The following is a 70,947-nucleotide window of genomic DNA, read 5'->3' as shown; positions in this document are numbered from 1 at the left end:
ATAGACAAGTCATGCCTATTGTATGAAATTTTTATTTTGGTATTGCCTCAGTTATAGCTAGTGTTAGAATTTCGTAAATAGAACTACATCATGTGGCTAGATGGATTATTGAATTGTACATCGACTGGTATTAGTATTATTGCAGGTATACTATGTTGGTATTTCTTGAAAAGACCAAGAAATTTCCCACCTGGTCCTCATGGACTGCCTCTAGTTGGATATTTCCCTTTCTTGGGAAAAAATACCGCAGAAACATTGCGTCAAATGAAGAAGAAATATGGGTCAGTAATGTCTGTTCAATTTGGACGTGAGGATTGGGTAATTCTGAACGACTACGAAGCTGTCAATGAGGTAAAATAATAGAGATATTGTTAATTTTTTTAGAGCAGCACCTCGCGCACTCAAACAAAAATATTTGTAATCACTCACTGAGTAAAGAGTATGAAAATGATGATTTTTTCCGTGTTAACAATTTATATGTACATATATATGTATATAGACAGTGTGTTTCAAGCATTCTACATATCGTAAGCGATTGAAGGACATTCAAAATATAATCTATTACTATCTATAACAAAAAACGATTCGAGCTTATAAAATAAGAACTAATTATATTCCAAAGCTAGGGTCATAGGATTACTCGTTGCACTATGAAGATTTTTCAAATTGCAAAGAGATTCCAAGGAACCAGTACATATATTTATACGAACGATATTTATGTATAAATTGAATTGTGAGCATGCAATACATGCACTATAAAATACATATTATTTAAAGAATAAATTATTATTAGGCATTGGTGAATCAGTCCGAGAAGTTTTCGGGACGCACAAGCAATTTCGTTTTTGATATGTTAACGCAAGGGCGCGGCATTGTTACAGCAGATTATGGGCCTGAATGGAAAGTCCTACACAAATTTGGATCCAAGACTTTAAGAGGGTGAGGTTTGCACAGTAATTACTTTATTTACGGTACTGTAAAAATATTATTGTCATTTTTTATTGTAGTTGCACATGGCGCCTTGAAAATTAATATCATGCTATGCTATCATTAGGGTCAAGTGAGGGTTTTGGCTTGGATGTTCTGTAACAATGGTATGCAATGTGTATCTAATTTATTATAGTGAGAAATCTACCGCTATAAACCGCTTACTAAGATGCCGTGTGATTCAGTTCTACTGGATTTTTCCGGTCCTGCCCGTATAAAAAAAAAAAAAATGTAACTCCTAACAAAAATTTATTCTTGGACTTAAACCGTTCACATCTATATTCATTAGGGATGGAAGATATGGCGGTGGATATCACACAATACTGGCATTAAGCTTGTGGCATGTATATAACGCTATAATTTGGTAGACTTCTCGTTATAGTAGCACCAGTCGACTTAGAAATAATTAGCGATAATCATGCTACAGTTAATATAATGAAAATGTATTTAAGCTCACGAAACTTATCGGCAGCGTGTAATTGTCTGATACACTACAGCGAGATATGCATTCACGTTCAAGATACCGTGCTACTTCCCTTTCTTTGTGGAGACATCTTGTTGGTCCTTAATGCTTAATATATATATGAATGCAATTTCACTTCATTTAGAATTTCCTATTTCAGATTTGGAGTGGGTCGGAAAGGAATGGAGGCAAATATAATTGAGGAAATGCCTTTGCTGATTGAAAGTATGCGTGCAAATGACGGGAAAAGTTTATATGTAAGTTACTCATTGTTTTCATCTTTATTCGCCTAATAGAGTAATCTAAACATACAATGTTTTGCAGAAACGAGGCGGAAATAAATCATTTTGGATACTTTAATAATATGATGGAGTGTTCCAATTTTTTTTTGGCAATTGCGAACCTATTAAGATTCTAAAGGTTGAACACTGAAACAAAATTGAAAATAAACATACAAAATGGGCTCAGACAAAAGAGTCCCAGCGGTGTAGCCATCGTATCTCTTTGCCGTAATTCTGTCACGCCTTGAAAAACTTCCTGGTTTAAAAATTCCTAATCTTTTATTATAAAAAATCTATTAACAAACTATCGACATATATACGCAGCGGTGACAGCAATTGTTGAGTTCTAAACAGTGTATTGCAAGCAGCACCGGGAACCCATTCAATAAAACTTAAATACTGGCCACTTTGGGGAAAATATTGTCGCTGCCATCATGTTTTTCAACATTATCTATTCACAATATTTATTAGCAAAACGTATGAGGTATAATATGACCTTTCGGTAAGGTTTATAATACAAACAGTAGAATATCATTTTATTTAAAATCGGACAATTTATATTTTCAATTTTTGTTATCAATTTTATTTTACTAAAAACAGGAAACTATATCGAGAATATATTTGATGAATCATTTAAACTTCATTTTTATTCATCTTTTTTCGTGTTATCTTATCAAGGTATTTTTTATTTCTTCTTGAATCTAGATGAAATTTCATTTTACTATGGCCAACATAATCTGCAGAATAGTATTCGGTTCGAGATTTGAATATGAAGACAAGAAATTTCTTCACATGCTTCAGATGTTACAGAACCTGTAGGTGCTATGCTATCGACATGTTATAATATTAGACAACTAACAATTGAACTTTACCACAAATCATCAACACACGCCATTTACGGTGACCTTGTTACTAAAAAAATTTCAAGCCCAACAAAGACGATATAAAAAGTTCCTGCGTTCCCGTAGTTTGTGTACCAAGCTGGCCCAATACCGGAACCCTAACCTGGTACACATGCTATGTTCAGGGTGAGCGCCATCTTGGTGCACATACTACGGAAGCTCCTGAGTTTCAAATATTTTTGTTATGCTATCAACAAGGCTTTATGACTAACTACAAAGTATTTATTAACAATATTTTGTGCTTACATTTCTGACTGTAAAATCCAGATCGAACTTTAGTCTGAAAGAATTTCCGAATAAATATTTTGAAGAAGTGTAATACTGTATTATTCATGTTCAAGGTTTTATCATTATACCTGCAACATAATATGTCATTACCTAACATTGAGTTATCATTCGTAACATAATATAAAGTCTAGAAATATTGACATTAACATAGCTAGTGGGGTAGCGCCGTGTCTTCCACAAATAAATATGAAAGAGCTTAAAAAGTTTCCAAAACATTTTACCTTAATATTTAAACTATCTCTAGGAGTTAACACATTAAATCATCTTTTTCAGTGTTTCAAATAATTTCAATGCCACGATGCTCAAGTTGGTCTTATTAGCTCCAATTTTAAGATATATTCCACCTTTCAAGGGAATCGTCGAAAATGCAATTGAAGAGAATCACACTTTTAAACGTGAGACTTTTATTATCATTTTATACCTCGCTCATTCATCGAAACTTTCTGTCCGAACAAGGCAATGTATCAGAAAAAAAATGTGAATGAAACATGAACGAAATTACCTAGAATACAAAAAATATTTTGATTTTCTGAGAGGAAATTTTGTTTTTTATCATTTGAAATAACATAATATTGTTTTGGTCTTCAACAAAGCTTTTAATGATTTTTTCGAATGCATATCAAGCTATATGAAAAATAAAATTGCTCCAGAAGTATGATCACCAAGATGGCGCACAATTTGAACCCTAACCTGGTGCACATAATAAGATCAGGCTGTGCGCCATCGTGGTGCACATACTTCGAAAGCTACAAAAAAAAAAATTTCATTAAATGATTTAACAAAACTTACACAGAAATTTTCAAAACCCTTTAGATATAGAATATTATATTCAAATTAAATTGTACCTTTATAAATTATCAATTTTAATGCATCATGGCATATTTATTAAACATATACGTATATAGAACAGTTTATAAATTATTGGAAACTCCCGAAGTATGTGAACAAAGATGACGGACCCCCGAACGTAGTATGTTTATCAGGTTTTGTAAAAAAAGAAAACATTGCAATACAAATATTGCCTAACCCCAACCTGGTACACATACTACGTTCCGTTGTCCGCCATCCTGGTTCACATACTTCGGGAGCACCAAATATTGATTTTTATTTATCTGGGCATATTTAGCATAACCATGTTATGTATTTTAGAATATATGAGGGAGATCATACAGCAACATAAATCTAATTTTAACGAACTTGACATCCGCGATCTAATTGATGCATTTCTCAATGAAATGAAAACCAAAAATGACGACGATGCCTCCTTTAATGTGAGTAAGAAAAACGTACACGATTGTTACATATTGAAATCATTTGCAATATGTTTGCTAAGTTTGATTCAGCAAAACGTGATGTACGTTGGTCGTATGCTGTCCAGCTGTAAAGTTACAAAAGCAACCTAGAATGATTATCTATTTCCCCTTGAATTCAGGAATCAAACCTCATTCAATTCATTATTGATTTAATCGGAGCGGGTTCGGGAACTACTAGTGCTACACTGCATTGGGCTATATTGGCTTTTGCCCACTTTTCTGAGTGCCAAGAAGAAATAGCAAAAGAAATTGAGAATATTTTGGGTAAAACAAATTTATAATATTTAATATGCACTGCCGTTAGTACAAACTATAATGAGAAAAGTAATCTATGACGGCTGCATTCCTTCAATATGATAAGACAATTTTTTTCACACGTTGCTTGTCAACTACTACGGATAATGAGTATGATTACCCATAGTATTAAATTCCTAAGTTTTCGATTCCGATTCTAGATTTCCGATTTCGAATTCTCGACACGGTTTATCAAGAAGACATACTCCCCTGAGCAATATCATAATAAATAAAATGATAAATTAAAATTGCGAGTCTCGTTTGCAATTCTGAGAGGACGAGCCTCATTGAGTTAGATGCTTTTACTGATGCAGCAGATGTTTCTGATATGACAAGATTTCAGTCATTCAAAAAAGTAACGAGACAAGACTAATTCTTTCACACAGTAAATAGGAGTTATGAGTTCAGGTTCAGACTGTCGATGGGCGCTAGGAGCTTTTAGTCACTTTTTTCCGTTTTTTGTGTTGGCTTTTACCGCTGCCTTAGTTTCTTTCACATTCCCAGCCTTCATGGTTCGTTCACTGATATGCTAAGATTTCTGTCATGACAACACTAATTCTTACACACAGTAAATAAGAATTATGACGCATTAATTATTGGCCCAAATGGTGCACGTAAACGTGACTATCGCAAACGAGTGGGGCGATTAGAGTGTAGAAACTATATATTAAACGGAGTTTGCGGCGTCGTAGTAACTCAACATTGCGATTTCTACATATATCTGAATGGCTCGTCCCGAAACGTTATACCACGTTTGCAATCCAAGTTTAACCCGAAGATCTGATTCCATACACCGGTATTTATTCTGAAATTGATTCAGGGCTCGATTCTGCTACCATATTTACGACTTTAGCTCCAAAACTTCACTCATATGCAGCCTTATACTATAAAATTTAAACATAATCTAGTGAATTTTCTAAGAAAATGATTACAATCTAAATATTAATTCATTTTACATTAACAGGTGAAGAAGGGGTACCTAGCATGGAGCATAAAGATGAAATGCCTTATACTTGTGCATTTATACAAGAACTAATGAGACATCGTACATTGTCCCCACTTACCGTGCTTCACAAAACAAACGAAAAAGCAATTTTGAATGGGTATACTATTCCAAAGAATACAACGGTATGTTTTTAAAATAAATCAAATGCCTGAGTTTCGTTTATTGTATAGAACTTTTAACGATTCTAGTATGTTACCTAATTCTTAAATAATATTTCTTGAAATGGTTTTCTCTGTTCTGCACAAACCACAAGCAGAGAATTTAAAGTCATTTTGAACTGAACTCAATAATTATCACAAATTCGATGACAAAAGGATGCGAATATGTTTTCTCTTAAAATACAATAATTTAAAACATCTCTGGTAAAAAATTATTACAAGAGGAGCTACTAGAAATTGAGAAAAATAGTTAAAATTGAAAGCTCTCCATCGAGTACTCAAGTAATAAAATTTTGGAATTAAATCTAACATAGGTTGAAGAAGAACGATTGTTTTTTAGATGTTAACAACGCTAACAGAAAAACTGAAACATGAATAACAACAACAATTTCGCAATATAATCCATAGGTCCAATACCATTCCAAATTAGTCTATATTGATGATTATTATCTCATGTTTCCGGCGTTCATTATTTTCTCATCGTATTATTGAACACGTAGTGGACATAACGATCAATATTATGTTGTTGTTATTCTTATTATTCTTCGTCATTTTCATTAAAAAATCGCTTTTCTCTTCGAATACTGGACCAATTGCTTTGAAATTTTCAGTGGGTAAAGATTGATTTTTCCGCCAGAAGGCTAATACTTTAACTTATTTCAAAAATTTCTGTGGACTTCAAGAGATTCGTTTTTTATGTGTCAGAATAAAAATTAGCGACACCTTGTGACGTGTATGCTGGCACTCCTCTTCATGTTCTTTTGATCACGTGCCATCGAACGTTGGTGGTTCGTAACGAAATCCTGGCTTTGCTAATATTTGTGTTAATGCGTTGGTGTTACTACAGTTGTGAGTCGGACCATCTCGTAATTTCAATTCACGCTCTCACAAGACAGGAACTTCTAAAGATAGGGTAGTTACGGTACCGTAACACAGCGCGGTGACACTGAACTAACTCGTTGCTCGTAACTGTCTCGTGGAAGCTGGACTTGCTGTCACTGTTATAACTGATGCCTTTAAATGTTGGTGCTTTTCTTGGAATCGGTAAACGTGTCCATATATTTGAGCATATCTCTCTTGTTTTTTACATTAGATTGCACCAAATATCTGGGCAGTCCATCATGATTCCAGATACTTCGAAAATCCGAGAGAATTTCGACCTGAAAGATTTCTTGACCGTGACCGAAAATTCATCAAATCAAATCACGTGATCCCATTTTCTATTGGATCTCGACATTGCCTGGGTGAACAACTGGCCAGAATGGAACTCTTCATCTTTATAACCGGGATTCTTCAGAAGCTGAAAGTATTGCCGAATCCACACAAACCATTACCATCATTTCATTCCGGGATCGACAGTTTAATAACTTACGAAGCCCCTGATTTTGATGTAGTTTTCGAACGGCGTAAATGATTTGAATTTCCATTTCTTGACGTTTTATAACTATAGAAAAATATTGAAATAGCCTATTAGCGACAATAACAATCTTTAGGGTGATTAGAAAGACATAAAGCTTGATCAATGAGTAATTATTAGTTTATTTTTGTACTAGGCTAAAACACACTTTTTAAAAACAGAATTCGAAATGAATTTAAAATAAAGGTTAACAGGAACTTAAAACGATTTGATTGAATTAATGTGTAATTGCGGTGTGTAGTTTGCAAAATTAGGCTTTGTGTGAGAGAACAACTCATCGCAAAGATAGACTTTTTTTTCAACTTGCATGATACAAAGAATAAGGGTTATGTTAATCCAGACAAGATCCTCCCTTTTCATATGGTATTAGCGTTCAAACATACAAAAACTTGAATTTGGTGCTTATTACAAAAGATGCTTTGCTTTTTTTTCTAAAAATATCAGATAACTTCTGTCCTGTTATATTTACATGCTGTTATACTGTTTACAAATTATTCAATCATGAATGGTCACTTGGTTGCTCCGCAGGAGGCTCAAAAATTAATATGAAACTATAAATAAAAAACTATTTTTTTTACAAATAAGTAGCGACACAGCTACTGTACCACAAACAGATAGTGTACCAAGTGGCATAAAGATTGATAGGACCGTTGAAGCGTACGGCATGCGTACAAAAGCTTGTTTAATTAAAGCATCTTGTGCTAATTCTAAATCAGCTTGCTTGTAGGTTTGAATCCGGGTGAAGAGATCTGTTTTTGCATTCGTTGATCTCAACACTTCGGATAGACGAGTTTCAGGTATATGTGTCTCGTTGTGTGCATTATATTGGTCTATGATTGAATCATATTTTGGTTTTATGGTATTTATTATAGCCCACGATTTGTTGCGGTCACTTCGACGGGCCAAACCCGGCCCGTGGGCCCTAATATGCTCACCTCAGCTGTATAGAGGTGTCGTTGTTCCAATGTTACCAAACGCGACTTAAAACGCCATATAAAATCAATCTAGTGACGATTTTGGAATAACATCATTTTAGCGTGGATGGGATAATGCTGTCATTTTAATCTTTATTAAATCCTATTTTAAGACCCGGAGAAACAACTCATCATCACAACTAACCTGCGTACACAACAACTATAAGACCAATTAAAAAGGCGTTTCATCGATTGATTCATCATTCATTCTTTATTATATTCTATTTACTTTTACGCATTTTTAAGTAATGGTCTCCTTTTGTCTACAATAAGAGGTGTCTGTGTTTACTCACCTACATACCTGTTTGTAAAAGGTTGAGTAAATTAGAATACTCGCTAATCCGTGTCCAGTCTGAATACGCTTTATTAATTAAGGTCACCCGTTGTGTTGTTTAATACACCTCAGGGCATTTTTTTTTATTTTGGACATACAAGATACAAAGGTTATACAGACAAGTTGATAGCTAACTTAAATAGTCTGTACTATTTGACGATTTGGGTCATTTCAAGGGCATTTGAGCAATTTTAGAAGATAATATTTGTCAATGGTGTGCTTGTTGTATCGAATTAATATTTTGGTATTGCCTCGTGTAACGCTAGTATTTTATAAATAGAACTAAAGCATGTATCTAGGTGAATTATTGAATTGAAAAAAGACTGGTATTAGTAGTATTGCAATTATACTGTGTTGGTATTTTTGAAAAGAACAAAAAATTTTCCACCGGGTCCTAACTCCTAATGGGCAGCGTCTAGTTCGATATTTTCCATTCTTGGGAAATAATAGCGCAGAAACATTGCGTCAAATAAAAAAAATATGGATCTGTGATATCAGTTCAATTTGGACCGGAGAATTGGGTTATTTTGAACGACTACGAAGCTATCAATGAGGTGAGATATCTTGTTTATTGGTATAAGACTAGCGCTCGCGCTTTTACTCAAAAATAATTGTTAGGTCTCATTGAGTAAAAAGTGAAAACATTATTTCCTTTCTTGTTACCAAATTGTATGTATATTTACAGATAGAAAGAAAGAGTATTTTATTTTATATAAGCATTCTTCATATCGTATTCGATGAAAGAACATTTAATATGCTACTTCTACTGTATAATCTGCCACTTCTATTGTAACAAGAAACATTAAAACTATGGCAAAGCTAAGGTCATAGGGTTGCTCATTTCTAATAACAAATACCATGATAGTGAAAATATACAAAGAGTACAAAAATTATTTTGGTAATAAATAAATAAGTGTTGTTGATGTAAAATAATAATTTTTCAACTGAGACAGAGATTTTAGGAAGTCTGTAAATATTAAATTGTGAGCATGCGATACATACATTTTATTATTATTACACGAAATACATTATTTCTGAAAAATAAATTATTATTAGGCATTGGTGAATCAGGCCGAAAAATTTTCTGGACGCACAAGCAATTTTTTTATGATATGTTAACGCACGGGCGCGGAATTATTACAGCAGATTATGGACCTGAATGGAAAATCCTACATAAATTTGGATTCAAGACTTTAAGGCGGTAAGGATTGAACAGTACTTACTTACTTCAGGATATTGTAAAAATAATAGTGTTTTTCTTTATAGTAGTTCCACCGGGAGCCTCGAGTTTTAATATAATGCTATCATGGGGGTCTTTAGCTTTGATGTTTATATATTCTGCAACCTAGTAAACACACTAAAGAAGTTCCTTAATTTCTAAATTGCATTTAAGCTAATGAATTTCAGCAGCCGCATGTTATTGTCTGATACTGGCCTTCGCGTTCAGAATACCGTGTTATATCCTTGTATCCGTATACCTTTCTTCGTGCAGGCATCTTGTGGCCCGTTGTGGGCTTAAGTTGTTTGAACGCAATTTCAATTCAGAATTTCCTCTTTCAGATTTGGACTGGGTTGTAAAGGAAGCGAGGTAAATATTATATTGAGGAAATGCCATTGCTAATTGATAGTATGTGTACGAATAACGGTAAAAATTTGTATGTAAGTTACCTTTTGTTTTCTTCCCTATAAGCTTCAGAGAGTAAACTAAACAAACAATGATTCGTAGAAACAAGTCTATACACTTTGTTTGATAATTTAGTAATACAATGCAGAGTTCCAAATTTTTGTTGCTATGGCAAACCTATAAGGACGGCTGAAACAAATCTCGAAAATGAGCATGCAGAATGGTCTCAGACAAAAGGATTCCAGTGGTGTAACCAGCTTTTATCTTGTTACCGTGACCATGCCAAAGTCTTGAAATACTTTGTCGAATTCCTAATCTTTTAATATAAAAAAGCCATTACTAAATTAATGACATATCTAAGCAGCGGTAACAGCGATTTTCAACTTTTAAAACAAGTATTGCTAACAGCACTGGGATCCAATACATTAATGCCCCCATATTATTCAACATTATCAATTTAAAATAATTATTAGAAATAATTATGGGAAATAATGCAATCTTTCAGTGAAGTTGATAATGTAAAGAAAGGAATATAGTTTTATTTAAAAAGGGATCATTATGTTTTCAATGATTCCAAATTTAACTTTATTAAAATAGAGAAAACTATATCGAGAATATTTCTGATAAATCATTCAAACTTTATTTTTTATTATATGATTCTTATTTCAAAGTATCTTATCAAGGTATTGAATTTTTTTCTTAAATGTAGATTTAATTCAATCTTTCGTTGGCTAACATCATCTGCAGAATAGTGTTCGGTTCAAGATTTGAATATGAAGATAAAAAATTTATACACATGCTTGAGATTCTTGAAAACCTGTAAGTGTTATCTGATTCTAATTCTCTTATTTGACAACTAATCATTGAACTTCATCACAAATCAAGAGATTGCCAACAACAACTTTTACCCTGATCTTGTCGCTCTAAAATTTTCAAGTACAGGAAAGGTGAGATAAAAAGATTTGTATAGTTTTTGTAATGATATCATTAAGACAATGAAATGAAAACAAAAAATGAAAAATATTGTCGTTCAAATACATACCTACGCACTCTGAAACATGTTTTTAAACATGTTGTTGAGAATGAAATTACACGTTGATGAAAGACCTTCACTCTAATCTATACCCATGAGTAACGTGAATTAAATTACTTGTGTGTTTGAAAATTTTATAATCCCAAAATTGTTTCTTATATTATGCTCAAACTACACCAAGAAAAGAGTCCACGACAAAGCAATATCATTCCTTTACTAGCGTGCAACATTTTTTTCACATGCCTCTTATTGACGACTATGAGATTCTGAGTATGATTATGGTATTTGATTCTTAAATTTTCGCTTTCGATTATCGATTCCGTATTTGGATTTCTCGTCATAGTTTGCCAAGGAAACATACCCACCTAAGCTATATCCTAGGAAATTGAGAAAATTACCGTCATTGGAAATACATATTGCAAAATCAAATACGTTTTTATGTCTTCCCGTGAGTCTTAATTGCAATTTCGCTATCTTTCGCTTTTTCCTATCTTCATTTTGACTCATCGTCTCTGTTTCCCAATCCCAATTTTGACACGAATCGGCCGCATTTCGATATTCCTATTTTCAAATTCGCAATATTACTTTTATGCTCCCAACCACTCTCCAATTTGTAGCCAGCGAGGACAATAGTGATAAATGCTCTTTCAGATGCATTGGATGTTTCTGGGACACAGAGGTACTTTGATAACTGCAACCTTTAGTTTAGATAGTCGTAGCAACTCGACGTAGTGGCGTCGTAGCAACTTCACATAACGATTTATACATATATGTGAATGACTACTCCCGAAACTTTATACCACGGTTGCAATCCAACTGTTGAACTTTAGAATTTATTCCAATGTTTTGCAATCGATTCAAACAAGAATTGATGTTGGAAGCGATTCCAGAGTCAATTACGCAATCTTTATTCAGAACTTTAGCTCCAAAAATTCACTCATATGCCACCTTATCAAGCACATTAAAACATCGTGATCTAGTAGACTGTTTCAGAAATAAACATATTTTAAAATATAAATATCATTTCCTCCCTCATTCATGGACAGGTGAAGAAGGGGTACCTAGTATTAAGCATAAGGATGAAATGCCTTATACTTGTGCATTTATACAAGAACTAATGAGACATCGTACATTGTCCCCACTGACCGTGCCTCTCAAAACAAACGATAAAGCAATCTTAAATGGATATACTATTCCAAAGAATGAGGCTGTATGTTCTTCAGATAAACCGAATTCATGTTTAGCTTTGTTCATTTTATAAAACTTCCAACAGGTCCAGTGTGTTACTTAATTATCGAAACATTTCTATAAAAATATTGATTCTTCATTTGTTCTACACATAGCAAAAGCAGAGAATTTAATTATAGGTATTTTTGAACAGAACTGAATTACTACCTCAAATGCGAGTACTTAGGGATAAAAATACTTTCTCTCCTAAAAACAATAATCTGAAAAATATTTGGTGAAATATCGTTCGCATAGGAGTTTAAAAAAAAAAAAAAAAAATAGCCTACTAGCAAGTTCCTACATCTTCAAGTAATTAAATTTTGAAACTGACAATGGTTGCAGAAAACAATTTTTTATTCTAGACACTGACGCTAACAGAAAAACTAAAACACGAATAACAACAACAATTTAGCAAACCAAGCCATATGTCAAATACAATTCCAAATTAATCTTTAATAATGAGCACTATCTCGTGTTCTCAGCGTTCATTTTTTCCCATCGTGATGTTTTTTTACATCAGATTGCTCCAAATATCTGCGCAGTTCATAACGATATCAGATACTTCGAAAATCCGGAAGAATTTCGACCTGAGAGATTTCTCGACCGTGACCAAAAATTCATCAAATCACATGATCCCATTCTCAACTGGACCTCGACATTGCCTGGGTGAACAACTGGCCAAGATGAAACTCTTTATCTTTATAACGGTAATGTTTCAAAAGCTGGAAGTATTGCCGAATCCGCACAACCCATTACCACCATTTCATGTTGGGGTCGACAGTTTGGTAACTTACGAAGCTCCAGATTTTGATGTTGTTTTTGAACTGCGGTAAATTATTTGAATTTTCATTTCTTGCATACAAAAGTAGTATTTTATCTATGACAATAATCTATATGTTGGTCAAAAGAAAATAAACTTAACCAATATGTAATTATTAGTTTATGTTTGGGCTATACTAAAACACACTTTGTAAAAACAGAATAATAAATGAATTTAACTGAAGGTGAACAAAAACTCAAAATTTAATACTGGGTATCAAGCACCCCGATAGTAGTTAATCCAAATAGTGCAATACAAAAGTAAAAAAATATCGAAGAATAATTATATAAAAAAAAATTATGCCAATGCACCAGTCATTACGGTTTTATAATATTTCCATGTCATCTTATCTATTTTGGGTTTACTCCTATTCGAATCCATAAAATCATGAGGTATATTTGTAATGTAAAACTTTATAAGTTTATTTCTATATTGTTTCGATTTACATTTTTTCAGAAGTATGACTTTTGCATTTGAAATACATTTCAATAGTCAATTTCACAGTTCTATGTATCTATGCTATTTTGCTCAAGATTCTACTAATCGCTAATGCTTAAGGTCACAAGACTTTTAAATTACATCTTGATTAAGTGATTTTCCACATTTTTAGTGAAAGGTAACTCGAATGAAATGCCCAAGCAGATGGAGCATATGAGAGCAATTATTTTTGCTATGTTGCAATACCGTAAATTCAAAATTTAAACTTCATAAAGAACTGAGTGAAATCAATCAAGATTACGTTTTTATTGTGTTTTACTACATATTTGGATGAAACGAGGCATAACACAAATCTTACTTTTATTGACATGATTTTGTGTTTTGCAGTGAATTAATAAGTCTTTGAATGTCAGGTTCAATGGCAGACTTATTTACAATATTTAAAATACTGAGCTGCGCTGATCTGACTAGTCTAGCGCAGTTAGCACACGATCCATGCATGTCTCGTCAAAATTACACCTACAATATTTTCGTTTTGATTACTCTGTTGATAAGTGATCACATGCGAAAACAAGCGCTGATCATTTTCTCAAAGTTGACTGCAGTTCACAGCTGGTACTATAATATATATAAAACACATCACTTCTAAAATACTGATTTTATTACAATAATGAAGACTACAGTTAAAGTTGTTGTATATGTAAATAAAAAGAAAGTGTGTAATTCTAGAAAGTTGCTTTCGGCCCGTATGAAACATGGTCACGGGCCTAATGCCACAATAATCAAGCTTACAGTTTGTTTATATGTAAATAGAAAGAAAGTGTGATAATCTAGAAAGTCTGCGGGTCAGATGAAGCATAACCACGGGCCAAATTCGGCCCGTGCGGCGCAACTTGCCTAGGTCTGTGCTAGAAGAACCCAGCGTTATACTTAGATTACATGAATTATATATACGGTAGATACAGGGTGTCTCAAAATAAGTATACACTTTTAATTTTGAATTGGAATTAATTCGGCTCCTAATCAGCGAAAAATTTATGCAATTCATCATAAATTTATGGAAACTGGATCTGTATTTAATGCAAAAAGATCAGGAAGACCAAGAAGCGGACGCTCTGAGAAAAATATTCGCAGCCGAATTAATTACAAACTCTGTTAGTACAGGCGCTGAGTTTGCTTTACTGATTTATGTGCTTCATGCCAAATAGCAATTTTGCACCACAGTTCTTGGGTTAATCTCGTTGTCATTATGTGGGTTGATGAAAAATGCAAACAATATCTAAATCATCTAAATCTTACTACTTATCCATACTATGTTTTCTGAGGAAATGAACGCTCTATGGTGAGTACCTGAAAAGTAAATCAAAATTAATAGTGTATACTTACTTTTAAGACACCCTGTATATAAAAGAGCTAATACTGGCGAAAAAGATAAATTTTTAAAGCGTGGAAAGTTTAATTAATAACTGTGACAGTTGTAATATGTCTTTGATTGCATTTAAACAATATAGAAAGCAAGCTAAAACAGTCGGATTTTAAACCAAACATGTTGAACCCTTGGGCGGTACTAGCATACCTGTTGTACTAGATAACCTGGAACTAGGGTCAAAAACAACCACTCATCTAGACTTTTGAGCAGGTTTATGAGTGAGGGCGTCGAAATGCCATGTATGATAGCAAGATCAATCTCGGTGATTTATTGGTTTTGGTTTGTTGGCTTCGAAACTTTTCACTCACTTATTATTGATCTTGGCCAATAAATTATTTCCCACTTAAATGGTATACCAAATATAAAGCAATATAATACAGCCAAACTATGGCGCTTGTGCCTATTTTATGGGCTAGTTGCACTGAATACAATGAGAAATTATAATACGTAATACATGCAAACAAAATATATAAACAACTTCAAATCATGTAAAATACAAGAGATAAATAGATAATGATATATAATGAATGACTCTTTTCTAGTTTGCTAGATTTATCCGTAACCTGGATTGAATAATATGCAGTGTCATGTCTCAAATACGATCTAGTATCCATTCGCCACTTCGGCATAAAAGTTCTGTAACCGTACGCTGTGTTGGGAACCTGGAATAGAAGAAACAATCAGAAATAGACTAATATTTCAAGTAATATATTGGAGAAAAAAAAACGATGATTTGTAGTGATTTTGCAGTAAATGTAATACTCAATACATGCAGTGTAGTGGGTAATATGATAGCATAGCTTCGTTTATAGAATAACCCAAGGACGTTATATATTTTTAATATGTTGAATTTGTACAATCCAAAGTCGTTTCATTCGAGATATTTATTTGAAGTAAAAAAAAGGAAAGTTCTAAAAATTTCTCGTTTGAAATGACTCCCCTCAAAAAATTCGGTTGTTTGGGAATTACATCCCACATTTTTGGATATAATCATGCACAAACAGAAGTTCGAGTGTTATAAAAATTTATCCAATTTTGTAAACGTACTTAAGAAATTCGAGGGTTCTGTTTTTGGTTACTCTGTATCATCGAGTTATATTAATGTTTTAAAATGTTTACTTGTTCCAAATAAAATAATCTTGTTACGATAAACTCACGCCTAGTCCAGTTGGTTTTTCCCAGTAGGATGCACTGGATGGAACATCTTTGCTTGTTATGAAGTTATAATACCAATTCATTCGTGTTTGTGGGTTGGGATCTTGGTCGGTAATTTGAAGCCTAATGAATTGATTGTCAAAAGGCCATTCTAATTCATCGTCGTATTTTCCTCCAACAAGTTGAAAAAAAAATCCGATGTAATCCGGGTATCCTGCGTCAATGTCGCTCCGGACTCCATATGGATAGATCTACAAAAATAAAACTATATAATGATTATGTCTTTTAATAATTTTTTTTAAATCCAACACAATAGAAAGGAATCCAGGTGTCCCTCATAAGCAACAACTCCTAAAAAATCTTTTCCAATTGTATCTAAGTAATATCACATTTTAGAGAGGATGAACAACTTTTGAGGCGTTTTAAAGATCTCTCAGGACTGCGTACATATATCAGTCTCCACAATCTCGCAAAGCATGTGGATCCCTCTTTACATATTTGTTGTCCAACGTCGGTTTGCATTAATCAGTCTTATGGGGATAGTTGTGTTTAAAATATTTGGCTACCTTCAAGGTCAATGTATATCCAACTAATTCCCCCATTTATTTATATTTGGATATATAATTTTACTTTGCCCGCAATCTCGATATGCCTGGAACTATTGATGTTCAATATTATCATACCAAATATTGACCGTCACGACATTAGTCCCCAAGTAATTAAGACGTATTTTTGAGTTTTACCACATTAAGATTAAATAAAACGATTTATTTATTTGACATTATTAAATATTATGAAATTTGGGTACTCATGTAGTATGTAAACCAAGATGTCGGCCACCGAACGTTACATGTGTACCAGGTTAGGGCTAGATCATAATTCCAGGTACAAATACTATGGGACTCACTTGACAACTCCCCGAACTCGTAATAGAAATGAAATAAGTGAAATTGAAATAAAGTATGTCCCAATCTTAACCTGATACACATACTTCCTCCCGGTGTCCGCCACCTGGGTTCACATACTACGGAAGCGCCGAAATTTATTGTAGAAAATAAGAAAAAATTATATGAAAATAGGAAAAGGCTTCTTGTCTTAATTATATGATTTGAAGATTTTAATTTTTCGACCTTAAAACTTTCGGTCGCAATTCATTAGAGATGTTTTTACTCGGTCAACTTTACTTTTGCTACTATGAATAAAGTAATGGTGGTGAAGTATACCTAACATTTAATGTAGGCGTAATGAAACAACGCTATCGTACTATTTTACATTCTACGAAAAATTTAACATTATTATAACCCAAAATTAAACATTCTGTTTTAATTTGAAAATCATCTATTTTTTATTTAAAAACTTACAACAGCTCGAAACGCGTATCCTGGCGTTCCAGTATACATGACATCACTTAGGATTGCTTCACCGAATGCATAAGTTTTTACTTTCTCTTTATAGTCAGGTACAGTGAAGTATGCGGTGTCACATTCTCTGTCTTGAACACTTACGTCATCAATAGCAATGACGTCACTCGGATATTCTCCTGTTAAATTGATTGTAATTAGAAAACGGTATTTCATGGGGCGCTTTTTTACAATCATTTTGGTCTAAATTCTAGACTCTGTGCAAGAATATACTGATGCGTCAGAAGATATATTAGCACGGGAATCGTTTTAGGCTACTTGATATGACACCCCCATAACGAGGTGGTGTTCTTATAGATACGCGTTATTTTATACGTTTCGCATGCTCTATCGAGATGTAAACAATTGAGTAGGAAATGTCGCACCAGAAAGATTCATGACCTCCCTGCGTTGAATTGTGTGATTATTCAGCTCATGATTTGAAATGAGATATGTAAAAAAAAATACATGAAATCGTTCTGTAAAGTTATTTGTCAGGCAAATTTCTTAATTGATAATCGACTTTTCCAGCTGTATTGAAACTGGAGGAAAGATTCAGGACCTCCTTGCATAGAATTGTATGCTTATTCAACGCTAGATTTGAAATGAAAAATGTGAAAAAAAAAAATTACATGAAATCGTTCTGTAAAGTTATTTATCAGGCTAATTTCTTAACTGACAATTGACTTTTCCAGCTGTATTGAAACTGGAAGTAATTTGATCAATTCAAAAAATGATGGCTAGTTAGTTGACTATTGCCATTTCTCTTCTAAAAGATTGCATCCTGTCTTTGCGTTAAATTATACCTTTCAAGTTACGGATTTCGATAATTCTCTTCATCCGTGCCCACCATCTCAATCAAGCTTTTCTATCGACAATATCTAATCAGAACGTTACGATTTCTTTTTAACTGGTTGTCTACAGACTTTTTAGAGAGAGAAAACGTTAAATGATATGTCAACTTAATTCATATTAACAATTGACCTGCTTTTGCGTAAAACACGATCCTATAGCTACTCTGTGCAGAAATTGTCATTCTATGGACATTCCATCGATTACCGTATTGCCCTTGAAACGTCTGCAACGGTGATCCGTAAGAAGTGATATCTCCAGTTACCGGATCCAATGCAGCAATGTAAACACTGAAAAATGAATTTTTTCAATATAACATAAATCGTGCTTTTTGTTTGCCATACCTTACGCACATAAATAAGGTCCACAAGTGAGGCCAAGATAAACATAGGTCGATAACCGCTGTTTCAAACGAAAGAAAAAGTATTATTGTTTTCAAACCGTCCTGGATAAAAGATTTCGAACAACAGACTAACCAAAAAAAACTATTTAAAAGCATAAATATTAATTCTTTATCTGTATAAACTGAAACAAAATTTGGAACTCACGTCATAGAAGCCTGACTCGAAAGACCCACATTTATGTAATACCAAAATTCAAGACACTGATTTGCGACGGTGCTGGTGTACCGCATGGATTTGATTAATCCGGCTTGTCCTGAGATTTTGTTGCTTGAGTCGAAGTATAAAAAGCTTCCTGTCACAAAAAATCACATAAATTAGATTGTAATTTTAGCTTTTTCGTTGGTATTTGTTCAGTGCTGCAATGGGCCCCAGAATTTTGTACGCGCTAATCATAGAAGTGAGATATTGAATTTATCTATCATAAATTATAATCATGTACACAGTAAACTGCACAAGCCAGTGTTATTTTTGCATATGCAAGACTCAGTTAAAATGTTTAATTACGTTTTTATTTTATCCTTATATGTATAATCAGACGAGATATTCGCAACCCAATGTGCATTTGACCCATGCAATAGTTAAAGAAAGTTTATCCACCTTTTTCTTCTATGCCAAGTGTTGCATCAAATGTAGGCAAATACCAAGTCGAAGTTCCCGAAGTGTCCGATGTCGCCAAATCATGTTTCAACCACTTAACATCGCTTTGCAAACCGAATTGCGTAAAACCGCCAATGTTTTGTTCATCGAAGTTCACATGATTACTGACTCTTAAGGTGTCGCCTAAAAATAAATATATATGATACACGGTGTCGCTCAAATACCCGTCTCTATAGCTAATAAGAATACTCTTTCGGTAATATTATGGTGAAGTATAACGGGCGAATAAATACATGAGGTAATATATGATGTGGAGCGGTATTTACTGATATTGATGTACATCATGTAGCCCTTATCGTGTTCAAAATCAAAATATATTAATTGGGTGAAAAACGCTTTTACTTACTGCAGCCATACATTCTATTAATCTTTGTTATGTCACCCTCACTGAACGTGGCACGTTGACCTATGACATCTTCTAATTCAGGGTCTCGAGTTCGAATTGTCGGATTTCCATCAATTCTGTAAACGTGAATAGGATTTGTAATTATCTCAACGCGTGTTTAGTTCATAAATATTAACAGGTGGGGGGTACCCACACTTAGAATAGAATTATACAGATTTATGCTAAAAAAAGAGGATATTTATCAACTCTACGTGCGAATTTAGCAAATTTAACAGAAATACATTTCCGAGGGAAAACCATGGCAACAATTGAAAAGGATTTTCTCATATTTACAAATCAAGTGAAACTGTTAATTCGATGTGAATGATTTATTATATTACTAAGTTGGTTTAAAAAACGCTTCATCTCATTCAACGAAACAGCAACAGCTATTTTGTAAGAAGAAAAAAAAATTGCCTGTAAATCAATATTAAAAACAATGTGCCGTTTTGAGTAAAACAAGAACTTACTTGGGGCATGATCCTAATATATTAATCTCACAAACTAGAACTTGCCTGATTTTGAACAGGACATATTGACGAAAACAACAAAATTTTATCTTCTGACACATCCGAATCATCAGCTCGAAATCGACAAGGATTTAAATCTTATGAATAGTTTTGATATTATGTTGTTGATGTTATTTTTCGTGTTGTTAACTCATGATAAAATGACTTTCTCCTTCACTACTTGACGAATTGCGTTGAAATTTTCATTGATTGAATATTTTTGTTATTGATAGAAGGCTATTATTTTCGTTTGTTTCTAAATTACTTAAGAATTCTCTTATGACGTCTGATATTTCATTCAAAATTCCACTGAATTATTTCAGGGAAACAAGTTTTTGATTCTCAATACATTACGGCTGTTTCCGATTTGACTCGCCATGAAGCGAAGACGTAAATTACTTGATCCCGGTACGGTAGGTACGGTACAAAACGTACTTCGGAACATTCGAAACCGTAGGCCCTAACTGAGCAATGACTTGGCATACAATAGAAGCAGATATGCGTGGAGAAATAGTATTATCGCGGTTGTAAAACAGATTATAAAATAGAAATATATATATATAAATCAGGATATATGGAGTGAATAAAATCGAAATCATAGCGATTTATATCCATTTGTGAATATTAAACAATTAAAATGGTCTTGGCCATTAGCGAAGGATAAAAATTATTGTCAACAACAACAATAACAGCAAAAACAACATGTACTAATTTTATGTTTCTCATGTTTTGAACTTGATTTGTAGTTTTAACAAGCTTCCAAAATTTTCTTCCTGTTTTCTTTACTTATACATTGAATTTTATTGTACAACTCTCCTTTTTGTGATTTTGTTTGTGCCGTGGTTGGAATTTTAACTAGCTATCTTATTACTTACGACAATGCGGTTTTGCTGTAATGCATGGCGGAGTTGAAATCGTAGGGCACTCGTCTGTCATCTGTTTCATCCAACAGGTATTTATCAAAATTGTATTCATAACCTAGATTGGAACAAAAGTTGGTAGTCAATTTTACTTATTTATTTGCTTATCAAAAACTAATAAATCTCTATCAAATATTTTTCATTGAAAATAGATTTTGTGCAAAGTATCCTAAATTACTCTAACTTGTGGATATTATCATACACAGACGTTTTTTTGGGGGGAGATAATAAAAAAAATTATGAGTTTTATTTTAGGATTACCCTTTACGTAAGAAATTAGAAATATCGTTTTAAATGGTTGCTACGAATCACGCAACAATTTCTGTCTAATGCAAGTCTAGTGCAAACTTCTTGAGCTAGGCCCTCCTTATCCGACATGAGACCTACGGAATCATTCTCCGGTTTCGGTTCCTCTGGCGGCGATTCGAGGCTTTTTATAATAAATGTGGCGGATAAAATAACTTGTAGTAACGGTTTAAAAACAACAATAATTGTTTTTATCGAAAAGCTGAGAGCCACATGGGGAGAGTATCTTTTGAACGGAGCAAAACGTCCTGGATGTTTGATAATCAAATGCCTAATTGCTATCTTACAGGTTTATAATGTCAATATAAGTCACTGAGGTTCGGAGGGTTAACAGTTTTTAGAAAGATCTCCTTGTTGATGAATCAAATACAAAAAAGAATTCGTTATAATTCTTGTGAATCTCACAACTGCATATCTCCATACCTTCCTCAACATGGTCCCATACAATTTCAACATAATCGTCTCTATCTGCCCTCGATTGTTCGTGCCATATTCCTATTGCATGCATCATCTCATGCACAACCGTAGACATCATTTCACATCTTTGGCCAATGGAAATGTTCTGTGATCCCCCCTGCATTCCTACGTAAGACCAGCATCTAAAGAGAAAAAATCAATGGAATAGCTCATTTAAAAGGTACAGATAATGGATAAATCACAACTTGAATTTAAATTCTGAAGAAAGCAATAGTTTATGGTTTTAAACATGTATTATTTTTGTTTGCTTGTATTCATTTTTTTATTGTTATCTTTCATTGCTTGCCAGACTTACTATTAGTTTGATTGATATATGGATTATATAATTTCGGAAAAAATCGGTTCGGTTTTTTGTAACAAAATCAGTTGTACTGTAAACTCATACGAAAAATAATTTTTTAAATAAATTATCTTAATCGCGTGTAACTGGTGATGCGAAGGATATAGATGGGTCAAATGGTTATAAAAAAAAAAACGATTGAGATTTTCCAGTATGCTTTTCTTCTAGTGAATACGTTCGTGTATACTGTAAGGATAATGAGAAAGAGTGAATATAACTATTCCAAGTTATTCAAGAGTGTCGCTTCGCTCTAATATAAACGTGACATAAATATATTTCAAAATTTCTGCGGAACCTTATTACATTCATTGTCATATAACGATTTCCCTGAAATAAAATATAAAACTAAAAATTAAAAAATTCTAGGTGAACTATTGTGTCTGTAGGATTCGCATAATATGTAGAAAAATTATTTTCATTTCGAAACTTTTCAAATTGAAGTACTGTAAGTTATTGATAGACTGGTCCATTAATTGCGAATAGAGGCAAATTTAAATAATATTTTTTTCTTATAAAATCGATTCTTATATGTACTGTCAAGAACATGAAAATTAAATCAATGCAATCAAGTTTAAAATAAGATCGAATACTTGGTTACCCATTTTCTAACCCGACAAACACTTGTACACGGACAAAAGGTGGATTTGCCTTATGATGAGGTCGTCTAATCAGTTTTATATTTTTCTAAAAAGTTTGTATCTTATTACCCCGATAATGTTGTAAACTGTATGAAGTTTTCTTCATCTGTTCTTTCAGGAAATGACAAACATGTTCGCAGTTCATATTCCCTCCTCGCTTCGTCAATCGCTGCTTTTGCCTGTGAATTGGAAAACAAAACGATATCATTGGTAATACCTACCATGTACTTATGTATACTGTAAAAGATAAACAGTAGGAGTTTTTGATAATCTAAATAATTATTTTATGTAATTGTTACATTATTCTAACTCTTTATAATATACATGTGAAATTGAATAGTCACAGTATAGATATCCAATTTCTTTGTACTTCAATGGTTATTTTTTAATATAATCAAGTTTTTGTAACTTCCAACCAAGCAAAAGTTCTATTTTGTTTTCAGGCCTGGGTGGTTATACAAATAAGGACTTAAGCCTGATGCAAAACAAATACTTGCAAAACGAATATTCGTTATGTAATGCTAGCTATGTTTTTGTTTCTCTTGTTATTTGCGTGGATGTGGTTGCCATCAGGGTAAGGGGCAAGTTACAACAAGTAAAAACAAAACCCTCGTCTTGTGCGTGACAATTACTTTCTTATGCGGACATATAAATAAAAAGTGGTGATATAAAATGAATGTGTGACTATTTGACGTAATTGGTAGATTATTCCAACGAGTTGTACAATCGTAAAAATTGTTTTTGCAACAACTGCTGTATTATTGATGTTTTAGTCATGTTAGTGAAAATTAAAGGTTTTATGTTGCGCGTATCTGCATAGCTCAAACCTTTTTATACTGGATCCAGACAAAAAAAAGGAAACGACAAACTTCTTGGAGGAAACAAAATAAAGTGTTCGCAATATAATGCGATTGAGTTAATTTACTGTAATTTGTCAAATAAATGTACTGTGATTATTTTTTTGCTTTCTCTATTTTATTGTTTCAATATTATACATAGAACATAAAATATGTCCAGGGATTATAAAAGGTTAGGAATCACAATATGGCTTTCTAAGCTTATTACTCTGTATTTCAATGGTTTATTCCTTTTTTTTTTTAAATCAAAATTTTTTACCTTCCAAGTAAACAGAAGTCCTATTCTGCTTTTAGGACCTGGGTGGTTTTACAAACAAGGACTCCTTCCTGATGCAAAACAAATATTTGATAAACCAAATTTGTTATGAAATACCTAGTTATTTTTTCTCATCTCTTGTTAATTGAATGGATGGGTCTGGTTGCGTTCATAAGGGCCCAGTCATAACAGGTAAAAAGCGAAAACCTCGCCTTGTGCGTGACCGCTACTTCACTACGAGGACATATAAATAAAAATTGAAGACATATAATATATTTAAAATAAGCTATAAATACTAGTTAAAATAATTGGTACATTATTCCAACGATTTATATGATAAGTAAAAAAGAACTTTACAACAACTACTGCATCATCCTGATTTGGTCTAGCTAGTGGAAATCAAAAGTTTTATGGTATGTGTATCTGCACAGACCAACGCTTTTCAAACTATGCCCCCAGGAAAAATACCGAGTTTTGGGGGTCACAAACAAGAGTGTTCGCACTATAATATATAAGTTATTTAGTTTACTGTAATTATTTTACTGTGAATCAATTATTTTTTCCCTCTTTCGTAGCATTTTATTATTATACGTAGAACATCAAACCATGGATTATCGAAGTTTAGGAGTCACGTTTTAGATTTCCAAGCTTTTCATTGTGTAGGTCTATGGTTATTTTAATTTTTTTTTAATAGAATCAGGGTTTCGTAATTTCCAAATAAACATAAGTCCTATTCTGTTTTCAGGACCTGGGTGGTTATACAAACAAGGACTTACTTCCTGATGTAAAACAAATATTTGCAAAACAAATATTCCGTATGTGATGCTAGCTATGTTTTCGATCCTTTTGTTATTTGTGTGAATGTGGTTGCCATAAGGTTTCATTAGGGGCAAGTGAATAACAGGTATAATGCAAATACCTCGCCTTGTGCGTGCGTACTTTTTTTGATAAAATCAAGAATTCCTAACGACCAAGTAAACAGCAGTCTTATTCTGTTTTCAGGACCTGGGTGGTTATACAAACAAGGACTTACTCCTGATGTAAATCAAATATTTGCAAAACAAATATTCTTTATGTGATTCTAGCGATGTTTTCGTTACTATTTTTATTTGCGTGAATGTGGTTGCCATCAGGGTTCATAAAGGACACGTTAGTAACATGTAAAAAGCAAATATATCATCTTGTGCGTGACAACTATCATTCAGGCACCTTTCGGATGCTGAGTGCCAGTTTATGAATAATAAGCAACTTTGCGTGTCAAACATATTTATGAGATTGATTTGCATAGTAAATCACCTGATTTGAATAGTGAGCAAATGAAAGACAAATATATTTTATTGGATAACGTCTGACACAGTCAAAATACTCGCTTTTAATGAGATCCTAACCATGAAATCCGAAATTTATTGTCCAGGATTTCTTGAAAGATCTGATATTTAATTTAAGTATCCTAATAGAGGTCAACTATCAAGACTGCTTTCATAAGCCTAATTTCAGTTTTAGCAGAAATATTTGAAATAAAAAATATCAAACAGCAATAGACAGGCAAACATTTTATCAAAATCTATTCAAAAAGTTTTGGCCATACTTTCAGCCTTCATCTAGAATATACCTAACTCAACATAATATCAGTTCCTGTAGAAGCCTACAACAATTACGGTTGTCCGACGCGTATAAAAATTATCCTACGGGAGATTTCGACATCGGCATTTCTACCTTCGACCTCCCTTACACGACTTCATTTTTATATGGATTTTTTCCGACCTTTGACCCCTGAGAGTCTCTCTATAATTTATCATTATATTCCTGTATGGCCAAAACCTTTTGAATAGATTTTAATAAAATGTTTGCCTGTCTATTGCTGTTTGGTATTTTTTTTTAAATCGTTTTGCAAAACAGAAATTAGGCCTAGGAAATTAGTCTTCATAGTTGATTGCCTCTCTCACGATACTTAAATTAGATATCAGATCTTTCAAAGAATTCTGGATGACAAATTTCGGATTTTCCGCATTTTTTATTGGTTAGAACCTCAGTGAAAGCGAGTCTTTTGACTGTGTTAGACGTTATCCAAAAAAAATTATTTGTCTTCCATCCGCTCACTATTCAAATCAGGTGGTTTACTAGGCAAATCAAACACATAAATATGTTTGGCACGCAAAGTTGCTTATTATTTATAAACTGGCACTCATCATCCGAAATGTTGCCGACCCCTGTGCTAGAATATTTCATACAACATACCAATAAACTGATGGTGTCATCGTACATAACCGGTATTTTTTTCGGCCACAGATATTGTTCGTTTGTTGAACTCAATAGTGTATTACGTTGTTTTGACTGCATGATATCGCCTTCTTTCAAACTTAGATCTGAATAAAATTTAAAAAATGTTGTTTATAGAATAGTTTTTTTTTTATAAAGTTTGTCTGAATATTTGAATAAAAATATCGCCGATAGTTTTCATTTTGAAATGATGAACATAGCAGGTAACACACTCATTTGTCGACAAATAATAAATAAGACATTTTGTCGATAGTATTGATTCCTTTCACCCAAATTGTACTGTATTTCGGGATCATATAACTAAAAATCGTGTATTAGCGGCAGTGCCTCTGTCAATAAAAATTATAATAAAACATATGCTGCAGGAGTCAGTTTATTGTTTTAATTATATAAACACAAAATATTTTTACCTTTGTTCACATATGTAATTTCAGGTTGTTCATCGATATTAAAAACTGCTGAATCGATATTATTGCGGACTGTAATAAAAAAGGAACTATTTAAAAAAAACTTATTTAATCGATGAGAATATTGATAATTTTATGTAAAAGATCTATAATGAATTTTATTTGGTCAACAAATGATTTTCCTATTTTGTTTATTAAATTAAACAACTATGAATCTTACATGTCTTTCTCACACGAGCAATAGGTCCATTCTGGTCAAGGTCTTGCAATCCTCTTCTGAGATTTATGGGGATTCGCAGTGCCTTTGGAAAATAAAGACAAAATGACACGATTTTTAAATCTTGGGTCTTTAAAACTTTGATTTAAAAAATAATATTAATTTAAAAAAAAAAATAGTTAAGACGCCCAAAATATTGAAAACTTCAAAATTCAGTCTCGAAAATCTCTTGGACAATAATTATCGTGTTTACCCTCGCAGATACAGTAGAATCAAGCAGCAAATGTTATCTTTACCAATAAGAACATTATCAAAACATCGAACAAGATACGTGAGTAAACCAAGGGTCGAATTTAAAAAATGAACATGTTCTTTAAAACAACGAACAAGTTATTTGAGTAAACCAAGGGTCGAATTTTCAAAAATCAAACAAGATCAATTCTACTAACAAATTAACAATGACCAGACTACATCAACTAGATTACAGTTAGACTTGAAAAAAGAAAGTTTAAAAGTGTTTACTAATATTGTAGCGGTTCTTTAAAAATATTGTTTTGTTATTCCAAAATAAACTCAAAAATAGAAGTATCTCGGAACCCAACAATATTCGTTTACATTTGCAAGTTGTGGAAATTGTTTGATAAGGCCAACGACTAACTATGGCGTTTTGAAAAACAAAGTGACACAATAATTCACTATATTTACCCGGCAAGTAATAATTTTGATTGTTATCAAGTTTTGATAAAGTTAATTAAATTAAAATCAGATTACTCACCTGAGATATAGCCACCAATGAAACTATAAAGATTATTATTCTGATAAACATTTTATCAGAGATGGCGCGGATGTTTAGGAAACCTAAACTATTGTCAGAATATATATATATATAGTCTTTCTGTAACAGTAAATCAACAAAAATGTTAAAAGTCCTAATTAGAATGTCATGAGAATAAATAAGTTATGTTACTTTTTATTTTTGTTCCATGTTATCATATCTAATTATTCTTTTCTCTCTAACAAGTAACATATAATCAAATAATTATTTTTTAATTTCCCTACGATGCATTAATAGAAGTAATTGCGTTTTTGGCACACAATACTTCTTCCGCTAATTATAAACAGCTTACCAAGATGCCGAAATAACCGAAAACAGAAAGAAATCGCTCTTCGCAATAGGTTCCAATTTTTTACAAAAATATGTCGTTAGTTTATATATCATAATTGACAATTGAGTTTTTTCGTTAATTCGACAATTACTATTGGAGATTTCGACCGGTCCAAAAATAAATATGATTTGGTAATATATATTTTACGTCACGCTAAACAATACCTAAACTATGCATTTAAAATTATTTTATTTAATATTTGAGAATTTCAACTTTGTGCCAACACTTGTATCTTATGCCTTGTGCTTTTCAATCAGCTCAGGTGATGGGTAAAGCTTATCTTAAACATCTTTATCAAAATAAGCGCCATCTTTGCCAACTTACAGATATAACGTATCCTGAACAAGATTAAAAAAATCTGCCGGTGATAAATTGTTTCAAGTTGTCTTATATTCGTTGAGAAGTACTATTGTATGTTTATTGGGTTACTTTACAATTACAATTCGTGGAATCAGATGTCTTGGGCGATGTTTTGTTTACCCTTGAAGATAAAATCAAGCAGCGAATATTTACTCAATCAATTCAATGTACATTATTAAAACAACGAACAAGATACGTGAGTAAACCAAAGGTGGAAGGCGTATGAAATTAACGATGCTTACATAGTCGTTGCGAAATGTTGATTGTGTCAATTTATTCAACAACCTGGTCTAAAAGACAGAAAATCTGTTCTTTGAAGTGTTTTCATTATAATAATAATTTATTATAATACTACCTTCTTATATATCAGTTTTATCATCGTAGTGAAACAAATATCAATAGATACACTATTCCGATAAATACTACGGTACGTATTTCCCGTGGATTGATCACTGTTTTTTGATTGTGAGAAGGCTCAACAACAACCACACTTAACAACCCAATATATCATGCCATATAGATTGTCTTATAAAAATAAATAAAAAAACCTACTTCTCGTATATTAGTTTTATCATCGTAGTGAAACGCGCTAAGGGCATCGAATAAAATAAGCGGCTGAATATTTAAGTAATTCTATCTAGAAAAGTTAAGAACTAATCCGGTTTTGCATTGCTTGCCCCTTTTGTAAAATATGGCGTGAAATGCTATGTTTTGATTGTTATTTTATTAGGTATTTGGTGGATTCAAAAATAAGAAATAAGACTTGCATTTGGTCACAAATCCGCTTTGTCCCACAATATTACGACTGTTTTCTCAAATTTCTTTTTGAGGAACTAATCCATAATTGAGTCAAGTTATTTAAATGCTATTTCTCCCAAGTTTTTTTTATGTACAATGAAATTAACCAAAGTTAACCTAGCAGGCATCTCTCAGCGGACATCTCTCTCGTTTTCGGAACGGTAAAATAGCGTTGCCAGAAACGATTTACTGGCACTTAAATGCCGCGACGGAAAAAAGGAAAGCTAGTCGCAAAGTCTTTGTCAGATTTACGGCGAAATTTTGCTACACTCGGAATTACACAAAACTTATCTGTAATTTCCGATGGCTGGGCAGATTTTTGAAGTTGATATAAAAAAAGAACTTATGTTGAAGTCATCCTAATCCAAGTTTTATGAAACTTATATGTTGGGAACATTTGATAATACATTGTCAAACATGGCCGAAAAAAAATTTCACAATAAAATTAATAAATGTCGGCATTTCAACCCCAAATTCTGTACTTTTCGATTAGGTGCCCCACTTTTAGTTATGACATCTCAAAAAAACATATTGTGAAGTCATTTCGAACCAAGTTTGAGAATATTCTGTACTTTTCGATTAAGTGCCCCACTTTTAGATAAGACATCTAAAAAAAACATATTGTGAAGTCATTTCGAACCAAGTTTGAGAAAATTTGTATGTAGGGAACATATAATAATATCTTGTCAAATATGGCTGAACCATGAATTTTACATCGGAATTAATAAATATCAGTATTTCAACCCAAAAGTTTGTACTTCTCGATGATGTGCCCAACTTTCAGATAGGATATTCCATATGAACATACTGTGAAGTCATTTGGAACCAAGTTTCAGAAAAATTGTATGTCGGGAACATATAATAATATCTTGTTAAACATGGCTCAAACAGGAATTTTACATCAAAATTAATAAATATCAGTATTTCAACCCAAAAGTTTGTACTTTTCGATGATGTGCCCAACTTTTAGATAAGATATGCACACTAACACAAATATATTTCTGTAACGTTTCGTCTGACCAAGGTCAGACTTCTTCAGACATACATAATTCAACTACAACACGAAAAGCAGTTACATGCATATTTAAACAATCATAGTAGAATTATAGGAGTCACGCATGTTAAATAATCAATAAAATCTGTGAATTTTCTTGATTAAATAACAGCGGGTGGCCGAAATAAGTGTCATTGATGAGATCTCTCTCTTTGTTTTATACTTAGCAATTGAAGTCCAAATTACACAATGGTGCTTTATTTCTCAGTCTTGTATAATGCAGACCTGAAAAGTTGTCTGTGTGTCAAATGTAATATAGTGATATTTTGTCTGTTATTAGCATATCTGGCCATGAATGATCCAATTCTGGGAAAAAAATATATTATGTACAAGAATTGATTAAAACAATGAATGAATTTTTTTTTTTGTAATTGGTCTAAACTTCCTTAATATTCATCCCTTGTGGCTCGTGTGTCCCGAACAGATGAATGTAATGGGATTCCTTGTTCTTTCGATAAGTGTGGTCATAAAATAGTTTTTCAATGCCAATGACACTCAAATCTTTAAGCGAATGTCCCGGTTGACTGAAATGGGCGCCAACAACCAGATCTCTTTTTTTGGGTTTTTATACTTCTAATATGCTCAGTTATTCGGTATTTGCATATTGCAATACATAGGAGAAACGGGAAGACATTTAAAATACCTATCTAAAAATACCTATGTCAACCGGGACATTCGCTTAAAGATTTGAGGGCTACTTTAGGGCCAGATAGCTCTGTATAAAAAGTCGTGCTTTGCAACCCGTCTACTTCAGAATACCGAGATGACAAAATTAATTGTGCGGTGTTCATAATATCCGAAGTAAACCAGTCTCCTCTAAAATTAGTTTTGGAATTCATTATTTTATGATCGACATCAGATAAATGTACAAATTTTTGGAATGTAATTTTCGGTGAGACGAACCGCAACATCATAGTTTGTGTAGTAGACGCTTCGTCAGCTTTTATTAGAATTGGGCAATCGTTATTAGAAAGTTCTTGAGGGCGAAACATCTTTAGAGGTCTAATGGGGGGCTGAAGATACACTCCTTTACATTTGTCTTTACCCTGAATTCGGGATCGTTTACTCCATTTCTCAATTTCCTGGTCAATTTGGTCATTAATTTCAACTTTCCTTTTTTGGGACAAACATTATCTTCATAATCCCTAATCTGAGAGTCATGGAGTTCATCATAAACTATAGCAATCTCGTCAAGATGTTTAAATCGTCTGTTGTTTAGAAGAGTTCGCTTTAGTTCCTGCTGACTTTTTTCCATGATTCCTTGAGTGCGATTATCTAGCGATATGTTTTGTTTCTCAGAAGCTGAGACTTTTGCATAAAAAGTCGAATATTTCAAATAGCCAATTGAATTACCATATTTTCCCAAATCACCTACCATCAAACTTCCCCAAAGACATATCTTCGGGACATAGAACGTTTTAAATTTAGACAATATTTCCGGGTAACAAAATTGTTGGAACCCAAAATTTCTGCATTACTTGCTATTTCAATGGCTGACGAAATGTCGGAATTCATTAATTCCGTAAAAGGATTTATCTCGCTCAAATCTTCATCTGGTAAAAGTTCATCCGATGTCACTAGGTCTAATTCACCATCAGAAGGCACAGGAATGTTCTGTTTTTCAATTTGCTTATGCAAGTAAGTCCAACTATCATGCATAAGATTAGAATTTTGGCAAATTAATAAAATAGTGAAATGATAAACAATTTTACGGACTGTTTTCAACTCTCCGAAACAAACAAGTAGTCCAAATATATGCATTAGTTCACCTTTTAATTTTGGTATTCTAAAAGCTAACTGTTTAAAATTCTTCATGCTATGACTCGTGCATAAATGAAAAAAGGGGCTTGAAAGCATATCTAAATTTGCGGTACCTTCAATGACAGCGTAACATCGCGAAATGTACGATTCCAAACTTTCCCGCATGTTAACCTGAATTATTGAATTTATAAGGGCCATGCTTCCACCGCATATAAAAACTTTCGCGGAGAATCTTTTAGTTAGTTTGGAAACATCCCAACGGAATTGCATGAGAAAGTTCGAAATATTTGGAATATTGTGCCGATTTGTTCCAAACGTGGCAACGGCCAGGGGTGATTTGCCTTTTTGTGGATGACGCGTAACAATTTCATAGACGTAGTATGGACTATGCCCACCGGACGCCAAAATTCCACCAGTAGCGTCAATGTATATAATGTCAATAGAGGAATTTTGAATAAATTTTTTTACCGAAGCCTCTGACCAAAACATAATCCCCGAAGGAACCCTTGAAATTTGCTGCAAGGTTCCACAAATTACTTGATTTTTGGACCTTTCGTACTGCAACTTTCTCAGTGAATATAGCGAATCCCATTGGTTGCCGGGGTTGGGGACACGGATAACCCTAGATTCATGACATGCCTTTTTTAAAACAGCTTGGGATGGGGCATCGTCCCTGTTACCAGAATGAAAGACTTCAGACGAGAGAGCACCTATATTTTTTAAATAAATCTTACGAGGGAGAACACGAACCAATTTCTCCTGAAACTCTTTCCTACGTTTACCTTTAAGTCTCATTGATTATAACCCAATATAGCGAATCTTGCCTGTGTATGAAATATGAAACATGCGGGGGTCTTTCCGATAGGATACTACAGAAATTTTACGACTGCAACCTGTAAAGCAACAATGCCCACTACAAGCAAAAATACGATTTGCCAATATTCCAGAATTTACTGTGTGCCATCGGAATGCATATGAACAGTACGGGTCATTTTCTTTAATAAATTTTCTGAAAACATCAGCCCAATTGGGATTTTTTATTTTTCGCCCAGCAAAGGAATTAAAAAGACTCTTCCAATTTTGGCATTTTTGGCAAATGTGGCATTTTTTGTTGGATTTTCAAGTTTTAGTATACACTGTGCTTGCACTGAACTTTGAGCACCTACATGAAAATCACTCCCATGCGCATCTAAAAATATCTCTGAATTTTTACTAACCTGATCGAATATGTTTTCGCAGCTTTCTTCTAAGGCAGTGTTTCCCAACCCGAGTCCGCGGTCTCAAATGAGTTCGCGGAGCGTTTGAATGAGTCCGCAGCGAGCCAGAAATTCAGTGTGGACTGCAAACATTTTTGCAAAACTCAATTATCAGCCAAGTTACGATTTAAGTTAGAATTGACACAAAACATAAAAGGCAAGTTTATTCACATAACAATATTCGAGACAATAATTACTGGTTAATAAGTAGGTCTGGACATATATTCGAATACTCAACTATCAGAATAGCAATTTACTATTCGAAAATTTGGTAACAGGTGACGCGTCGCCTGATCAAACGATTGGATTTCACAACTCACTTGCGGATTTCCGACGAAAACACGCTTCGATAGATACCTTAGTGGTGTTTCTCGCGGGTTCGAACTACGAGTAATAAATTTTTTTTCTGGTAGGTGTCAATGGTGGCAATTCAAATTTTCTGAATTGCGGCAACACAAAATACTGAAAATAAAACAGAGAACACTATAAGTTTTGTTTTATGATGTTCCGCGACCGGATAAAAACGCTTTTTTAGACATTGCAAATCGCCAAATTTCGGGTGCTACCCTGTGGTGGGATTCAAATTTATTGTCAGTCGGTTCCATCACAAAAGTCATATTTTTCGGCCGGTTTTGTTACATGTTTTTTTAGTACGGCTAACCGGTTCGCTGATCTCATAAAATTCAGTGAAACGGTTCTGAAGAACCGGTGCGAATCGGCTGAATCCCACCACTGATGCTACCGTAGTATACGTACCAGGGCATTTTTCCTTGGGATTCCTTGCTTTACTGCCTCAACATTGGTATGTACAGTACTGGAGCGCCATAAGTGTTGTACGAACAGCTCAGATTTGTCGAATTCACAAAAATACGAATCAAAACAAAATATATTCGGGCAATACCACGCGTTGCTTTTATTTCGTCACAACTGCAGATTGGAATCATCACAATTAAATTAATAGTGAAGCAAGGCGATGAATTTGTATTTTTAATTTACTAATATACTTTAAATATATTTTTAATAAGTGCTAAATCAAGTTGTACTTTCTGGAACCTTATAGTAGATTTTTCAAACAGCGATATCTAATTCGCAAGATTGCAAAAAATAGGTATCAAAACTAAGTATAATCGGGCAATATTATTCTCACATTATTATGTTCGCAGATTGCCGTGGCATTTTGAAGAGGTAATGCTTTCATCTTGTCGTATGTCGAAGCAACAGTGAGTTACCATGAACACAATTAAATTAAAATAGAAAGATATTTTAAATTGTCGTCGTTGTCATGGATTGAATATTGTGCGACGGAAACGGCCATTATACACTAAAAAGTCGGCTCTTTTATCGAGCACGTAATTGCTTTAATTGCTCCTTCACACAGAGTACGGTTGCAATAAACGCACCTTGAGTCCGCAAAGATTCTCGCTGGTGAGCAAATAGTCCGCGACCAAAAAAGATTGGGAAACGGTGTTCTAAGGTCTTGGACGGCGTAGGCGGTGTGTTTTTTTCATGACAAATTTATAATTTTATTTTCAGGAGAAAAGTCAGAAGAAGGTTCATCCCGTTTGGTATTTTTAAATCCTTCATCGCCCGATGTGTCAGGAATTAATGTTTCATTGCCTTTTAGGTTTTTTGAGTTCTTGTTCTAAAAGTGTCGCAATTTTCGAATATAATTTTTCAATTCACCTTTGGCAAATTTTGTGTTCCAAATCACGTTTGCTAATTTGACCCAGTCTGCATGGGAATTTGGATTAAATGATGCATATCATTCATTGCACATACCAACGACTGAATTGACAATTTGTTTTCGGAAAACACACCGCCCGACTGTTTATAAATTAAATAAAGATGAACATTTTTCACACAAGAAGATGATCTCGGTAACTTCTTCCGTGGAATGGGACTCTTTCTATTAAAATGCTAAAGGAGGGTGGAGTAGAAACGAAAGACCTGCTAGTATGTTTGGGACGCCCATTCCCGTGCAGCGGAGGAATATTAGAAGCAGGCCCAGGAGCACCACGAGAAACAACAGAAGGAGTGAAAGATGAGGCCGAAGAGACCTTCTGTCCACAGTGACGTTGTTTCGAAAATGAAGTAGAGACTTTTGATGTACATCGTTGGTATAGACCACAGTCTTACAAAGTTGATTCGCTGTCTTCTTCATTGGCAAAGTATCCTGAGAAATTTTCGTCTTTGTTGATCTTCTACTCTTCACAGTTGTGAAAAGACCGGTGACGTCAGTTCGTTCCAGGCTCCTTGAAGGTATAGTTTCGGAGCTGGGTGGTGCAGAATAGGTGTTAAGCCTTCGTGGATACAAGGGAAGCTTTGTCTCCAAATCTGATGAAACATGTCTGATACCATCGACAGGACAGGCCTTACAAAGTCCACGTGAAACAACAGCTGCGTAAGATGGTCGGGTAGGGGCAGGCCGCAAACATTTTGCAGGTTTTAGCGTAACTGAAGTTTTTGGCCGAGTAACCACATTGGCATAGGACACCAAAGAGATGGGGGGTGGGTGGGGCTGTGTGGTGGAAGAAGAAATAGAGTCAAAGATGAAGGGCTTCCAGGTGAACTTTTTCCTTCGACGAGGAATTGATCTACTGGAAGCAGAGATTAATTTAGTCTCAGTTCCAACAGAAGAGTCTACCACAGGGAAATCATACTTCAAATACACGGAAGAGTCATACTTACATGCCCTTTCTGTGGTTGTTTTCAAGGATCGGAGTGTTGTCTAAAAATATTTTTGGTTTCATATGTTAGAATTTGCTCGAGTTATTATTCACACACAATTTAGAATACAAATACAATATAAAGAATAATGACATCATATACATCTCACCTTTTCGTACGATTCTTGCTACTACAAACTCGAGAATCTGCATGTATCGCGCAAATCCACGATCCGACAGATGTGAATCGTCGCTCCAGTACGAAGGATTACTGCCAACGTCAAAGTCGAGAAGGCGTAGAGAGTGCAGCTTGCCAATTGCATCCATGTCCCTATTTGCTGCAGCAGTGGAACAATTTGACTGGGGCAATATCTTCGCTAATATTATCTGGAAATACAGCATGTATTCTCCTTAATAAATTGGCTGTTAACCAATAAGTGAACATCCAAAAAATATTTTTATATATATATATATTACGATTACAGCTCGTGAAAGCATGCGTCACGGCTCTGGTGCGTTGCGGTCAGAGAGTTTGCAAGAATCATTGAAGAGCAATCAATAGTCTAATGGTCGAGAAAAACGTAATAAAAAGTGTTCCGCTTGAATCAAAATGAAACAACAAAGATATTGTGAAATAGGAGATTTCACAAAAAAACGAAAAAAATAAATAATAGCCTTCCGGCGACTTTTTTAATATTCAAGAAGGCCTACTGAAGTTGGTAAGTCCATTAGTTGCCGAGATAAGCGATTGTTTCAACAACATGAACATCGAAAAACAATCCTGGGTGCACTTTGTTGATGTTTGAATTATTTACATATCTACAGAAATATATATTGACTAGATAATGAGTAGATATATATACTTTTAAAACAAACCTTGACTCCCGGATAAGCCTGCTGACTCGCTTCAATCAGCTACTCGGCGTATTCTCGGGATTGTTTGCCCCAGCCACCAGATCCTGCAACGTCGTTGTTCCCCAGAGCCAACAAGAGGTAGTCGACTTCGGGAAACGCCTCCGTCCCAAAAAATCTCCGCCACACCATGTCGTAATTGCCCGCCGGGCAAACAAATAGACGATAGTGAGAATGGAGATGAAGGCGACGGAGAAACAACCTGTATTGAAATCGCAGTTATCAACGTAGGATACAACTTTACTATTACATAAATATTAAACATTCCATTAACGTTTGGGTGTGGTGAGGGAGCAAATTCATATTTAGGGGGTGGTAAATATTTTGCTATTTGTGATAGACCTATTTGTAACTCATACTAACGTATCATATATTTTCCGGTACACTAGTACTGATACATGCGTCACTTTCTATATACAGGGAGTCCTCGACTTACGACGCAGTTCCGTTCCTGAGACTCGGGGTAACCCGAATCTCAGTGTAAGTCGGAACATTATACTGTACAGTGGTACTGTGCATGAACTCTATACATATCGTACTGTATTGTAAAGTATGGTACTGTACACTAATAAAATGTACAAATAATGCAAATAAGAACTTTATTAGAAAAACAGAAAACAATGCCACATCACGTGAATAAAAGCAAACACTGTACAGTATCTTAACATCTTTTTTTTTGCTTTGAGTCCATACCAAAGGGCAAAAGTAAAAAAAAAAAAAAAGAACAAACAAGTTACGAAAAAACCGGCTTAAACAACCAAAATGGCGTACAGTATCACTGAAACTGTGTACAGTACTGTATCACTGGAACTGTGTACAGTACTGTACTGTACCACGTGACTGAAACTTAGTGATTATTCGTTCATAATCGTAATAGTTCGTAATTGGTCACGTCATTTACGATGTAAATAACGAAAACCAATGAGCCCAGAGCACTGGTTTTCTCGATCACGATGATCCAGTTTATAGGCTTAGATATTACAGTACAGTATTATCTTTTATATCTGTATATGTTCGTAAAGTGCGTTTGTAACCTCAAATCATCGTAAGTCGCGACCGTCGTAACCCGAGGACTCCCTGTATGCCATTATATTCAATTATAGGGCGGATGGGGGTTCACATTTGGGATAGAAAATTACTATTATATTAAGTCACTTCGCTGTAACAAATAGAGAAGATATGTTAAAACATTTCATGCCTATAATACATTAAACCCAGCTCACCTTTGGAAATGTGATGTTCCGTATATTGCTGTCCGACAGTAGGAGAAGGTGTGGACGATGTTGATCTTTTGGGCTGCGGAGGTACGCAGTTAGGTACGCGCAGTTACATAACAATGGTAATGTTACGCATGACATATCTTAATGCATCACCTTTCAAGCTACTACTGAACAAGCATAAAACGATGGCCAATTATGTTAAAATGATATGGTTTGATTTGGCATTAGGATGTGTTATTTTATAATATTCTATTTCCATGCCATCTGAAAGAACAAGTTTTTAGATTTTGATAACGATATCTATTAATTTTGATGTAAAATTCCCGTTTGACAAGATATTATTATATGATCCCGACATACAATTTTTATGAAACTTTGTTCGAGATGACTTCACAGTATGATTTTTTATGATATCGTATCTAAATGTGGGGCACGTGATCGAAAGGCACAAAATTTGCGGTTGAAAAACTGATTTTTATCAATTTTAATGTAAAATTCCTGTTTGGGCCATGTTTAACGAGATATTATTATATGTTCCCGACATACAATTTTTCTCAAACTTGGTTCGAGGTTACTTCACAATATGTTCTTTTGGGATATTTTATTCAAAAGTGGGGCATGTAATCGAAAAGTCCAAAATTTGGGGTTGAAATACTGATATTTATTAATTTTGATGTAAAATTCCTGTTTGGACCATGTTTAACAAGATATTATTATATGTTCCCGACATACAAATTTTCTCAAACTTGGTTCGAGGTTACTTCACAATATGTTCTTTTGTGATATCTTCTTCAAAAGTGGGGCACGTAATCGAAAAGTCCAAAATTTGGGGTTGAAATACTGATATTTATTAATTTTGATGTAAAATTCCTGTTTGGGCCATGTTTAACAAGATATTATTATATGTTCCCGACTTACAATTTTTTTCAAACTTTGTTTGAGGTTACTTCACAATATGTTCTTTTGGGATATTTTATTCAAAAGAGGGGCATGTAATCGAAAAGTCCAAAATTTGGGGTTGAAATACTGATATTTATTAATTTTGATGTAAAATTCCTGTTTGGGCCATGTTTAACAAGATATTATTATATGTTCCCGACTTACAATTTTTCTCAAACTTTGTTTGAGGTTACTTCACAATATGCTCTTTTGGGATATTTTATTTAAAAGTGGGCACGTAATCGAAAAGTCCAAAATTTGGAGTTGAAATACTGATATTTATTAATTTCGATGTAAAATTCATGGTTCGGCCATTTTTGACTAGATATTATTATATGTTCCCGTTATACAAATTTACTCAAACTTGGTTCGAAATGACTTCACAATATGTTTTTTTGAGATGACTTATCTAAAAGTGGGGCACCTATTCGAAAAGTACAGAATTTGGGGTTAAAATGCCGACATTTATTAATTTTAATGCGAAATTTCTTTTTGGCGATGTTTGACAATGTATTATTATATTTTCCCAACATATAAATTTCATAAAACTTGCATTAGGATGACTTCAATATAAGTTCTTTTTTTATATCAACTTCAAAAATCTCCCCGGCCATCGGAAATTACAGATAAGTTTTGTGTAATTCCGAGTGTAGCAAAATTTCGCCGTAAATCTGGCAAGTACTTTGCGACTAGATTTTCTTTTTCCGTCGCGGCATTTAAGTGCCATGTTAAATCGTTTTCTGGCAACGCTATTTTACCGTTCCGAAAACGAGAGAGATGTCCGCAGAGAGATGTCTGCTAGGTTAACTTTGGTATGAAACTACGCCGTTCAAAAACAACAACAAACTGGTGTGGCTCGTATGTTGCCAAGCAGTATACACATCATCGAATTAAAGAAGAAGTTTAACAGGATCCGTCAACAATTTTATTAAATTTTGTATATTTCTCGTTAAAATACAAAGAGCTCCATCCTTGCAAGTTGTTATCTCAAACAATGTCGAAGACCGATCGAAATGGAATCAAGTGATTTAAACCTCAGAATTTTCCGTAACGCTCGAGAAGCGAGCTGTGGTGAATATTCACTCGGATTTTCAAAATATTTGAGGTCGTAATGAACTGCCCAGATGTTTGGAACAATCTAAAATACAGACAAATATTTTCAACGCTCAATGGGTATCTATTTGGATTATATTGCTTAATTATGAGAGCAAAAGACTGACTGCAGTGACTAAACAACTATTTTGTCATTCCAAGTTGAAAAATGATATTAGGCCCAAGTGTTTTCAATTGAATTAGACAATTTAGTACAAATATAGCTCTATGCGCTCTTGTTGATTCATTTTGCCGGTAAAAATTGTGCTGTAGAATATGGTTGGCTAATTGAACGTGGTTGAGAATGAGTTTTTCCAAGAGTGCATCTAAAAGATATTTTCCTAATTGAGCATATCTCAACCTTTGTCAGAAGCCGCGTTTTGTTATAAAATAAATACATCCTACTGTATAAACAAACAGTGGAGATCCGATTGAATTTATTTTTTCAAATACAATCTATAATGCATGATATATTGGGTCGTTAAGTGTGCTTGTTGTTGAGCATTCTCACAATCAAAAAACAGTGATCAATCCATGGGAAATACGTACCGTAGTATTTATCGGAATAGTATATCTATTGATATTTGTTTTTTCGTTGTTATTATGTAATCCACTCAACGGCTCTGAAATATCATGTCTAATCATTTTTTGTATGAAAACATAGGTCTAAGGCATTTTATATCTATGCTCCATTGAAGGAAAACAGTCCTCATCTGTTAGAAAACAGCAAAGTTGGTATGTTTAAAATTGGATCACCTAACACTAAAACCAAGTAGAAAAAAGAAACCAATATTTGATAAATATACAGATTCGAGCATTGGTCAGTCAGTGAGTAGTATATATTAACCAGTATTTCTTGTATGAAAAATGAAACCATGAATAAAAACGTGTTTTTGCCGTTATAGCTGACTAGAACTAATTATATAATTCTTATAAAACAGTGCTGTGAGAGTCGGAGCAATAGGATATTTTACGTTGAAACATTATTATCTTTTTTTTCTTTTCTTCATTTTATTTAGAAAAACATCAATAAAATCCCTGATGTCTAAATCGTCAAAGTTGAAAAAGAATCGTGTTATTTTACAAATTCAGGTATATGCTAAAATAGAGAGAGTTTTTTTCATACGGTAACAACAAGAAGAAAAATACCAACAAGAAAAAGAACAACAACATAACAACAAAACGATCCATAGGTTTATTTCCTGTTCAAAAATTCACGTGATTAAAATTGGAGGATTTGATAATTTAATCGTTAACAAAAAAACATTAATGAGGAATGCTTTATGTATGGGTCCGCTAAATGAGAACAGTTACCTCAAAAGATCGGCAAATGAGTGTGATGAAATAAAATAAGTCTATATCACATTGAAGAGTGTTACAAAATTTTAAATATTGGTTATCATGAGAAATAATATATTAAAAAGCATTCAATCAAAAAAACTGGTTTTCAACTGGTTGCCCATGGCCACAGAACTATTTTGGGATAAGCCACAGACCTAAAAAAAAAACGCTAGTTTTATTTATTTCACAATTGTTAATTTTGATTAAAGCACTAATGATTGACGATAATGTTTTCTGATAAAGAGTGGTGATTTATTCTAAATATTGACGTGAATTTTTTTTTTTTTTGAAATGTATTGGCTGCACAATTTAAACAATTTAAAATTGACTGATTTTATAATTGCAAAAAAAAGACTAACTTCCTATCTTTCCTTAATGCTTTTGTGCTGGAGTGAGCATTTCTAACCTTTTTAGTGCCTCGCGCCGCTTTCACACGAGGAAGCTCAATGCGGGCCGCAAACTAAATTATATATATCTCAGTGGTGCCGAATCCTTCGAATCCACTCGCAACTTTATATGAGGGTGGCCACAGTATTGTAACTCATGAGCCATCTAACTTCGAAATCTTGTTTGAAAAGAGATAAAAAACTTAATTTTTTGATTTATAATATAATCCTTATTAAATATGATTTTACCTTGTGACTCTTTTACTTAAGTATTTTTGATATATTTGTTTGTATTTGCACATGTGCTAATTTCGCTTGAATAAGCGGCGCTATATTAATACAAAAACCATCAAAATAAAACATCTATAAAAATTGCAAACCGAATGACGGTCAACTTTCATCTGAACTGAATGACGCTGAATGACTATTCATATAGTAATTGAATACTGGTTTTAGATATCAGTAGGTTAACAAAATGCAAGTAAAAAATTCAAGCAAAAATGATCAATGTGAGGATTATACAAAATATATTTTATGACTAATTGATGAACCATATAAATTTATAACCTTCTTGAAGTATGTAGAAGGATCTCGCAGAACACTCTCATTCGCTGACGTAAATAGTGAGTGTATTAATAACGATCTTTCTCCTGATTCAGAATAAAAATAAAGGATGGATGTTCTGTTTTTTTGGCCTCAATTTTGCAACTTTAACCATTGGAATTTCAACTTTCTTATTATGCTACTACATTCTGAAAAGACCGAATAATTTTCCATCGGGTCCATGGGGCTTGCCCATCGTTGGATATCTTACATTTATGGGAAAAAATCCAGCGGTACGTTTGCAGAAAATGAAAAAGAAATATGGACCTGTAATGTCTGTTCAATTTGGACGTGAATTCTGGGTTATTTTGAACAATTACGAAATAATAAATCAGGTAGGTTAAAGTTTGTAAGTAGATGTTATCAATATAATCCATCAAAATGGGAATTAATGGCCTATTTCGTGTCATTATGGCAATAAGCTGGCAAATCATTAATCAACATGTTAAATTGTATTTCATCTAAATTAATTTTTATTTTATCTGAAGACGCAATTAATCATCGCAAAATAGTTTTTTCTATAAATGACTGCTTTAATACTTCTTTTGACTTTTAGTCATGACTTTAGTCACTCTACTTCAAATTATACACGCGAATATCAGAAATTGATGTGTCTAGTCGTTTTTTTAGGTTTTCATTTTTTGTTTTATATTTTAATGTTACATTTTTATTTGAATTATATGTTGTGTTTTTTTCTCTTCATAATATTTCATCTATGTTGTATGACTCATTGTTATACGAATTCAATGTCCACTAATTTTAACCTCTAAAAATTAGGAGGATAGAAGAATACATTCAGTTTCATTATTACTAACTATTTGTAGATTTTAAACTTTTTTTTAGTAAATTTAAACATTTGAATAACAGTCCACAGGACCACATTTAATATTTTTTTTATAACTTTGTTACAGTAGATTATATATGTGGTACATTGAATAATTTGGCATATAATATTCTGCAAAAATGTTATTGGGATAATATAAAACTAACATAAACAACATTATGAAGAACAAAAAGTTCCCTGGACGTCCTCAGAACTTTGCGTTTGATTTGATAACTGAGCAACGAGGTATCGGTTCTGCAGATTATGGACCAACATGGAAAGATTTCCATAAGTTTGGTCTGATGACCTTGAGAGGGTAAGATCTTTAGGTATTATTAAATCGCTTTTTTCGTTAGAAATGAACCAATTGATTCCAGTTTCAATTTTTAAGTAATTAATATTGAAGTTATTGTAGCTGGCAATTATCAATATTCATATATTTTTTTCAAATTTCTTCCCCATAATTCACTCAAATTGTTTTATTCTAAATTCTAATACATGAAAATTTTTTATGGAGTGTGGCTGCATACGTTTTGGATTTGCTTTGTTGTTGTTTTTGCAATATTGTCGTTAATTGTGATTAGTATTAAGTGGAATTTATTTGCCAACCTCGCCTGATCGGCAGTAGGAATCAAAATTTTCAATTTTCGATGGTGATGAACAAAGTAAAATTTAACTACAGAAACCCAAAATAAATCAAATTTACTAAGCGTCGTAACATTAAAGTAAGCATGCATTCGGCAAAGCTTTTGGTATGATATGATATTTTGTTACCCAATTGTTTTGTACAATTGTTCATTTTCGGAGTTCGGAGCTAGAGGATAACACACAACATTATATAACTTTGTCTCGGGAGTCAGAGTGAAAAACTTTTTTGAATCAAGATATGGGAGTCAAAGTTGATTGTACATATTTTATGGTTCCACATCCCTGGCAAAACATATACAACCATGCTTTTAGAAATTATATTTTTTCACAAGATATGGTGTAGGAAAGAAAGAAATGGAAGAAAATATTATCGAAGAATCTCATTTGTTAATAGAAAATCTTACAATAAATAACTCCCAAGATTTGCAGGTACGAAACATAACCCATTTTCAGAGAATTTGGTTTGGAGTGTTATATTCATATAAAGTCTGAATTTATATATTCCAGACTTTGTTTTTTATACAATAAATACAATTTCTGATGGTATAGTTTGATTCACTTTGTTCTCAATTACCAACTGTCGGTTTCCACACGAGAACACATCGTCACAATGTGTAAAATCCTGATGGATGACTTCTGAAAATAAAAATAAGGAGAATGGGAACAATATAGTTATCGGAATATTTTTCTGTAACTTTTTTTGGAAAAGCTACGGAGCTATAAAGGTAGCAAATCAAAAGTTTGTGTACAATATTGCGGTAAAAGGGCAGTCTATTTGAAAACGTCAATATTTGCAAAAACCTTCAAGCGTTTCTACCACATATGGACAACTTGAACGTGGAATAATTATTCAAACGTAAACAAAATATTATATAAAGAATAGTCAGCTTTTTCCAACGCTCATTAGAATCGGAAAGCTAACAGAACAAGGTTTTGATATTCATTATTTTCGATATCAATTAAGTTCCCTGCGATCAAAAACTATTTTAATAATAAGTGAATTGTTTTTGAACATTATCAATATTTTACCTTCTTATTCAAACAATTTCAGATGAAACTAACTCTTGCAATATCAAACAATATCAGCCATGTTGTATTCGGTTCGAGGTTCGATTACGAGAACAGAAGACTAATTCATATGATTGAAATACTTCGCAAATTGTTAGTTCATATTTTTCCATAAATACCATCATCTAAGATTGTTTGATTCCCCAATCTTGTTTCAACAAATTTAGAGGTCTAATTGTTTATTTTTTATTTTTTGAAATCTACAGTTCTGAAGATTGCTATGAAGCGAATATGTTGGCTTTGATCACCCTAGCTCCTATGTTGAGGTTTATCCCTCCTTTCAGTGGTGTTGTTAAATTAATTTCATCGGAAAGAAAAATAATGATGGATAAGGCATATTTATTTTTATATCTGTACTTTGGTATAAAATCAGTTGTCTATAATTGTAGTGCTTAAATTTTCTTGGTTTAAAAACCATCAATGCGTATTTTTTCAGAAATATAATTCCAAATTATTAATTTCTTGAATTTGGGGAGGGCTTTATTTTATTTTTATGAGTTGGCATGATATTAAATTATTAAACATAAAAATCAATTAATATTTCATTACTTGTTTATCAAGCAAATTTTTGAGGTACAAAGTTTTCAATTTTGGGAATATTAGACTTCATTTTGGGGATTTGCAATGTAAAAATTTTCTGTACAATTTTAAGTGCAAAGGTTTTTTATTGACTACAAGTTAAAGCGAGCTGTGTTTTTAGTCTCGAAATAAAATTTTTCAAATTAATAAAATGACATGCAGTTGTTAGATTTGATAAGGGATACGACGTGCTAGTACTTTTATTGACGTTGTGTGCAAACAGCTAGAAGACTTTGCTAATATGGAAACATGTTTTACTGACGTAGAAATGTAGTATCAAAATCCTAATAGCCGAGCGTCACCACTCCGCTACACAGTATGGTCGGCAATTTTGACATAACCTTAAAATATGATTAAATGACAAAATATGATTGAGTTACGACGCACTGTTTAATTTTTCTGCAGGATATCTGCAAGATATCATCGAGGAACACGAATCTACTTTTGTCGAACATCACCTGCGAGACTTTACTGATGCATTTCTTAAAGAAATAAAGAATGCCAATAATAAAAATTCTAATTTTAACGTAAGATTGTAGTATAACTAACAATCATATTGACAAATCGTGTGCTATGTGGCCGTGGTTTGAGATTTTATCAAACCGTCTAAGCAGTTTCCACCTCCCACGGTAACAATATGCAAAATAACCGATTTTTAGCATTGTTAGAAAGACTGTATTAATACATGTTATTCCATCGGTAATGTCCCGTTCGGGATTAACTATAAATTCAGCATCACACTCCGATGTCATCGTCATCGTCTGACTGAAAACAAACTGAAAAACGTAATTTGCTAAATTTGAGGTGAGACGGTCGATTTATTGTCAACGTCGGTTGTGGGTAGAAGTCCCGAACTTAGGGTCGCACAACTAATCGTGCATCTGTCTATTCGAGTCTCAAGGTAAGACTATAACCAAGTCCTTCCCTGATAGAAGTCACATCGAGTCTTTCATAAATGGGAGGTCAAATCTCACTCAAGTTGAATCGAGACATCGAATCTCACCAGCATTTGTCGATGGTTGTTAGACATATTTAGTCCAACTAGATACAACTTTTCATTGAGGGTTTTCCTTCACATATGCTAAATTTGTAATCGTGAGGGTTAATCGTATAAAATAGAGCCATCACGATTAGAAATTGCAGCTCGTCCATTTCATACGAGATCTTTTTGAAGCTGGATCATCTACTTCTAGCAGCACTATGAGTTGGGCTTTGCTATGTTTAGCTCACTATGCAGAATTCCAAGAAAAAATAGCAGGGGAGATTTCAAAAACACTAGGTCAGGGAGATAATTCGTATGTGAAGCAATCACACTTTTATACAGTTATTTGATATAATGTAACTTATTTATATATATATATATATATATAAAGCCGTTCCGAGCAATTCAAAAGTTTTTCTTTATTCATCCTAAATATTTCTTCAAAGAAGTTCAGAACCTTTTTTAGACTGAACGTTATAAAACAAATTTGTATAATTAAATCACCAAGAATAGGTATTTTTCGCCTTTGATACTTCATCCTAGAATAATAGGCATGCCATCGACAATGTTTAGATGAAGAATAAGTGTAATATATACAATTAATAAATTAAATTAAAAAGTTTTTTCTGATTTCTGTTTGAAGGTATTTTGGCTGTATTTGGCTTTTTCGATAATGACTGAATAAATACTTGTTTCAAAAAAAAACTTGTCATGAAATCATTTTTGGAGACTTTTTCATCACTTATTACTAACACTGGAGAAGATAAATAACTACAGAACAGCAGCAGCAATCTCAAACAACGAACCGTAGCTTTGTACGTGTTCGATAACTAAATAGTCCAATTTATTTGAAAATTCTTCCTAACTAATTTTTATTACTTGATAATGAATGAAGAGGCTCCCCTAATGTACTTCGTCTTAATGTAGCCCTTTTTAAGAATTTTGATCATAGCTTAGAATATCTGGTATCAACTTGGTCGAGTAGAAAATTTAACGAACTATTGGTCTCTATTTATAGCACAAACTAATGCTAGTGGTTGATGTTCATTCATATCGAGGTAGTTACATAATATAGTTATTAGTTTTCGATTATTTAAACAGGCGAAAACGGAATTTCATTAATGAAACATCGAGATGAGTTGCCGTTTACTTGTGCTTTCATACAAGAACTGATGAGACATAGAACTCTGGTACCTTTAGGTGTATTCCATAAAACGAACGAAGATGCAATTTTACATGGATATACTATCCCAAAGGATACAACTGTAAGTTTAAATTAACACCTCTGTTCTTGGTGTCGTAAGAGACTTGCTAATGATTGAATCCGTCAATTCGCTGTCACGTAGTTGTTTTCATGATGGTATTTAACTGAACTGCATCAAGTCTTGCGCCATTTGATATTTGTTAAAAAACGTAAATTATCAAAACGTCAATTGATTTTTCTCAATTTAGCTATGTGATAAAAGTATTTGACAATGTTTCAATACTATTGTAGACTTAATTTCTGGAGATCGGTTAAATCAATTGAATTTTTTACTTTTTTCTCAGACATTAACTGAATCCTCCAAATTGTAACCACTAGTTTACTTTTTTCTCTTTTTATGATAATTCGTTTATACACTGTTAAGCGAAGTCACTGAGACATACTGTGATACTTTACATGAACCACTGAAGTGAAAAACGCTATTCAGACTGAATTATAGCCTCAGATTACGCGTCAACTGTGCCATAATTAAATATACCTTATTTCAGATTTGCCCGAACTTATGGGCAGTTCATCACGACTCACAGCATTTCGAAAACCCGGAAGAGTTTCGACCTGAGAGATTCCTCGACCGTGACGGAAAGTTCATCCAATCAAATTACGTGATCCCCTTTTCTGTCGGCCCTCGTCGCTGTATTGGAGAACAGCTAGCAAGAATGCAAATTTTCTTGTTGATAGCAGGAATTGTACAGAAGTTGAGAATTGTGCCGGATCCTGACAATCCCCTACCATCTTTTTGTGATGGTGGGAGCAGTATGTTGATTTATGAGCCACCTAACTTTGAGGTTCTTTTTGAAAAAAGATAAACAACTTTATTTTTGGTCATAAAATAACCCGTAGGTATCCTCATAAGTATGACTTGATAAATTTGACTCTTTCATCTATAAATTAATCGTTTTGATGTATTCTCCTGTATATGTACATGTGTCAACCCCTTTTTTAATTTTGAAACTAGTGACGACCATCTCAATGTAAATTTTGTTCTAAACTGATCAAAATATCAGTGGGCGGTTCATATATCAACATACAGCTGTTTTTTGAAGAAACTGAAATGAAATTTTTGATTCAACAGACTGCTCTAATTATTACTCAAACTGATGTAAAGATGGGAGTTTAAATTTGACGTGAAGTGCTTCCGTTATATAATTTATGTAGCAGTATACACTTTTAGAAACAGAAGGAAAAATGGATTAAATTCCGTATTTCATATTGATGAGAGGCGCAAAAAATAATTATTGTGCCGGGACACTCATTATTAACCCTAATAGTAATTAATATAAAGTAAAAGAAATAATTGTAATAAAATTGAAAAATAAAATATGTTGAGGCGTATTTTAATGTTTGCAGGCCACTCATGTCATGAAAAAATGCGGAAATGAAAGTTTAAAAATTATCAATCTTATGAATGGCATTTCCAGGGACTGGAATCGATTAACACTGCAAAGATTTTAAGGTCAGTTTGTTGTCACCTATCCAAGGTCGATGCCACTAGACGTATTACGCAATTTAACATATTACACTAACAATAAACGTGTGTTAAAAGTTTCGTTAAAATATTTTTCTATTTTAAGTTGGGTAAACTCTCCAGTAATAGAATGTAATATAATGTATAAATAAAGTATTTTTTAATTTTTTGCTTGATGCTTATAAGACAAAAGACTAAAGAATGGTATTGGTATGAATCTGTTTAATGCGACGCTCATTCAGATCCAAATTTATCCAATTTTTCGGATTTTCCTATTTTTATGCGGCGCTTTGGCCTAGCGGTTAAATCGGTTGAAGCATCGCAAATCAAGTTACGTGCTGCCGGACCGGAAAGATTATAGTTCTTCCAAATAATAGTAGCTTCCGACATATCGTTCGGTATAGTTTGATCCCAACTCACTCCGGCTGGGTTTTGACCTCAACGGAAGTATCAAGTCTTTAGATAAGCTCAAGTACAAACATGTTTTATTTTCTATAATTTTGAAAAATGTTTCCAATTATGAAGAAAAAAATTATAAAAATATTATGCCAGTAATTAATGTTTTTCAAAAAGGGTACCAAAGTCAGGAGCCCCGTAAGTTAATATGTTAAATCCACCAACGTCGAAAGGAGGTTTGTCAGGGTCATTTATAACTGTTAGTTTATGTCCATCTGTTCCCCCAGGCAGTGTCGAGGTCCAATGCAGGTCCAACGAGATCACGTGATTTGATTTTATGAATTTTCCATCACTGTCGAGAAACCTCTGAGGTCGAAATTCTCTCGGATTTTCAAAAATATTTGGATCGAAATGAGCAGACCTAAAGTAAATAAAATGCACATACTGCATAACACTGAATACAAACAAACATGACTATTCATATATATGCTCGTATTTCTTCCCGTATGAGCGGAAAGCAACTAACGACTAGAACGAGGTTTAAACTTGTTACATGAAATTAATAATTTCCTGGTTAAAATCGACATGGGTTTAAAATATTGAATTACATTTCAACATAAAGCTTTTGATTTACTATTCTCAATTTAGCAACTGACATATATATAGTCATACAGAAGGGATAAATCTGCATATATATAACTGCTAGCGCGTCAATTGTTTTTAAACGACGTTTATTCCCACATTCGTCTTGTACAATCGGCCACTGCCATAGCAGGACCTACTATAGTTTGTAAAGATGGACTCTTTCCAGTTTTACATTGCTTACCCAATTTATTACATGTTTCACTTTAACTTCAAGAGTTTGTATTGATGTTTTGAGCAAACTTCGCAAAAATTCTGTAACACTTACCGTGGTATTGTATTCATTCAGTGTCGCTTCCTCGTTTGTTTGATGAAAATCAATTTAGCGGGAGTAGAGTGCTATGTCTCATTAGTTCTTGTATTAAGGAACAAGTGTAAGGCCTTTCATCTCGATGTTTCATTGACGGTATTCCATATTCACCTGTTAAATAAAAGGTGAATTTCCCTTATTTATATGTATATGGAGAGAGAATGATTTATAAGACTCTTTCTCTGAATATATGGTCACGCTTAGGTAGACATCTACAATATTATTTGATGGTATAAATAGCTACTATATTTCGGCAATACCGGAATATGTGCTGCGAGGCATTGCATACCCAGGTAATTAAACCCCTGGTGAAGAGATGGGAAACCGGCGTTCTGAACACTATAAAATAAATTAATACGGGCCATCCATAGTGCAACTAACAGATGGCTCTCATTCAAACAATAGCGCGTCTCGTGTTTGGCAACATTCAGCACTGATCAATAGAATACTCTGTCATATCAAATTTGATCTCTCGTCGCTTTGTTGAGCGGTTGAAAGTCAGAGATATTGTAAGCTTTATAGATTAACAAAATCCATGTTCGACTATTAAAGAGTATTCAGAAAAGATTTTTTTGGCTTTGATGTTTCCGATCTAATCAGAGAAAAGTTTAATGCTGCCGTAGTAATGCAAAAAAAATAACCTGTGCAGAGATTTGATAGAATTATAAAACAATAATGATTAAATGTTTTTTTTATTTTTTGGGTGAAAATTGTGGTGGATTATATAGATGAATAGTAGAGGTTATATTTTATTTTTCCTCTTATCTCCTGTGAAATATAGGTTCATTAGCTCCACTAACAAGCTAATCGTATAGTTTCATTTCTCGGGGAGGATTATCGCAGACTATATACATTGCTGCTAGTTCAAATGCCCAGATGTCCATCGCCTAACGTTCTTTCAGTTGATAAGTAGCCTTTCAAATGCCCAGATGTCCATCGCCTAACGTTCTTTCAGTTGATAAGTAGCCTACAGATCGTTAAAAACCAATCATTTGATTTAGAAATCTGCAAATCACTCTATTTTGTATTAATATATATACATTTCTTAGCTCCTTACTTTTGTCAATTACAAAAATAACAAAATCATTGCTTATTTTCTTTACAGGTGATAGATATTCGATTCTAAAATTGTTCCTAAAAGGCAGAGGACCTTTCGATGTTGTGGGTTCAAAATCTGGAATATGTAATTTATATCATTGGAATTTTCACATTTTTATTATGCTATTACTTGTGGAAGAAACCTAAAAACTTCCCTCCAGGTCCTCGCGGTCTGCCTTTAGTAGGATATATTCCATTATTGAAAACCAACGCTGCGGAATCCTTGCTGCAATTGAAAGAAAAATATGGATCGGTAATGTCTGTGCAAATTGGACGTGAATATTGGGTCATTTTAAACGATTACGACGCCATTATTGAGGTGAGACAACCCCGTTGTATTATAGTGCTGCTCAATAAAATTGTATTCAAATACGTCATAACATTCACAGAGTCACCAGAAGTTGTTGTTGTTATCAACAATATACTTCAAAACTTTTTTGGTTTCTATAGAATTGTTTTCCACTATCATTGAAATCATATAATCACCTTTGTCTATTTGTCTGCAAAGGCACTGGTGAAACAAGGAGAAAAGTTTTCTGGACGACCTGGAAATTTTGTATTCGAACTGATTAAAAACAATCATGGAATTATTACGATAGACTACGGACTTACTTGGAAAGCTTCACATAAGTTTGGCTTGAGGACATTACGAGGGTAAGAACACTATGCCAGTGGTTCTCAGCGTTTTTGTTAAATTTTTCCCTTTGCCTAATTAGCAACTCTCCATTCCTCTCTCAAAATGCAATAAAACTTCTTTATTTGTTCAATATTCAATGGATCCTTTGCTAGTGTTTTGCACAAGTCGCATTGCCATTATTTTACAGTTTAAATATGTTCATGTTCATGAATATTACAGTTACAACAAAAAACTTGGGAATATGAGTAGTGCTATAGCGAATACAATGCAAAAACAGAAAAAGGAACAAAATCTTCCCCGTTTGGGAAATGTTACATTATGCGAACGTGTTTAACTTCAGAGTAAATATATTATTGGCGAAGAGAACAAACTTTTGCAATAGAGGAAATTCATATGTTTGCAATTGCTATTTGATCGGCTTTTGAATAGCGAGGGCATATGGATTTTTATACAAACATCAAGTGAAGAAAATATACATGACATAAAATTGAAATCAATTAAAATTAGAATAGAATACAGTTGAAGAATTGAAATTTTTTGCTGTACGTATACGTAGAGAGGCGATGCACCAACCACCGAACAGATTTTACAATTAAAACCAACGTGCATTGTACACCACGCTTCCATTGCTTCCAAAAAATAATTCTAACCATTGTCATTAGATTTGGCGCAGGCAAGGAAGGAATGGAAGAAAATGTTGTTGAAGAAACTTATTTCTTGATTGAAAATTTAACAATGGCAAAGGATTATAGTATACAAGTAATATTATTCTTTTTCAGGCCAATCTGGTATATTTCCGTCTATTCTCAATAAACCCATACAATTCTTTCTCATTGTGTTAATTTCTGTACTACTAATACGTTTTTGTTAATTAAAAAGTTTGCACGTGTGGGTGTATCATTGCTTAAATTCACAGATGTGTAAAAATATAACGTGTTTTAATTCTCAGACAGAATACAATAGATATAAATTCTATGATTCATGTAACTATCAACTTTGTGTTATTAAATATTTTTTTTAAGCGATTTATTTGAGCTTTATATCAAACTTTATGTTTACGATCTGCTTTCATATGAGTGTTTACCATCTTTTTTTTGCATGGAAATTGTTTGGCTGTGGGCACATATATTCAAATGTAAGATTTTTATAAATTGGTTTTCACATGAAATATTCCGGCATTCCATAATTGCCAAATTCTTCATACAGTCTTCATTACAAGATTCTTTAGGCTTTAACAAAATCAGAAAATAGATATGTCCAATGCAGGCTTGAACTGATTTTAATACAATCCTACTTGTATAATCCTATAATTAAACTGAATATATTTTCAGATGAAACTTACTTTTACAACGTTAAATATTATATCTCGATTAGTGCTGGGCTCGAGATTTGAATACGACGATAAAAAATTGCTTCATATGATCGAAATTATTCAGAAATTGTAAGTTTTTGTAGTTTCAAAATCAATATATTCTAGTCAAAATCAATTACATTGTGTTTATCTTAGTGATAGTTTTGTGCTTTTTGTGTATTAATAAAGAGGTCTTACATTTGATTCTGCATGTATCGATGACACAAATTTAGCCGAATTAGCCGTGTTTTACTGTTACGTCTTTTGTATTAAAAATCATTTTGAGTTTTGACAACATTCTTGAATTTTGGTTTTATTTGTCACGTGTGTTTTATTATTATTGAATCATGACAAATAAATTTCCTACCTATTGATTATATAGCAAAATCAGAGTATAGATGGTACAAAGTATAATTATAAAAATCATGGGCAAGAAATGATTTATTCAACTTCAATATAAACAATGAACTAAAATGAACTACAGTTTGTTTCAGATTTCGATTTTTATTTGTAAATTCAAAAAATTACTAATCTGTTGATAAGAAACTTTACAAATATTAAGATGTTTTCATTCACATGGAGCTCCAGAAAAAATTGTTCTTACGTGTATTATATATACATTTCGAACATTTTGTTATATGCCTCAAATGTTAAATCGACCAATCATAGCGGATAAAGCTCTTTGCCAAAATTGAAGACATCCTTATTTTTTCATCTAATAAAAGATTTCTTCGGAAAGTCCCAAACTTGATAGTGAAACACAAATGGTACAAATTTTTATTAGCAAATTTTTTTGACTTGGTTTTTTTCAATTTTTCAGTAACGAAGATTCAAATCATGCTCATTTGTTGGCGGTATTAACATTGGAACCAATATTGAGATTTTTTCCTCCGTTCAGAAATGTTGTGAAAATCACCTCCGACGATACAGAGAGATTTCGTGGTGCTATATAAATTTTCCTTTTTTCCCATTTTTCAAAAAATCACATATGAGTTAAAACAGTACTCCCGGCATTTTTGTTGAATCCACCCCCCTCTCCAGTTTATTCCTCTGCCCCTATATAAGTGACACAACTTTATTTGTTCAATCCCTAATAAATGCTTTGATAGTGTTACTCTCGCTATTATTATTTTAAGCCATACAGTGATTAATATAATGAAGACGACATAAAATCCAGCAATTTTGTGAATTGCATTTCAATGCACTGCAACCGAATAACACTGCTAACATCCAACATGTCAGTTTGTTGTACTTTATCTAAGGTCTATGTCACTAGACACGTTACGCAATATCAATTTTCTTTAAATTATAAAACGTGCTCTCGATTGAGTTTTTGCGGAACTAACTACGAAAGACTGACATTGGTCAGATGAAACGTCAAAGAAATAAAAACTCTTGGATTACTAATGATAAATGTGAAATGTAAATATTTCAGTATTGTTGTTTTCTATTTGAGGCTGAGTTAAACTCTTAGTATTTGAGTGTAATATAATCTATTTTGAGTAGAATAATTTACAAAGTTTTTCGTGACTTTTATTGGACAAAGTACTAAGAATATACACCAAACTCATAAGATTTCAACAGGAATGTTTATCCGAGATATTAGGGTGACGCTTTAAACAAAAGCGCAAAAAAAATCATGAAACTGGTTCATCGGCCTATTACCACCCAAAAGAACTTGGGTCAAAAGTCCGCCCGCCGCCTAAATTCGGCAAAAGAAGTGCGTTAATACAATAATGGAGAATATACTTAGATCGGTGGCAACCGAATCAAGGCCTGACTATATGAGACACCTTAGGGTCTGGACACTGCTAATTAAGGCCCTTCTGTAACAATGACGTCAAGAGTAATTTGCTATGCCGTCATAACAGATATTTCAAATTTATGTATTATAGCATCACAAAAGTATTTTTTAAATTGGTTGAATTACACAATTTTACCTACAGACAAGATACATACATACAAAACTTTGTTAAGAGTAATTTGTTATGCCTTCATAATAAGTATTTCAAATTTATGTATTATAGCATCACAAAAGTACCTTTTAAATTGGTTGAATTACACAATTTTAGCTACAGACAAGATACATACATACAAAACTTCATGGCTTCAGAAATCCCGAAATCAAAATACTCGTTTGTAGTGAGATAGTAAAATTATATATACTAATGCATACATTCTTTGTTGCTAAGATGAATTAGTATATATAGCTATATATCGATACTACAAAATAAAAATCATATTACGGTAAAAACAGTTAATTTAATTTTAATTAGCATACTTTGTTTTTAAGATTTACGTGGTAGAGTTTTTCACAAAGGTATAAAGTGTAGGCATCGTATAAAAATATGGTAGCTATCCTAATTCAATATGTTTTTAATTTTACAGAATATTTACGCGGATTTGTGGAAGAACACGAATCAAACTTTGATGAACATAACATCCGGGACTTCGTTGACGCATTTCTTCTTAAAATAAAAAAGAGTCCAGAAGATGATCCAGCTTTTAATGTTAGTTGTTTCTTAGCATTATATCATATTTTTAGGGGAGTCAATTTTAGGTTTTGAGAACAGAAAATAAACAAAAGTAATAGCCGTCAAGCGACAATAGCAATTTATGAGGCACTAAAAATTTCAATTTTCCCAATAATTGAATAGAAAAACGATTTTTTTACCACAACAACAAACACAGAGCATAAATTTAGCAAAATGATTTCATTTTGTTTCTGAAAAGCAAAGACGATCTTACTAACTATTGAATTGTAACACCGGTTTTAGACTTATCATTTTTAGAAACTACAATTAATTCAATATATCCTGGATCTTTTCGATGCTGGATCACTAACAACCAGCAGTACTTTATCTTGGGCAATACTTGCGCTTGCTCATTTTCAAGAATGTCAAGATAGAATTGCTGAAGAAATTATCGAAACATTGGGTGAGGACTTATAATTGCGAGAATAAATATTTTTTGCATTAATGTAAAACAATTTGGATTTAAAAAAAATGAATAGACAAAACCGTAGAGAAATTATTTTCCAGAGAATAATTTTTAACTCGCATGATGGTTTTTGCTTTTTAATTAGTGTAGTTTTAGTAATAATCATTAGTTCTTTATTACTTTCATAATAATTTTTCATGCACATATTATAATTTACGCAAAATGTACAAAAGCAGAAATGTTACATTCGTATTATTAGCTCCATTAACGATTGGTTAAATAAAGCATGCATGGTGCATAGTGCATCGTGAGATAGGAATAAAGAGTTTAGAATAGGCGAAGGCAGGAATTTAACGAAATATATTAGGAACTTCTGTTCTGGAGATGACTGGAAATAAATTCACGTGGAAGAATGTTTATTGTTTAAAAGTGTTTTTCTTCTGTGTTTGCACAATTTTTATTTTTTTCAAATATCTTGAATTATTGAAATTTTGCGTTGTTTTATACTAAATGTTTCCAAGTATTTTTGTAAATCTTCAGACAAAAATTGCAAATATGGATATTCACAGTATATTTCCTTTCATTACGTTCTGTCGATAGGGATGAACAACGAATGCTGATTATATCGGTCTCCAAAAATTACAATTTTATTTTAATCTTATTTTAGGAGAAGATGGAGTACCTAGTATGAATCATCGAGAGGAAATGCCTTACACTTGCGCTTTTATAGAAGAAATAATGAGGCACAGAACATTGGTGCCACTGAGTGTATTCCATAAAACGAACGAAGAGGCAATTTTATATGGATATTCTATCCCGAAAAATACTACGGTAGGCTACGGTAATTTGAAATGAATAGAGTGATAGATTTTTATAATGCCTTTCTCGCATTTACACCGAGCATAAAATCTATGAATAGTTACTAGTAGCAATAGCTGGACATAAAATGAGTATAATAATTATGACCTATTTGTTAATTGTGCGTTCGAGCGTTAAATAAATATTTATGATTCTTTAGGTTTGTCCAAATATTTGGGCTGTTCATTTTGACCCAGAACATTTTGAAAACCCAGAAGAATTTCGACCAGGAAGATTTCTCGACGGTGACGGAAAATTCATCAAATCAAATCGCGTGATCCCGTTTTCAGTCGGCCAAAGAGGTTGCCTAGGACAACAGCTGGCCAAAATGGAAATATTCATTATCCTAATAGGATTACTGCAGAAGTTGAGAGTTGGTCCTGACCCTGAAAAGCCGCTTCCATCTTTCTATATCGGCGGGAATTGTATAGCAACATATGAGCCTCCACAATTTGAAGTCGTTTTTAAACGACGTTAACTTACCTTTCGGAAGTTCCACTGGTTAAGGTTTAAGCTTACTTTGTTAGCTTATAATTATCTTTTGCGCTTTAAATTGCAAACCGAATCACAGTTTCGTATACCAAACTATATATACTTTTGGTAATCAAGTGAAATAGACAACACTTGTCGCAAACTATTTCGGCAATTCAAGCCATACAAAACCTCAATACATGATTCGGAAAAGTACAGCAGGGAAAATCTTACTTTGTACCAAGTATGCGAAACTCAATATAGGGTTTTAGGCTTGTATTGGCATAATCCCGTGATTTACTCATAAGAGCAAAAACAGCGGAACACGCTATTTTACTCAAATCTACTGGCCAAAGATAGAAAGGTTAGCAGTACCTAGTAGGTAATTAGGCGATCCCAAGGGGAATTCCAAAAAAAAAATATCTTGATGTGTTTTTAAAGTTCAATTTAATCAAGTGTAAACATTAGTAACAAGTTTAGACTTCTCCATATTTTTTTGAAAGTAACTTGGACGTCGATCTTTTATTGTTGATTGTTCATTAGGATTTTAGATTGAGTTTTTCTAGTTTTTAACCGGGGAGAAAATCACCTGTAGTTATAATGTAATGGAAAGTTCAAAAATCTCAAACTCATTTTCCCCATTTTGCTGTAGGATATAGAGATTGCAATGCATGAAAAAGAAGAACATGGCATGTGACATTGATATTATACGCGTTAAAAACTCGATAGGAAATTATATTTCCGATATAATCATTTTTATATATCCAATTAATTATAATACTAATTTAATTCAATCATTTTATAATTTCGAAACATCAATATTAGTCTGGCTTCTAACTTTAGGATTGAAATTTAATTGCACCGTTATATGTATCGGTATAGACCTACAGACGAAATAAATTTTAAAAATACCAAAAATATTATATAAAATAATATATTTTATTATATATAATATTTATTATATATAATATTATTAATTTATATATATATATATAATGGAAAATATTTATGATAAGCTAATACTCGCTAGGTAGGATTTAATGAATTCAATAATTTAATGCGCCGTATTACGCATAACAATCTATATACAAAAAATACCGATTTGCATATTATGTGACAATCGAAAGGGAGATACTGACAGTTCGTCGCAAATACAAATTTAGGATATGATCAATCATCAACGGAAACATAATTATAATATTGATAAGACTCGATAAGACTTGATGATATTTCTTATATATTTTTTCATAAGGTTGCTCTGCGACATATATGCGATTTCGAATTCTTTATCTTATAATGACGTCATTTTGTTTTAGTAAAATCACTTTTTCTTAAATTTCCCTGAAGCTCATATTTATTCTATCTTGTTACAAATATTTTTTGAAGCATATTTCAAACCACGACTTATTTTTGACTTTTCTCAATATTTCACTTTTTCTATTTCCGACGGAGCCTAAAACATCTATTAAGTATTCTTACTAAAGCTCAATACAAAATTGGCGATTAAAAATAAACTTCAATTAGAAATGAAATTGCATTTAGTGAATGTATTCAAGAAAAATTGCTTAAAATTTATTTAATTAAAAAATATTTGCCAATTCCTTGTATGTATATTGAACTCTATCAGGTTTTAGATTGAATTAATAGTTTGTTAATTGATGATATGTAATTATAATAAATTATACTAAATGTAATAAAATATGTTTAAAACTGTGTCGGCATCATCCTATAAACTGATCTATATAGAGATATGGGATATTTTTGATAGTCGTTGCTTTAAATCATCATTAAATAAGCAAGCCTTTTAGACTCAACAGACTGCTATAGTTATTATTCCAAGAGGTACATAGGCATAAATTTGAATTCATTTATCTTTGTACTGATTCGCGCCCGTCACACAGTTCTTATAGAAACGAGACATTTGCAAAAGTGTATTTGACTAATGTTTGATTTGCAAAGGTATAGAAAGCAAACAATGCTGCGTTGTATTTAACTATTTATAGTACGGCGCAAGTAAAGTTGAAAAGTATTTGGATCTCTGTCAATACTCAACTTAATTAACAGGAGCCGCTTCTTCAAACATTTCCTTGACTGATAGTTTCGTTTCTGGGAACTACAACTTTGTAATCAGCATAATACTCTGTCAATATTAAATTGGAACTTTCGTCGCATTGTTGCGCGTAACAATTGTTTAAAGAAAACTAGGTGACGGTTAACATGAAAAGTATGATATAGTGAATTCAATTTTTGACGCTCAGTGTGTATTACAATAATTCGACAGCTTTAAAACTGGCCAAGAAATATTTTGTGGCAGCAGTAGTACTGCAAAAAAGAAACGAGCTGTGACGAGAAATGAATGTAATGGTTCTATTTATAGGCGTATTATTACCTCATAAATTGCGCCATAATCATTCAGAATCACCCAATTATCACTGCATATATGCACAGATATAACGTAGTCATATTTTCTCTTCATTTTCATAAAATCACCAGCCATGTTGTTGTTTGAAAACGGAGCGTAACCAACTAAAGGAAGTCAGTATGTACATGGAGGAATATCTTTCGGGCTCTTGAAAATATACCAGCAACACCAAGCAAAAGCAACTAAAGCAAAAATAGCCGTTGTATAATCGCAGCAAATCATCCAAACCATATTTTATTTCTCAAAAGTAAACACAAAATAAATTATTTTGGTCGTAATAAAGCTACTGTCAACTCTTGCAATACGTAATATTACTCAGTCATTTTAATTTGACTAATATTATTTTAGTGACGTGTTCTAAGATAGCGATATATAGATTACCTTTCTTAGATATGAAATTTTGATGGGTATAGCGCAAAATTTGATTTGGTATATGTATTTGTTTGAAAACAGAAATTGCTAGTGTTTCCAAAGATACGGAGGGATGTATTTTGTTTTCATTCAGCAGAAATTCTATGGAAGGCGTCTGTCGGGTGGTTTGAAGTATAACCAATGATTTAGTAGTTAAATATAGCGTTACGATAGCTTTAAGATATTTTTATGACACATAAATTTAAACCAAATATTAGTTAATGTATTCTATTTCTTCTATTTAGCATAGAATAAATGGACGACGGCAATATGCATACTCTATTCTTTCGCGAACCAAATCTTTAAAGTTGAAAGTTTGCTCTCTTATAACAATTTACTTTTAACTATTTTTTTTAATTGACCATATCCGTTTCTCGGGCTGGATTTCAACCTGTGATTCCTCAACGGAAGTATTAGGTGTTTTTATAAGCTCAAGTACACACATGGTATAATTATTATAATTTTACAAAATGTTTGCAAATATGTAGAAAAATAATTATAAAAACACTTTGCCAGTAATCAACGTTTTTCAAAAAGGACATCAAAGCCAGGGGACTCTTAATTTAATATGTTGAATCCACTGACGTCGAAATGAGGGACGGGTTTGTCTGGGTCAGGTACAACTCTCAGTTTCTGTACAATTCCTGTGAAAAAAATAAAAACTTCCATCTTCGTCCAGGCAGTGTCGAGGTCCGACAGTGAACGGGATCACGTGATTTGATTTATAGAATTTTTCGTCAAGGTCGAGAAATCTCTTGGATTTTAAAAAGGATTTGGATCGAAGTGAACAAATCAGATGTTTGGCCAGATTTAGAAGTAAATAAAATATTCATACTACATAATACTGAATACAAAACGACCGTGCCTGTTCATATTAGTGCTTGTATTTCTTCCTGTATGAGCGGAAAGATATTAACGGCTATAATGCGATTCAAACTTGTTACATGATATGTAATAATTTCCTGGTTTATATCGACATGGGCTTCAGATATTGAATTACATGCCAACATATCACTTTTGATTTACTACCCTCAATTTCGCAATTGACATATAGTCGAAAGGATAAATCTACATATAACTGTGAGCGCGTCAATAGATTTTAAACAACGTTCATTCACGTTTCACCTTAAGTACAATCAATTACTACTATAGCGAACTTGCCCAAGTTTTCATTGTCCACTCGATTTATTAAACTTTAACCCAAAGCGTTTGTAACGTTGTTTTGAGCAAACTTCGAAAAATTCTGCAACATTTACTCGTTTTAAACAATCAAGGAAACAATTCAAAACCAGAATAATTTGAAAATTTACAACTTAAAGTATTATATAACAAATAAAAAAATAGACGAGCTCACTCATTTAAGTTTTGCGTTTGAGTATAGCGGAATATTGTGCATAACTTCATTTAAAAGCTATGCAAAGGACGGTTATAAATTGAACGACGTTTTATATAAAGATACAGGTCCTATATAATTACGGTTTAGTGTATTTGCTATTGACCTTGTATGGAGTCTTAAATGCTAAACAGAAAAAGTGAATAAATATAAAATATATTTGCATTGGCTTGATACACCACTAAATGTCTTAACCATGTCATCATTCATATTTATCACGAGATAAAAGCCAATACGTACGGGCTTAATGGCAACACATCTCGTACAGTTACGCTATTCCTATCGAGTATGCAATCGGGAATTAGCTATGGTTGATCGAAACGCCCGAAACTTGCTATGGCCCTATATCATCTCTACACCATGCTCAGTTGTACAAATGTCTATGTTTAAAGTAAGAAAGAGATTAGTGTAAACGATTTACTTAGCCAAGAGCGAAAGATTTGTATATTTAACATCAAGTCAAAATACTGAAACTAAAATCTTCCCCCCAATTCTTATTGGATCCCCTTAAACTTGGCTATTTCCTTTACGGTATTGAAATATTTCTCTTGTCAGAACTCAGGTTACTTTCAAGTTGTTGTCCTCCGCTATTTACTGTAATTTTGTTTTTGCGCAATACCCAATATATAGTTCTTATTAGCATAAGTTACTTGAAACTATACATCACTGCTCTTTACGTTTAAGTCCATTGCTCGCGTTCTTACTTTTTAGATTTGAATAAATGTTTACACTTACGTTGAAGCATGGATCCTTCTTGGATTTCATCTCTTTGAGGAAAGCGTCAATGAAATCTCGAGTATTATTTCCTCCAATTCTGATTCGTGTTCCTCAATGATAAAGCGCGAAATTTTCGATATTTACATGGCTAACAAACACAGTACCCGGTCTCGTAATAGAATTAAATCAGGTAAATCTGCATGAAATTATTGTCTAACCTCATAACATCCAATAGTATTTGTTTCAATAACCGTAAATGCTCCAACAGGATAAACTCAAATGTTAATTTTTCCCCTATTATGGCCAAAAGACCAATTGTTCTATAGTTCATATTCCACTAAACCATTTTGTAAATAAATTCTGAAAATTATCTGCTGATACATTTGCTAATCTTCTCGTTTTTACGATGCTTACTTATAGTCGCTGCAAAATTTTTACTGCGGCAATTTGTTCAACAACCTGGCGTAAAAAACTAAAGATCTGTTCTATGAAGTGTTTTCACGTCGAAAGGAAAAGATTTCAACATATAAAATAATGCCAACTTCTTACATATTAGTCTTATCATCCAAGTGAAACGCGCTGTGGTCATCGCTTAATACACAAGGCTACGAGTACCAAAGCTATTCCATCTGGAAGAAATATAAATCATTCCTGTTTTGCATTGCTTGCCCATTTTATTAAACCATGACATGAAATGCTATGTTTTGATTGTTATTTTAATGAGTATTTGATTGATTTTAAACTAGGAAATATGACTTGCACTTGATCACAAACACAATCAACCAATCAATATGCCGCACAATATTTCAACTGTTTTTCCAAATTTCTTTTGAGAAATAAATTCATAATTAGGTCATGCTATTTTTATGCTATTTCTTTCACATATAAGTAATTGAATTTTTTTGTTTTATATCAAATAATAACTTCATCGTCGTTCAAAAACAACATCGAAATGAGGTGGCTCGTATGTGCCCATACAAAATGCACCGTCATAGAATGAAGGAAGGGGCTTGACAGGATCTGGCAACACTTTTAACTTTTGTATAATTCCCGTCAGAAATACGAATAGCTCCATTCTTGCAAGTTGTTCTCCCATGCAATGTCGAAGGCCGATCGAAAATGGAATCACGTGATTTGATCTGCAAAATTTTTCGTCACTGTCGAGAAATCTCTCAGGTCGAAACTCTCTCGGATTTTCAAAATATTTGGTGTCGTAATGAACTGCCCAGATGTTTGGAACAATCTGCAACAGAAGTATAATATTAATATGAAATAGGTATCTATTTTGCTTATCTTGCTTAATTGTGAGGGCGAGGGACTGACCGAAGTGTTTATTATTGTATTGTATTACCTAAGTTGACGTACGATTCTACCCGCTCAAAGTGTTTCCAATTGGATTATACAATAGAATGGAATAGCGTAGAATATAGCTGGTTGATTGAATAACCACGTCAGGAATGAGTTTCTCCAAATATGCATCTGGAAGATATTTCCCGAAATGAGCATTCTCTTGTATAAACCTACAATGAAGTCCTGATTGATTTTATTTTTATAAATAAAATCTATAATATAGGATTTATCGGGTTATTTAGTATTGTTGTTGTTGAGCAATCTCACAATCTAAAAATAGTGATCAATCCATGGTAAAACTTACCGTTGTATTGATCGGGATAGTGTATCCATTGATATTAGTTTCTTCGTTGTTTTTATGGAATACACCTAGGGGGGCCGAAGTTTTAAGTCTAATTAGCTCTTGTATGAAAGCACTGGTGTAAGGCATTTTATCTCTATGCTCCATTGAAGGAACACCTTCTTCACCTGTTAAAAAAAGTTAGGAATGTTTGAGATTTAATCACTAATCACTAAAACCAAGTTAAAACGAGAGATCAAAACTTGATAAATATAAAGATTCGCGCATGGGTCGGTCAGTCAGTCAGTCAGTAGTTTGATATTGAAAAAACTAAGTTGCGCGTAGCGTCATGTCGAAAACTAACTTCTCATTGTCAACTCATTATAGTATGTATTGGTGCACAAAGATAACTTCTGTATTTTGAGTGAAATCTAAGTTTTAACATACAGTATTTAGTATTTACTATTGTAGAACACTTAGTAATCGAAAAAAAAGAGTTTTTAGTTCTCGTACACACACCGTGAGCTGCGCGCACTCATTTGTTTACTGCCAGTGCACCCGAATGAGTGCGCTTGGTAATGCTTTGAGAAAATATACTGAATGAAAAATGAATAAATGAAGAAGACAGAAGTAATGTTTTTTTCGGAGTCCCCAAAACAAACACCTATTTGAAAACTGCATGGCAATTTAACTTTTTGCTGTGTGCTTTAGAGTCCTTGTTATCCATGACATAAACTATCTAATACTAGAGAAATATAATATAATCAAGTGACTGTAACACTAAGTAACATTATTAACAATATCAAATTACCCAAGGTTGCCAATACTTCTCCTGCGATTTTTTCTTGGTATTTTGGGTAGCAGACCAGAGCCAGCAAACCCCAAGTCAACGTTCCGCTGGTTGTAACTGATCCCGCATGGAAAATATCACGAACGTATCTAATGAGTTGAATTTTCTGCATGAAAAATAAAAATATGAACAATAACGTGTTTTTGCCATTTTAGCTGACTAGAATAAATCATATTAAACAAGCCTATGGGAGTTGGAGCAATATGATATTTTACGTTAAAAGCATCATCATCTTTTCCTCGTTTCTTCATTTCATTCAGAAATGCATCAATAAAGTCCCGGATGTCTGAATCGTCAAAGTTCGATTCGTGTTCTTCTACAAATTCACGTAGATATGCTAAAAATAGGTTAATATTTTTCCTTTGCTGTATTTACTTGTGGGATCAATAAATAGGTATAAGATAAATAACGAGAGAGCGATGCTCAAATTTATGGACACAAAATTGTAAGAATTTACATTCTTTCACAGTGGTCTAACGATAACCAGTGTTCACGATTTCGTCGGACCACATGATCGGTGATGCAAAGGTGGAACCACCACAAGGAGTGCAATTCCTAATTTTGATGACGTCAGCGCATACAAACAATGAATCTCATGGAGCCCACAAAAACTTTCGAAATAAATAAAAGTAATAGCTTTCTAGCAAACAATACATTTTTTAACCACTGAAAATTAAAAAACAATGTGTCCAGCAGTTAAAAATAAAAGCGATTTTTTTCATAACAACAAGAATTTAAAAAATCCAACATGTAAACCAACAACAACATAATCATTTTAAGGTGGGCCTCTTATAAAGAAATGCTAGATTTATATATGTCAAAATAGGTAATTTCAATTGTAGTAACAATGAATGACGATGCTTATTTCTGCTACTGAGTGGTAATTACATTCTGGATATTAATGTAAAAGTCCCATTTTTGCAAAAATTATTTTTTTTTTTTGGAATTTATTGGTCACAGAATTTGTTTTGGATGAAAATAGACCAAAAACAAAAAAGGTTGAAAATCACTGATCTAGAGGCTTCTGATTACTAGAAGATTGAAATCGATCAACAATAAAAATTTTAAAATCTAATATTGTTTAACAAAGTAATTCACAATACACTTCGCGTCCAACAATAGATTTGAAATTATATCAATTATTAATGTAAATGCGTCATTTGTCAACGAGAACCGACTGGAAACTCTATTATATTTGTAATTGTTATTATAACTGCATAACGCAATTTCGGTAAATTAAATTCTAGTAGAAAACATATCTATCACGATACATTATTCAATGCGACGAAGTTTACGACGACCTTGAGCAAGGTCTTGTACAAGCTTTTAAAGAAATGGAAAGAACAATTATTTTGGGTTTACCGGGATCTTTTTAATTCAGTTTTTGCCGACCAGTTGTACCCACAGAATGTTGGCATTGGGTTTTAACCAGCGATGTGCAACGAGATGTCCATCGGACAGGACACGTCCCTCAAGTTATTCAGTTTGGCCTTTCTCAACACTCAGAACTTTCCCCATCAAGCATAAAATAGTAATAGGACAGTTTATGTATAATACGGTGGTCACGTATATAAAAATACATATTTTTTTTCTCTTGCCACTGCGTGAAATGTTCCGCTGATTTGTCCATTGCATTTATTATTTTAAGAGTGTAAGACTACGCAATAGCCGTATCTTCTCTTACATTTTCCGTTAAATTTCAACATAGTTATGTACAACAATTTATTCACTATGTTCTACTTAATGAATTTTAAATGTTCAAATATATATTTGCGTTTGGTTGCGCGAGACTAACTCCCTATCCTCCCTCTATGCCCTTATGCCAATGGATCCGTATGTGTAAACAGCAATGATGCTGTATCAGGAATAAAACCTCCAATTGAAGAGTACTGTTGCACACTAACACAAATTTATTTCTGTAACGTTTCGTCCGACCAATATCAGACTTTCTCAGACAAGCAGTTTACTAAAAACTGACGAATCGTTACAGAAATACATTAGTGTTAGTGTGCGGCAAGTATCAAACATATGTTTCAATATAAACTAGAGATATTAAACCCATGAATTTCATTAATATATAAACCTAAAAAATAAAAAAAAATCTTACCCATAAGACACTCTGCTTCCTCAGATGTAATTTTCACAACATTGCTGAACGGAGGAATAAAACGTAAAAAGGGAGCCAAGGAAACAGCAAATAACATATGTGAATGAGAAGTGTCTTCAGATCTTTCAAGAAAATAAAATAAAACAGCCAGTAAGTAAGATGGAATTTGTGAGTCAGTGCTTAGTTTTTTAGTGAGACTAATTCATTGGAGATCGGGATATATTTGATGTTTAATGATGATGCTGTTACGGTATGACTTGGAAATTAGGAATTTCAGATGAGCGTTCTCGGCTACCCCCCTGTTATTTGGTACTTACAAACGCTTGTTTAATCGACATTCGAAATAGGTTTGTTCACAGACAGCCTACGAAATGGAACACTTTTTTTTGTTATGACAACTTGGTTTATACAATATTGCCTCAATTTTCAATTAAATATATTCAGCTGACTTTTTTTTATTAAAATTAGTACCAGTATTGGCCATGGAATTGTCATTCCAATAGGAATTCCAGGGGGAAAGTCCGATGGGGTAAGATGGACGATCACCATTAGGTATTGAAGGGGATGGGACAGAGAAATATGTAGCATAGACAAGACTAGAAATTAGTTACCTTGGTTTCTTACACATGTGGTCAGTGGTCGTGCTGTGAGGAAATTGTAATAAAAAAATATACAACTCTAACTGTAAGAAAAATATCAGGTGCTAAGATATAAACTTACTGTTTCATAAACGTTTCGATCATATGCTTGAATTTGCTTTCGTGGTATTCAAGCCTGGAACCTAACGCTATCCGACAAACCATATTGGATACAGCGAGATTCAATTTCATCTAAAGAAACAATATAGCAATGGTAAAAAAAACACAGAATCAAAGGCGTTGAATCGGCACCGGTACGGTAAAATTTTAGCGGTAGCAGAGAACCGAGTGTTCTAAAATGACAAAAAAGGATGTTCCTATATTATAAAAGCAAGCGTTGTGATGAATTGAATTAACATCAAAATTTTGAGTCAAATATGGGAAACCATGGGTCTCAGAAAAATTGTTATAATTAAACAACAATAATAAGAACAACAACAACAACAATATATTGGTCCAATTTGCGTCCAAACGTTTTCAAGGTTACAGGATACCGCTATAAAAAAATATGAAAAAGTGCGCGTTGGTAAAATGCAAATAGTGTTCTAATAATTTGTATCATAGATTTTAGGGTGTCGAAGTATTAAATATTATTACACGAATGCTCTCTCCGTTGCTTGATGTCAAACTCTCAATCAAGAATCTCAATTCTTCATTAACATTTGTTTCCATACGTTTCTTGCCCATGCCCATTCTGAAAAAAGTAAAAAAAAACTATTAAATTTGTGAATAACAGACAAATAAAACAAGTGTGTCATAATGACGCAAAACTGTAGATGATTTCACAATTATTCTTATGTGTAAGATGATATATGTATTTGACACTCGACCAGGTAGATTATCAGCCGGAGCTTCAATTTATCTTTTAACATTTCTAAATCGTTTTACCCATTTAGAGCTTATTGCTTATATGAAGAAAGGTGTTTTTGAAATATCATCCAGTTCTTATTTCATGAGCGTCTATTTAATGAAAACCTCGTCACTTAAGGTGTAATAATTTGCGTAGACGATGTCAATCGTGAAAGATCCTAGTCTTAATATAGTAAATAGATTCTTATTTAATAGCGTACTTTTGTGCAAAGTCTTCTTTGGAATAAATTGGTATAAAAACATCAAATTAAGATAATACATTTTTGCATATATTTTATAAAAACTAAATACTTGTGTTCGGCATAGAAAATTTGCTATAAATTATTACTCTTTCAATGTGGCATGGCCAAATTTGCTCAAATCTTTCCATGTTGATCCATAATCCATTGTCAAGAACCCGCGGCCTTTGGTTATCAGCTCGAAATAAAGATTGTATGGCCGCCCGGAAAACTTTTGTCCTTGTTTTACAAATGCCTGAGGAATACATGTAACTATTTGTAATATTATTTGTGTAAAGTGTGCGAGCGTGATGGGCTAGTGGTTAAATCAACGCCGAACCGGATGTATATCGTTCTTTTCTGTAACCTAGCAGTTGCTTGTGCAAAGTCAGGATCGAAGTGAACTACGTATAAATACGCCTCATGGGAAAAATTTAGATAAATTTACATTAATATGCATTTTGAGATGAATCGCCTAGTTGTTATTGACAGAAATCTCATATTGTCCTTATTTTCAAGATTCAGGATCAGAATTACCTAGAAAAAATTATTCCTTGAATAATACTACATTTAAGTATTTTTGACGAACCTCGCTAATGGTGTCATAATCATTTAGAATGACCCAATCTTCTTGTCCGAATTGAACAGAAACAACCGATCCGTATTTCTCTTTCAATTTCATAAAAGTTTCTGCGGGATTCTTCTCCATAAACGGAATGTAACCGACAAAAGGAAGACCTCGGGGACCAGGAGGAAAGTTTTGGGGTTTTCTTCGCAAAGAAAACCAGAATATTGAGGCAGCTAGGATAGCTAAAACATTTGTATAATCAAAAAGTTCAATCCACATCTTGTTTTATTTCTTTTCAGTAAAATATTTTTGTTTTATTGTAGATGAATAGAATTTGCAAAACATTAAAAGGTGTTTATAATAGTATATCTAAAAAAAAGAAAGAAGATATTCATTAGCGAAATAGTATATATTTCTCTAGGTATCTAAAATTTGATATCAGTGGCTTCTTTGCAAAGATAAAACCTGTTCTGGGACATTGCCGACTTTTATCACAATTATTGAGATAATATTCATATATTTACCTTTGTCTCTGTCACGCGGTCAAACTTATGAATCATAGAGAGTCTTTACTCAATATTGGATCTCCTATCCTAATAATACCCTTTCCAAAGTAGTTTCAAATTTTAAGATACATAGAAGATGAAGAATTCGATAAACTATTTTTTCAAATCCTAATGTCCAAAAACATTTTTAATACTATACATAAAAAATATTAGATCGGCACGGTGGGGAAATCTCTCAAGTTGAAATCAGTCCGGATGTTAAAAAAAATCAGGGACGTGATGAACAGCCCATAAAAGTTGGCGCAAACTCAAAATAAAATGCAAGTAAATAAAAGAAATAACTAAAGTCATTGAGTATTCTAATGCTTAAGGCGGCATGTTGCCAATTTTACATTCACAAAACACATTGAACATGTAATTGTCTGAAGTAAGGAACTGTTCCTGTCAGGTTAAATATTAGTTGAGTTCAAAATGCTATATTTT

The 70,947-nt window shown here is 33.1% G+C and overlaps 8 protein-coding genes and 1 long non-coding RNA gene across 11 annotated transcripts in view; 7 read left to right on the top strand and 2 right to left on the bottom strand.

Annotated features, from left to right (window-relative positions):
- LOC120326377 (cytochrome P450 2U1-like) overlaps positions 1-7,684 on the top strand; it is a 7,742-nt gene extending 58 nt beyond the window's left edge. The window contains exons 1-9 of the mRNA XM_039392653.2: positions 1-351; positions 794-939; positions 1,611-1,707; positions 2,437-2,546; positions 3,195-3,316; positions 4,071-4,192; positions 4,354-4,498; positions 5,493-5,656; positions 6,786-7,684. The exon at positions 1-351 is cut by the window's left edge and continues 58 nt beyond it. Coding sequence (XP_039248587.2) covers positions 91-351; positions 794-939; positions 1,611-1,707; positions 2,437-2,546; positions 3,195-3,316; positions 4,071-4,192; positions 4,354-4,498; positions 5,493-5,656; positions 6,786-7,106 — 1,488 coding nt within the window. The 5' untranslated portion in view covers positions 1-90 and the 3' untranslated portion in view covers positions 7,107-7,684. The remainder of the gene's footprint in view (positions 352-793; positions 940-1,610; positions 1,708-2,436; positions 2,547-3,194; positions 3,317-4,070; positions 4,193-4,353; positions 4,499-5,492; positions 5,657-6,785) is intronic.
- Positions 7,685-8,563: 879 nt separating this feature from the next.
- LOC144423086 (cytochrome P450 1B1-like) lies at positions 8,564-14,130 on the top strand. 2 transcript variants are annotated; one of them, XM_078113285.1, is made up of 5 exons: positions 8,564-8,971; positions 9,474-9,618; positions 9,910-10,005; positions 12,822-13,130; positions 13,732-14,130. In XM_078113285.1, exons 2-5 carry the CDS (start codon positions 9,530-9,532, stop codon positions 13,739-13,741), a joined length of 504 nt encoding a protein of 167 aa, XP_077969411.1. In that variant the 5' UTR covers positions 8,564-8,971; positions 9,474-9,529; the 3' UTR covers positions 13,742-14,130. The 2 variants fall into 2 exon arrangements, with proteins under 2 accessions (XP_077969411.1, XP_077969412.1); XM_078113286.1 differs by lacking the exon at positions 9,910-10,005 and having other exon boundaries at positions 13,732-14,129.
- A 290-nt stretch (positions 14,131-14,420) lies between these two features.
- LOC120326559 (meprin A subunit alpha-like) lies at positions 14,421-27,939 on the bottom strand. 2 transcript variants are annotated; one of them, XM_039392883.2, is made up of 15 exons: positions 27,824-27,939; positions 27,052-27,133; positions 26,835-26,903; positions 26,383-26,510; positions 23,101-23,210; positions 22,000-22,175; positions 21,226-21,328; positions 19,803-19,918; positions 19,397-19,579; positions 18,944-19,091; positions 18,528-18,685; positions 17,505-17,683; positions 16,146-16,394; positions 15,552-15,650; positions 14,421-14,909 (listed from the first exon to the last, which is right to left on the bottom strand). In XM_039392883.2, the coding sequence occupies exons 1-15, from the start codon at positions 27,872-27,874 to the stop codon at positions 14,871-14,873; spliced, it is 1,890 nt and encodes a 629-aa protein (XP_039248817.2). In that variant the 5' UTR covers positions 27,875-27,939; the 3' UTR covers positions 14,421-14,870. The 2 variants fall into 2 exon arrangements, with proteins under 2 accessions (XP_039248817.2, XP_077969398.1); XM_078113272.1 differs by having other exon boundaries at positions 14,421-15,650.
- Positions 22,079-23,852, top strand: LOC120326570 (uncharacterized). Its single transcript, XR_005567437.2, has 3 exons — positions 22,079-22,213; positions 23,150-23,241; positions 23,475-23,852. It is a non-coding gene; the product is annotated as an uncharacterized LOC120326570 (long non-coding RNA).
- A 15,665-nt stretch (positions 27,940-43,604) lies between the features above and the next one.
- Positions 43,605-46,259, top strand: LOC120335031 (cytochrome P450 2J4-like). The gene is made up of 5 exons (XM_078115757.1): positions 43,605-43,741; positions 44,406-44,502; positions 45,125-45,180; positions 45,348-45,502; positions 46,126-46,259. Exons 1-5 carry the CDS (start codon positions 43,605-43,607, stop codon positions 46,257-46,259), a joined length of 579 nt encoding a protein of 192 aa, XP_077971883.1.
- Positions 46,260-47,810: 1,551 nt separating this feature from the next.
- LOC144423112 (vitamin D 25-hydroxylase-like) lies at positions 47,811-48,781 on the top strand. The gene is made up of 2 exons (XM_078113287.1): positions 47,811-47,967; positions 48,455-48,781. Exons 1-2 carry the CDS (start codon positions 47,824-47,826, stop codon positions 48,770-48,772), a joined length of 462 nt encoding a protein of 153 aa, XP_077969413.1. The 5' UTR covers positions 47,811-47,823; the 3' UTR covers positions 48,773-48,781.
- Positions 48,782-51,948: 3,167 nt separating this feature from the next.
- On the top strand, positions 51,949-56,816 carry LOC120335178 (cytochrome P450 2H1-like). Its single transcript, XM_039402664.2, has 7 exons — positions 51,949-52,196; positions 52,386-52,531; positions 53,177-53,273; positions 53,846-53,955; positions 54,686-54,807; positions 56,254-56,375; positions 56,658-56,816. Exons 1-7 carry the CDS (start codon positions 52,134-52,136, stop codon positions 56,814-56,816), a joined length of 819 nt encoding a protein of 272 aa, XP_039258598.2. The 5' UTR covers positions 51,949-52,133.
- A 714-nt stretch (positions 56,817-57,530) lies between these two features.
- Positions 57,531-58,331, top strand: LOC120335125 (cytochrome P450 2U1-like). Its single transcript, XM_039402620.2, has 2 exons — positions 57,531-57,636; positions 57,824-58,331. The coding sequence occupies exons 1-2, from the start codon at positions 57,544-57,546 to the stop codon at positions 58,139-58,141; spliced, it is 411 nt and encodes a 136-aa protein (XP_039258554.1). The 5' UTR covers positions 57,531-57,543; the 3' UTR covers positions 58,142-58,331.
- Positions 58,332-64,002: 5,671 nt separating this feature from the next.
- LOC120335032 (cytochrome P450 2U1-like) lies at positions 64,003-70,237 on the bottom strand. The gene is made up of 9 exons (XM_039402539.2): positions 69,980-70,237; positions 69,501-69,646; positions 68,900-68,996; positions 68,385-68,494; positions 67,665-67,786; positions 65,773-65,894; positions 65,519-65,663; positions 64,732-64,895; positions 64,003-64,320 (listed from the first exon to the last, which is right to left on the bottom strand). The coding sequence occupies exons 1-9, from the start codon at positions 70,235-70,237 to the stop codon at positions 64,003-64,005; spliced, it is 1,482 nt and encodes a 493-aa protein (XP_039258473.2).
- Between the last annotated feature and the right edge of the window lie 710 nt (positions 70,238-70,947).

This window comes from Styela clava, chromosome 1 (assembly GCF_964204865.1).
Source record: "Styela clava chromosome 1, kaStyClav1.hap1.2, whole genome shotgun sequence".
Lineage (NCBI taxonomy): Eukaryota > Metazoa > Chordata > Ascidiacea > Stolidobranchia > Styelidae > Styela > Styela clava.
Note: the sequence above shows the minus strand (reverse complement) of the source record. Positions and strands in the feature narration are given on the sequence as shown.

Excerpts from the sequence above, each read along its gene's own strand:
- LOC144423086 (XM_078113285.1), top strand. The coding sequence starts at position 9,530 with ATGTTAACGCACGGGCGCGGAATTATTACAGCAGATTATGGACCTGAA. Across the intron at positions 9,619-9,909 it reads GGATTCAAGACTTTAAGGCG|GCATCTTGTGGCCCGTTGTG; the intron begins GTAAGGATTGAA and ends TTCTTCGTGCAG. Across the intron at positions 10,006-12,821 it reads TGGGTTGTAAAGGAAGCGAG|ATTGCTCCAAATATCTGCGC; the intron begins GTAAATATTATA and ends TTTTTACATCAG.
- LOC120326559 (XM_078113272.1), bottom strand. The coding sequence starts at position 27,874 with ATGTTTATCAGAATAATAATCTTTATAGTTTCATTGGTGGCTATATCT. Across the intron at positions 26,511-26,834 it reads AATTACATATGTGAACAAAG|ATCTAAGTTTGAAAGAAGGC; the intron begins GTAAAAATATTT and ends AATTTTATTCAG. Across the intron at positions 19,092-19,396 it reads ACTTGGCATAGAAGAAAAAG|GAAGCTTTTTATACTTCGAC; the intron begins GTGGATAAACTT and ends TTTTTGTGACAG.
- LOC120335031 (XM_078115757.1), top strand. The coding sequence starts at position 43,605 with ATGAAGAACAAAAAGTTCCCTGGACGTCCTCAGAACTTTGCGTTTGAT. Across the intron at positions 44,503-45,124 it reads ATAACTCCCAAGATTTGCAG|ATGAAACTAACTCTTGCAAT; the intron begins GTACGAAACATA and ends AAACAATTTCAG. Across the intron at positions 45,181-45,347 it reads CATGTTGTATTCGGTTCGAG|TTCTGAAGATTGCTATGAAG; the intron begins GTTCGATTACGA and ends TGAAATCTACAG.
- LOC144423112 (XM_078113287.1), top strand. The coding sequence starts at position 47,824 with ATGAAACATCGAGATGAGTTGCCGTTTACTTGTGCTTTCATACAAGAA. Across the intron at positions 47,968-48,454 it reads CTATCCCAAAGGATACAACT|ATTTGCCCGAACTTATGGGC; the intron begins GTAAGTTTAAAT and ends ACCTTATTTCAG.
- LOC120335178 (XM_039402664.2), top strand. The coding sequence starts at position 52,134 with ATGTCTGTGCAAATTGGACGTGAATATTGGGTCATTTTAAACGATTAC. Across the intron at positions 52,197-52,385 it reads ATTACGACGCCATTATTGAG|GCACTGGTGAAACAAGGAGA; the intron begins GTGAGACAACCC and ends TTGTCTGCAAAG. Across the intron at positions 53,956-54,685 it reads ATCGAAATTATTCAGAAATT|TAACGAAGATTCAAATCATG; the intron begins GTAAGTTTTTGT and ends TCAATTTTTCAG.
- LOC120335125 (XM_039402620.2), top strand. The coding sequence starts at position 57,544 with ATGAGGCACAGAACATTGGTGCCACTGAGTGTATTCCATAAAACGAAC. Across the intron at positions 57,637-57,823 it reads CTATCCCGAAAAATACTACG|GTTTGTCCAAATATTTGGGC; the intron begins GTAGGCTACGGT and ends ATGATTCTTTAG.
- LOC120335032 (XM_039402539.2), bottom strand. The coding sequence starts at position 70,237 with ATGTGGATTGAACTTTTTGATTATACAAATGTTTTAGCTATCCTAGCT. Across the intron at positions 69,647-69,979 it reads ATTATGACACCATTAGCGAG|GCATTTGTAAAACAAGGACA; the intron begins GTTCGTCAAAAA and ends TGTATTCCTCAG. Across the intron at positions 64,321-64,731 it reads CTATCCCGATCAATACAACG|ATTGTTCCAAACATCTGGGC; the intron begins GTAAGTTTTACC and ends CTTCTGTTGCAG.